This window comes from Pseudochaenichthys georgianus, chromosome 15 (assembly GCF_902827115.2).
Source record: "Pseudochaenichthys georgianus chromosome 15, fPseGeo1.2, whole genome shotgun sequence".
Classification (NCBI taxonomy): domain Eukaryota; kingdom Metazoa; phylum Chordata; class Actinopteri; order Perciformes; family Channichthyidae; genus Pseudochaenichthys; species Pseudochaenichthys georgianus.
The window spans coordinates 18,818,837-18,890,453 of record NC_047517.1 but is presented as its reverse complement, the minus strand read 5'-3'; the positions used below and the strand labels follow the sequence as shown (position 1 = coordinate 18,890,453).

Sequence of the window (71,617 nt, the reverse complement as noted above, 5' to 3'; positions counted from 1 at the left end):
CGGCTCTCCCACTGGATTGTGGAAGCGATTGCTCTGGCTTATATGAGTCAGGGTTTGCAGGCACCAACGGGCCTGCATGCTCATTCTACTCGTGGACTGGTTACATCCTGGGCTTTGTTCAAGGGTGTTTCCATCCAAGACATTTGTGCAGCAGCGAGCTGGTCCTCACCGCTCACTTTTGTCCGCTTTTACAGGCTAGATGTCTCTGCTCCAAGTGTGGCCCGCGCAGTGCTGGGCCTCGTGTTGGATAAAAGCGTCAGCTAAATGCAATGTAATGAGACAGGGTTCTACCTATTCTGTTCTGGTTGTTTTGGTGATTTTCGAGATAAGCATGTCTAGCAATACGGGAGTTTCAATATCCCATAGTGAGACATTGAATGGAGTGTTATGAATGAGAACTATAGGTTACTTACGTAACCCCAGTGCTCAGAGTAACATGAAGTGAGATGTCTCACCAGACGGCCCTTCTTGCTAAGGCGAAGCGAGAAGAGGTGCTTATTTTGAATGACGCTGCGACGTAGCGCAAGCTACTCAAAGGGTGGGTGGATTCCCTGATGTAGACGTCAAGATCAACAGCCAATCAGGATTGGCGTAATGAGATTGATGCTTCTGTTTGCATACGCGTTGAGGCGCATCCCATAGTGAGACATCTCACTTCATGTTACTCTCAGGACTGGGGTTACGTAAGTAACCTATAGTTTCATAAACTTCCTGTTTATGTGGTTTCCCACTTTATGTGATTGTTGGCCTCGTCCTGAATGGATCCACCTGTGTGTGATCACCCTGCTGCTCCTGTGTTTTAGCCTGCATACAGTAGCTGTGTCTTGTTGTGGTGATTAGTTCTGAGTGCATCTATACCTGTCTGTTTTCAACTGTTCTCCTTCAGTGCGTCGTTAATGTTCCCTGGTGTGGTTCGCCACAGTTCTCATCACTACTTTAATCCTCTTCTACCCCGTTGATGTTCTCCCTGTTTTTTCTAAATTTAGTTTAGTTTTTTCTTGTTTTTGCCTTTTTAAGCTCCCTTTTTTTATTATCTTTACCTGCTTGCCTACCTGTGACATGTTATTGCTGTTTTACTTTTATGTCATTTTCTTTAAAGCTACAGTAAAGACAGACCTCTTATTTAAAGTTTTGGTTAGGCCCACTGTTTGCCATTAACAGGACTATTTGGGCTGTCACAGTCTTACAGGTGGTTCGGTACAGTGTGGAGATGTTTTATTTGTATTTCATGCTTTTTCACTGTTTTAGCTCCGGTGTGCTTCTGTCTTGCAGTATGAGTGTCGGCTTTCTACATGATATTGGTGCTGGGTTTAGAGCCTTCCCAATATTCTCCTCCGACTGTGGGTTTCCTGGACATGCTCTCCTGTACTGGTAGGCCTGTTTTTGTCCCCCTATTTGTGGATAAGACTTGGTAACAGTAAGTGAGCTTTAGTTGCATTGATCTAACGAGTAAAGACCACCAACACAGTCGTTGTTTGAGGTGGAGATTCTCGACACATGCCACTGAAACCTTTCTTTGAAATCGACAACAAACTAAGAAACCACAGAAACCAGCAGATACAAGTTTGAACATTTATGTTCTCACGGTTATGCTGCAATGATTTAGTTAGTAGGCCTCGTTGCAGGGGAGAACAAACACAGATCTAGTCAGAACATTAATTACCTTGTTTCTCATGTAACATTATATATTATAAACTCACATGTTTTGTTTTTTAAAGAACTTTGAAAGGATTCGACTGATTATTACATTATTCATTATACTGTACACATCTGACTACAGTATTCACTGTTTTTCTCACCACAAATCCATATTCAGTTACACTACCAACCAGTGGCGTAGCCAGGGATTATTGTGTGGGTGGGCCTGGAGAAATATAGGTGCATGGGCCAGGGGGAGACATATAAAGCGTGGGGTCTGAGCTGAAGCTTCATTATGATAATGATTTTTTAATGCACTAATAGAACATAAGCATAAATTAGCAGTGAAAACAAAAAACATAGGCACGGTGTCCTCAGCGTGCTGACCAGCGGCATCTCCATCTGGTCGAGAGACTGCAACGCCAAAGACTGGAAGTCTCTGCAGAGAGTGGTCAGGACAGCAGAGAAGATCATCGGAGTTTCTCTCCCTTCCATCAGAGACACCGCTCAGAAACGCTGCCTGACAAAAGCCCAGAACATTTTTAAAGACCCCACTCATCCTCACCATGCTCTGTTCTCCCTGCTGCCCTCTGGCAAGAGGTTCTGCAGCATTAAGAGCAAAACAGCCAGATTCTGCAATAGCTTTTTCCCCGAAGCCATCAGACTGCTGAACAGCAAGTAGACCAGTAACATAAAGATTACAGTACATTACGCTGTGTAAAGAGCACATATTTGTTATATAGTATGTCTATTTTATTTATATGTATAGTAAGTCTTTATATTTTAAACGCACACTTTATCTTTAATTTTATCAGCACCACGTCACTATTATTTATTTATATGTACAATTTTAGCACGTTTTTATATTGTCCTGTTCCTGTAAGCCAGTACAACGACATTTCGTTTTAATAGTACACTCTGTGTCTTGTTGAAATGACAATAAAGTATGTCTATGTCTTATCGATCCGGTGCTTTAACATTACTTTTATCGGTTCTTTTGGAGAAAAAAATAAGGTAAACTAACTAAACAAATTGTGAACAAAACTAACATTGCTTTTTATTTCAATTAAATACATAATATTTCACATCAAAAGAAACAACAATGTTTTAACAAATCGTATTAAATAATGTGATGACAGAACTGTAAACAGAATAGCTGAAACTTTAACAAAATAAATAACTCAGTTACCTCTAATCATTAACCCATGTTTGCATAATGTAGTTAACTCGGTGTGTTGTTGCTAGCATACATAACATACCTGACGTGGAAACGTTACTCGTGGATGGGGCTACAGAGCTACTAGAAAGACAGTCGAACCCGGTGCATTTCTCCGTCTGAATGTGGAGCACTTTTGCTAAATGTTTAGACAAATTGCTCGTGTTACCGCCCTTACATACTAAGCTCTTATTCCACTTTTGGTAACGAGTATTGTCCACATCGACACGGCTATAGTTTAACCACACCTCGGAGCGCGTTCTCTCCGCCATCTCCTCCGTGTGGGTGTGTTGCTGCATGTAGCAGCTGCGTGTGTGTAAACTGCCCCTCCCCCTCGCACACAGACGGGGGATAGATCTCTTGTCTGGATTGGAAAGATCTAAAATACTAAAAATAATCAGACGCATTTTGCTGTCTTTTTGCATGTTAGAAACGGAGTTGGCAACACTTAAACTGCAATGTAATGTTTGTGTAGCAATAATATACGACATATATCGGGGGCCACAGGTTGTTTATCCTTGACAGTCGCACAGTGGGCACACACTGAGTGTTTTCATATTCAGCAAATGTGTACATGCTAAACTGCAGACCTCAACAAGAAATAATACTTTCATTCACTCACGGCAAAAGTTACTTTACTTACTATAAAAACTTGCGGTAATAAAATGCACTCCCTATTCCATTGTCATGAAGGTGGAATCTAACTATATCCAGAATAAGTTGTATTGGATCCAGGCTAGAAACATGTTTATTTCTGCTGTAAAGTTGGGCATTTTAACATGGGGGTCTATTGGAATTGCTCATTTTTGCATCCATCCCCTGTCGGCCACTAGATGAACTGCAGTTTGTGGCACTTCCTTCTGGGCTTCCTGGCTCTGCGCTATGAAGCGCTGATTGGCTGTGGGTGGGCCAGACGTGCATGTGGGTGGGCCCAGGACCACCCGGGCCCGCCCACAGCTAGGCCACTGCTACCAACACATGTAATATTTGATAAACATATTACAAGCTGTTGCTCTCATTACAACATCATTCGACTGTATATACTCAGTAGAAAAGGCCTGCAGAGGCTGAAGCACCCCCCAGGATTGCCAAAGCACCCCCTAAGCACCCCCAAGAAATGTGTTTTTTTATTTTTTCTAAAATTATTATTATTTTTATTAAATTAAATCAGAAAAATTATTGATTACATCAATGCAAATGTGAAACAAATGAATGTTTGACCAAAAACATAAAGCCAACACAGGTGATATGATTAGGCCAATGGCCAGCACCCATTCGATTTTTGACCTACCCATAGGCTAAATTACTTTGTGACACTTGAGTGACTTCCTGTTAGCTGGAGCCCCAAATGATTTGCTGATGAATGAACAGCAAAGTGACAAATGGATCGTTTTTTAGTCCTTACACGTCCACGTGTGGACACTCAATCAAAACTACCTGAAAGCGAGAGGGATTCTGCACTTAATAGGCCTCGTGAGTACAAGTAGCTTACTTCTGGGTCTCTGTGTTTCATTCAGGCTCTGCTCTGTGTGTGTGTGGCACGAGCAATTTTGTGTGCGTGCGCAAGCGAGCGAGAGAGAGAGAGAGCGCACCGGTGGGTATCTACCGGAGATCGTTGTGGTTAGCATCTGGTGCTAGCTAGCCAAGCTAACGGATATAAGAAGCTTTTTCAACAACAAGGTGGAGGGAGAACTCTCTCCTGTCAGACTGAGAGTCTCAGATAACCTCAGCTCAGGTGAAGTAAAGGACTCTCAGTGTTTAGATAGTTAACTTTAGTCTATAGTTATCTCAGTGGGTCTCAAACGGTTTGTTTTAAAAGGGGAGTGATTTGTAAAATATCTATAAAGAAATAGAAAATCTGTTTACAGTTTCATATGTATGTTGAGAGATACTGTATATCCATAGATCTCTTCATTTTGGCTCTCAAAGTGCACCAGATTGATGCTTTTAACTTCAATATTTAAAAAAAGATCTTCCCGGGGGAGCAAGCTCTCCCAAACCCCACTAGAGGAGGTGAGGACCCTCCTATAGGAGGTGAGGTCCACTCCCCACTTGTAAAAATAGCACTTTACCCCTGCTTACACCTATATGCCGTGAGCTGATTACCGAGCCTTCATTGTAACAGTCGCGGGTATACTGTGTGGGGAGTGTTGCAGTAGAAAATTCAACTGTAGCGCTGGTGCATTAATGGGAAACCCTTAAAGATCAAATGCAAAGGTTTTTTTATAATTGCCAGTAAAATCGAAATCATATAGCTACAACACTATCTAAGATATTGCAGTATTAAAATCGGAGATAATATGCGTCTGGCAATGCGCAATATTTATTTTGTTCAACCACCAACACCAAGTCCGACGATTTATTTTCTCAGCCGCTCCTCCGCAAGATGGCGTCGCGTGACGTCAGAGTTGCCAAACAAACAAACCCTGGCTTATCGCTCACAGCGGCTCCCGCCAATAGTACAACTTAGTTTCGTCGATCATGTCTGATTCTGAGTCGGAGGCCACCCAATATCTGGAGTATGTTGTCGACATCCAGCCATATTTATACGAGCCTCTGATGGACAGCTTCCCCCCCCCCCATATACTCGCATTTTAGACTATGTTACTAACTGTATATCTGTAGACTTGGTATGTCTTAAATGTCCGGTTAGGATATAGTAGAACGAAATCTAAAATGAAAATTGTAAATAAGCAATCTGTATGTAAAAAACCACCTGTATGTAAATTGTAAATAAGCCATCTGTATGTCAAATATGTCTTATATGTCTTAAATGATATGATGAATTGGAAATGGGGGACCCTGATGTAAACAAGACGAAAGTCTTTCTCTGGTCTGCATCCCCTTAACAATTGTATTTTTTGAGCTGTACTGTACCCAATATACAAGCTGTTAATAAACTTTTCAATCAATCAATCAATCAGTCGAAGAGGAAATACAAGGAAACGTCACCTGATATCACAGATGAAAGTGCTGATGGCGATTATCTATATGTGAATAATAATAAGTGAATGTGTAACACGAAATTCAGTAAAAAATAAATTACATGAATTACTTTAAGGTACTTGTGTATGGTTGTCTTATTGTATAATAGTTGTGCATAAAATGAAGAAAAACATTATGTGCAGTATGGTCAAAAGTATAAAAACAAACAAAATAATGTACATAGTGTTTAATTAATTTATTATTATTATAAGAACAAAATAGTGCCAAGGGCTCTGTAGCTTACCACCATATGAACTCTGAAAGAAACACAGCAGAAATTCTTAACACACCCCAGAGTTATTGTCCAGTGACCAGCTGCTCAACGGAAGAGTATTTTTGAATCATCTGGATTTAAATAACTCATATCAGACCTCAAACCTAACATGACCACAGCAGTCTTCTCAAAAATAAACTAGATATGCACAATTGTAACCCTCATAAGTATAACCAAGATCAACATGAAATGAATTGATTTTGAGCACCAGTACAAAAAAGAAAGATGTGTAGTGCCGAGAGATAGGGAGTCGCAGGCGGTGCAATCGAGGTACAAAAGTTGACTTTATTTGTTACATGTTGTCCGGTTGCAGTCTGGGAAGAAAGAGAGAGAAGACAGGAGGGCACACAATATATATAGAGATCCACATACATGTCCATGTGGAAACAAAACCCCCCACTGTAGTTCCATGTGTGGATTATGTAACCCAGTGTATGTGTGTGTGTGGTCACCACAGATGTCACCATTTCATTTCAAACCTTTATTTATACAGATAAAATCCCATTGAGATCATTGATCTCTTTTCCAAGGGAGACCTGCTCAAGTAGTTACACATGAAACATAAAAGCATAAACAGAACAACAAAAGGACATCATTCAGCATCATTTACAAAATTATCCACATAAACAGGTACCAATAGCTTCCGATTGAGTAGCATCCAACCGAGCTTTAAAAACATTTAGTGGCACCAGATTGTTCAGTTACCATTTAATTTGCAGACTATTCCAAGACAGAGGAGCTGCGCATCTAAAAGCTGTCTTCCCTAAGACAGTCCTAGCAGTTGGCACATTTAATAAAACCACAGCATTCGATCTCAGGCAGTAGCCACTTACAATTCTCCGTGAGATCAGGGAGCAGATATAAGATGGAAGTTTCCCTAACATGGCTTTGTATATAAAAATGTACCAGTGACTGAGCCTCCGTACAGTTAGTGAAAGCAAACCAGCCCTTGCATACAGGGTACAGTGATGGGTTAATGCTTTACAGTTTGTCACAAATCTCAGTGCACTGTGATACGCAGCATCTAACTTGACCAGGCAATTGGCAGGTGCATTCATATAGACCAGATATCCATAGTCCAGCACAGGTAAAAAGGTCACAGTGACGAGCCTTTTCCTGGCCTCAAGCGAGAAACAGGACTTGTTTCTGAAAAAGAACCCTAGCCTAACCCTCAGTTTTTTTAGCAGGTTATTGACATGAAGTTTAAAAGAGAGACAATCATCAAGCCAGATACCAAGGTAACAGGCAACAACTTCAAGTTTTGTTCCTTGCGTAGTTACAATATCTAAAACAGGCTCTGGTGTCTTTTTTGCTTTTGAAAAGAGCATTACCTTGGTTTTATCCACATTTAAAAGAAGCTTTAATTCAGAGAACTGAGTCTGAATAGTGTTAAAAACAGCCTGTAATTTAACAACAGCCTCTTTAATGGACGGACCTGCACAATACATTAGTATCATCCGCATAAAAATGTAAAGTAGCTTCATCCACATTATCACCTACGCTGTTAATATATATGGAGAATAAAAGTGGTCCTAAAACAGAACCTTGTGGTACACCATTAGAAATGTTTAACCACTCAGAAGACAGTCCATCAAAATGAACACATTGGGACCTTTCAGAGAGGTAATTCACAAACCACCCCACTGCAAGGCTGGATATGCCTATACTGGCTAGCCTCTGCTTTAAAATGCGATGATCAACGGTGTCAAGCGCTTTGGAAAGGTCAATAAACAGAGCTGCACAACTCTGCTTATTATCTAAAATACTCGTAATATCATTCACCACTTTCATTGTGGCAGTGATGCCACAATGAAAGTGGATCCTATAGTGGCGTTTCCTATAGGGGCGTTTCCTAACTTTTTTTTATCCAATAGCAACTTAAGGGATTCCAGCTGCTTTTATAAATCCTCGCAGAAGAAGTCATAAGGCTTGTTTGAGACAAGCAAGACCTGCGCAGACCTGCGCAGACCTGCGCAGTTGCGATCAACGTCTTGCTAGTGCGTTGCATGATGGTTAGTCATTTTGTCCGACTTGCTCTGGAGGCTCGCCCACATGAGACTTTGAAATCTCGCGGGACAAAGACGCCCGCAGCCTTAAGAGCGAGGCGAGGCGAGTTGGCACAGTTGCTCTCCACGAGCTGCGGAAGCGAAATGTTTGATGGGAAACGGCTCGCTGGTATCTCGAGCTGAGCGCTCATTGGTGGTTTTTACCACGTGCTGCTGATGAAACTCTCCAATTGGCTGGCAAAAGTTTGTTGTTGTTTTGTGTCAGTTTTACGTCGCCACATCCATTCTCATTTTTCATCATTGTTCCACAATGTTTTTCATCATGAAATTAATATCTATATATGTTATACTATACTGCTTACCGTTTTCATACTTTATATATCTTAGCATATTCATACACACTGTTCATACTGCTCACAGGCTGATATCTAGTGTATTCATACCCCACTGTTTATTCATCATTCAATTAATTCTATATGTTATTCTGTAGATTGTGTGCATTACTTTCCACTTCACTGCTTGTTGCTCCTGGTTAGAAGCTAAACTGCATTTCGTTGTCTCAGTACCTGTAATATGTGCAATAACAATAAAGTTTCTCTTTAAGTTAAACCAAATCATTAAAATAAAATCTGTTGTAATGTAATGATTTGGTTTAACCTTATTTATTGAATACATCATTTAAAATGGCAAGATTAAATCAAATGACATCCATGTTGTACACATCATAAAGCTTAAAGTGGCAGCTAAAGAATTAACACAGCAGCAGGTCTGTTCAATTCATGCTCATTAAGCTTCATGTGTGCGGATCTGAAGGGACTGATCATTTGTAGCCTGTCCACCTATCAGTTTTGCAAACATTAAGAGGGAGGAGCATTTCTAATTATGGAACCCAGTCACTGGTGTGGTTCCTCATCATGACTGAATTAACAAACCTATATAAAGCAATAGTGATCACCTTTGTCTACAGTGGGTAAAATGGAATGTGTGGTGCTTACACTGCGTGATGGACAGGGAGACATCACTGTAAGAGTCTCACAAGACATTTCCCAAAGACTACAAAATGGTGAGTAAACAACTAAATTGCATTCCAACAATCTGGATATGATTTTAAATTATGTAAATAATTTTTCAGATAACAGTTTAGCAGCTGCACTTATGCAGCAAGCAAGGGCTGCAACAAATGCACAAGGTAATCTATCATTTAAATCAAAAATGGTATTGTCTTTTAATGCAAATCAAACAAATGACATATTCATGTTTATTGTAAACAAATATTTAATTTTCTCTCAATCACAGTCCCTTTAGATCATGTCATTCTCCATACAATACATGTGGGATTTCTATTGCATCCACTTCATCTGCAACGAAAAACGCCAACGCAATTTGCGCCATTGCAAACCCAGCCAGTCAAGCCGACTCCGAGTCCGAGCTGTCCGATTTAAGACGAGCATTTTGACACCTCCCCCGGCTGCGATCGGCTACTCTCGTCTACTTTCGAGGCGAGCCGCAATGTGTCTCAAACAAGCCTATAGGCTGTTTGAGAAATGTTATTGTTATTGCACATATTACAGGTACTGAGACAACGAAATGCAGTTTAGCTTCTAACCCAACACACTCTCACTCCCTAAGCGTCCAATAGCGACGTTTGGTCAGTGTCCGTGGCGTCCAATTTTGACGCTCCTAGTCTCCTTCAGCGTCATAAAGGGACGCAAATAGCTTTCAACTGATTGCAATGTATTCCCATCTGCGTCGGGATTTGACGCTCATGGAAGCACGGCATTCGTTTATGCCGGCTGCCCTTAAAGGCAATGTGAGCATCCATTCCCATTGGATAACGGAGAATTTTACACCCGGAAGTAAGTACTCCTCTTACTGTCGATTGATTTTACAGTGATATCTGCACTACTCATCGACTAAAAAACACCAGATTATCCTTGTTAATTACACAACATTGATTGGTTTAAATTGTGTGCAATGCTTTTGTATTTTTCCCCTTCGATTCGGAGAAACAAATATGTTTTCTGAGTAAAGGATGGCAGAAGACACTACACTACCCAGAATCCCCAGCTATCGTTTGGCCTACACCATGTGCTCTGTTTGACAAACCCCGTTTTTTTCACCATTCATTCGGATGGCTGGCGTCTATGTCACGTGATCTTCAAATTTCTCCCTGCAGCAAAAGAAAACATGGCCGAAATTCGTTTTATTCTTGGTGTAAAATGCCTATTTTAAAGTTAGTTTGGCCATTAAAATGCGTTTTGATGTCATTTGATGCGAGAAATATGAGTTGTTATTTCAGATTATGTGTGCAGTGGATGTACATGATCTTTAGTTTGCTAGTTATTACGAAGATTACTTCAGGAAATCGCGACGTTTTCATTGTTACCAAGGTGGTTGCTAGGGACGCTGCTATCGATATTATTTCTGTTATGTTGTGTAACTGTTTAATGGTGTTATCTTTATTGCTACCCCCTTCCCCGTCAATGTATAGTGTTGGTCCACAGCCTAAACATATTAGTTTAACAAAATCCGCATCTAAAGATAGCCTACGTTATTTCCCCCCTGTGCAATTCCAGTCTCACATCTCAGAGCACATCGTCATTAACAAATACCGGAAACAGACCAAAATAATAATAATACCTTATTCCGAGTGTGCTTGCTTTTCTCTTTGAAAGTCATCACATAACGGCATTGTAATACACGGTTCGGCTGCATTACATATTACATATCTGCCGTAGTTCTGTATTTATAGAGCCCTGATGAGAAGACAAACATGAGGAACTGAAAACGTGACGTGGATCATAAATATATCAGCCATTAAACAACATCTTACATTTCTTTTCACACAATACGTCTCCTTGCAGTATCAACACTAATTCGGCTCACTTTTATATTTGATCCAATTGGTAGATAGGCTGTATTTACACCATAAAGGTGCACAGCTGATATCAAGGGACACCTGGTGGTTAAAGCATGTTATTGAATTTCAATATTTTTATTATTAGATATTAATACGATCCCTATAAAGTATATTCATTACTCGTTATTCTCTACTAATTGTTAATTAAAGACTGTATGTAATGACTATTTTGCACATCCCGTTCAAGATTTCAAGATTTTCTAAGGTTTATTGACATATCATATAGGCCTACACAACTGTGGTGTAGTTCTGCACTGAATGAAAAACTTGGGTTGCAGGTTCCTCAATAGTGCATTACAAGACATCTATCAATATTTGTGCATACCTCCAGCAATGTTAACTATGTTGAAGCACTTATTTTAACGGATATTATACATAATGTATTGCTCTTATAAGATGTATGTAGATATTTCATCTCCGGCCTTGTCAGGTATTGAACAATCAATAAATAAAGAACACAGAATTGTTCAATATAAAACACAGAATTTGTGTGATTATACTAAATGATTTTCAAATAAACACAACTGCATATTTAACTGTTACACATGCTGATGTAACGCAAATGTTCCAACTTGGGATCAATAAAGTATATCTTATCTTAAGCTGATCGATGGCTACTGCCATATTTGCAAAATGTGCCTCTGAACCTTGACAAGTGCATGTTTCAGGCTTATCAATTAATGTAATGTAATGTTATCACAGGGGTCACACACATAAGACCAGCTGTTAAATAAAGCTCTTCTGACCTTAGCTGGCATGTGGGTATATATATTAATAATATTACTGCCCATTATGGGCACAAGCCATTTTCACCCATTTATTAATTATATGTTTTAAATGTGAGTGTTACCTGTCCCCTAAACCTCCAGGGATGTACACAGTTTAATACTGGCAACTTCTTATTATGGGAAATACGAAAACGTCTTTTAAAACTACAACTCCCAGTAGAGACGTGCCATAGAGAACATGTTGCGAAACAGAATAGCCAGCATGTGTAGTTCTGGGGACGGGGTGGGGGAGGGGGGACGCGGTGGACCCGTTCAAATCCAGTTTTGGACAGTCTGCCGTGGTTCCATCCCATTTCAAGTGCTGTTCGAGAATCGGCTTAACCCTCGGAGCACACTCTCCAATCACAGAGCTTGAGGACTATCACGAGGTTTGTCAAGAGCACATGGTGTAGTCCAAACGATAGCTGGGGATTCTGGGTAGTGTAGTGTCTTCTGCTATCCTTTACTCCTGGGAATGGACGCTCACATTACCTTTAAGGGCAGCCGACATAAACGAATGCCGTGCTTCCATGAGCGTCAAATCCCGACGCAGATGGGAATACATTGCAATCAGTTGAAAGCTATTTGCGTCCCTTTATGACGCTGAAGGAGCCTAGGAGCGTCACAATGGGACGCCACGGACACTGACCAAACGTCGCTATTGGACGCTTAGGGAGTGAGAGTGTGTTGCTGGGATGTAAACACCATCCGTTTCAACCTGCTGCATGACCTTCTAACGTTGTGCTGTTAGCTATTTTGTGTTCAACTTCTGATCATATCTGTTTATTTGTAGTTAATAACTAAGAAGAGAGTATGTAAAATAAATGTTTTGCCACCAGGAATTTTGTTTATTTCATGATCAAAATAGGATATTTTTCACAAAAACAAAGACATTGATTTGCACAAATAAAAGGGAATTGATTTGACATTAAGTTGAACTTAATGTCAACTTCCAGATAAATTTAACTCAGTTTGCCTTGTCCTATAACATAGAAAACCTTCAATTAAAGGGTTTTGCAAAGAAAGTGGCAGCCATTTTGAATTACGCTGCCTTTAGCTTTCCAGACTGTAAACTGAAAAATCTGTAAACATTGAATCAATTCAACTTAGCATCGGCAGCAAACCTTGTGTATATTAATGTAAACCCTTCGATATGTTATATAGAAATAATCTTTTAAGTATATTTACCCATTTTGAACACAGCAAACAATCCAGAGGACCACAAGTGCATTGCTTGAAATGGATTTTGCTTTGGAGAGACCAAAAAGGCACAGCGCCATCTAGTGACCTTATTGAGAACAGGCTTAACCAAGGCATCACCTGAAAGCTTATTTGCTGCTCTTTCAATAGGTTGGCTCAGTTTGTCTTTACCATGAACTGTCACAGAGATATTCAATCAGAAAGAGAATGATGGCATCTGATCCAGACAGAATTTGTGACTTTTTTTCATATAGGGGTTGCATTGTTTGGACCCTCACTGTAGCTTTCCAGTAGCTAGTTGACCGGGTTGTCCACCCAGGTTGTGATCCTTGAAGGTCCTAGATATCATTTCTGGTGGACAACCTTTTACAACATTCCATGTCTGTAAAATGACTTTGCCCCCTGGGTACAGGTGGAGAAAACAAAAAAAAGCACAACATTAAACAGTGATCATAACGAGCAGTTATGGTTACAGGTTGATCCTGTAAATCAGGGGTTCTCAAAGTTTTGATGAGTGAGGGCCAATTTAGGTACCCAATATTGGATTGAGGGCCGCCCAAGAAAAAACGGAACACAAAATAATTCCAAAACAAATCCTTTCTTTATTGTACTAACCAATTACCGCAACTCGCGAGATGCCTAGTTGCCATGCAACCAGTAGTCTAGCAAGCTTTCCACAAGCTGTCATTCATAATTTAGGAATGACAACCCAGGGGGCGCAGTTTTACCATTCTTAAATTCCATTCTAATTCTTACTAGATACAACCATGGAGGATTCAAATATAACGCATGCATTTCAGCGTGTCACATTAACTATCGCGGGCCGCCAGAAACATTTCCGAGGGCCGCCATTGGCCCGCGGGCCGCACTTTGAGAACCTCTGCTGTAAATATATTGAGTTACTGGGATTTCACCTTTGAAACGAAAAAAAATTCCGTATCTTTGTGACGTGATGATGAAAGGGCCTGTATAAGGCTTATTGTATTCAAACTTCAAACAACAAATAGCGCCTTTTTTCAGTCTTGGAATGGAAACCTCCCCAGAGGAAATATATTAGCTATCAGGTTTTTAGACCCACTGGAGAGCTCCTTTGATACACAAACAGACTGAGACTAAAACACAGCGAGGTAAACTCTCTTTCTCTACACATCTTGTCCAGTCATTCTGCCATACTTGAAGTGAAAAGGGACAGGTGTTTTCCTTTGAGGTGTGGTGACACTGTGACCTTTGCACTACACTTTTCCTGATGTTTCCTTCTCAGTCGTCATGCAGCCCAAGGGCCAGCACCATAGGAAGCCCGACCCCCAGGATCAAAGTGAGGCTCTCCAGGAGCCCCAGATATCGCTCATGGTGGGCCTCAGCTCCAGAGTACTGATGGGGGTCAGATGAGGGTTTGCCCGTCCTCCTACTGCTGATCTCGGGGAGAACATGCACTGTGGCCACGTAGAGGAACGTCCCAGCCGAGAAGAGCATTCCCACTCCTGTCGCGCTGAGCTGATTCTGAGAGGAGCTGCCAGACTGCGGACACAAAACACATCACATCAAATCAAATAATACTGAAGTCAAACTGTACGACACGACACAAAATGGCTGTTGGGGCTTTCTTACTGCATGTAATATGAAGTAAGTGGTGATGGCAAGTACGGGCGCTGCAGCTGAGAAGGCCAGCAAATGTCCCTGAATGTGCTTCTTTTCAAGGCCTGCATGCATCAGGAAGGAGACCAACCCGAAAGCAGCAGGTGCCTAGGATATTAGATCAGGAGTTAATATTATTTCTATTGAGTATTGATTTGGATACCATGTTTCTCACTGACAGGTTCTCTCAGGAAACTCACCTTGTGTAGGATCACAGCTAGGAATACTATAACTTGCACTGTGACTTGCCCCGAGGCTACAGCTGCACCCACTGCAAATCCATCAGCTTCAAGCAAACAAACACATGTAAAAGGATACCTATTATGCAAAATCCACTTTTTCAAGTCTTTTATACATAAAACATGTGTCCCCTCTGTGTAAAGAGATTCTGAAAGTTTCAGGGACAAAGACCCCCTCTCTTTTTGTCCTGATCTATTTATTTAAAAACCTGTCTGAAAATGAGCTGATCAAATTTTGGCCACTTTGTGATGTCACAATGTTTTTTAGGGTTGTGTAACCATTAGCCAATAACCAACCAAGGTAACACCCGTCCACCTTGTTACCTGTATCTCCTCCTAAAGCACCATTGTGTTTTTTTAAAAAACAAATATCTCGCAGAGGGGCGTGGATCCTTATTTTCATCTCAAGATTCAAGGCTGTTATTGTCATTTGTACATAGCTACAGTGTAGTTATGACAATGAAAATCTTAGGTCACAGGCTCCTCCAACAGTGCAACACAGTCAAACAGATTATAGTGCAAGTAAATAAAATATAATATAATAGAAATAGAAACAGTGCAGAATAGTCATTGGTAATTGGAATATTGATATATGCTGCAAACAGATGAATGTTATGGATGTTCTTTCAAAAGTGAAGGTGTTTAACAGTCACAGACACAAAATCAGCACTTTTGAAACAGGGCTGAAACAGAGGGGTTTATGGGATGATGATATGCACAATCTGTTTGGTATTTCGAGCCAAACACTTCAGAGACATGTTTGTATATATATCTGAGACCTATCATATATTGATGAAAAACAGTATAATAGGGGACCTTTAATGTTCACAAAATCATAGAAAGGCATTACATCAAACTGATGAATAAGTCTGGTTCGATATTCTGTTTTCTGCCAAATGCCAAATTTCACACGTGGGACAATTAGGTTAAGCTTCAGCCTGCAAAAGAAAGAGGTCAATAAAAGGTAAAATAGTCTTAATGAACATTTCCACTGATTTGCAGCAAGGATGTTTCCTTGAAAGATGTTTTGTACGTTAGGTAAACACAAGGCAACAGAGATAGTGAGATTGTGCTGTGTACCTGCACCATGAATCACCAGCCCCAAAGTGGCTGTGATGCCGACACTGTTAGCCAAAAGAGACGCTCTCCCTGAAATAAGAAATTGCACATGTCAATAGACAGTAACAAGGAAAAACAATTCAACATATATGGAACACAATTTACGAGGCTCTGTAGACGAGATGAGCCACAGGACCACCCAAAATACGGAGATATTGCGGAACACTTAAACATCTCAAGCTTGTTTTTCGTGTGTGTGTGTGTGTGTCGGTTTGGGAAGGGAGGCATGTGGGAGGAGGTTTGGTCAGTGTTTGTTTATTTTGAAAAAATGAGTGGGGATGAAGTATTAATTGGTACTATCTCATTTAAGTTTTGTAGCTAATTCTTTTTTTTTTTGTCATGAAATCTTGAATGTAATGTAATTTTACCCCCACTCATCCTGTAAAAAAAAAGGAAAAAAAAGAAAGAAGTTGCACATGAAGTGATACATTTAAAAGATGTGAATAGTTCACATTCTACTACTTACTTATTTTGTTTTTAACCCTATTGTTTTTAAATTATTAATGTGGGCTTTTTATTTAAGTCTGCACTATACTTCCGCTGTTATACATTTCCCAGTTGTTAGACAAATAAAGGAATTCTGATTTTTAATTTGAATAAAAATGCCAACTTGCCAGGCATGGAGAAGTAACTTCCGATCTGGTCCACCACAAACATGAAGGTGAACCCGAAAGTTAGAGCCATCCCAATGAGAAACCGAGGTGGACCATCAGTGGTAGTTACATTTTCATTTTTCTCACTGGCATTCAGACCGGATGGCACATCAGAGGAGGAAGAGGATGCTGCAGAGAGAGGATGAAGCACAGGAATAGCTTTTGATCAAATCCACATAGAGGAACAACAAGGCAGAGCAGCATACACTAAGAGCGCTGAGCCTGCTTTCATCACCATGTGCCTCATCACTCATCTCAAGGGGTTACAATCAAGCACAGGTGTGCATTTGGAGGTTGAGGACAGCACCGATTATGGGTAATCATGTTGGCAAGACAACTAACGACATGGGAGTGAAAGAGTACTACAAATAAATATAGGACTCGAAATTGGCACCATTTAAATGCTGTTAAGTGGCTGGTGGATGTGCTTCACTCTCCAGCCAAAAACACAATGGTAATCTAATGAGTGGTGGGTCACAATCAAACATGTACAAGCCACATTTGACAGATGGACATTTGTTTTATGGATTTTATGGCATGTTCTGCTCACCTCTCCATGACTCCTCCAGTAAACCCACTCCCTCAGGGATGGTGATGGCCAGCGCTGTTCCACACAGCAGTCCTGCCCCCAGGATGGAGACAAACTGCAGGCTTTTCTGAGGAGAGACATGTGATGTTCAGCTGAGCAGTGTTCCCTCCCCACAGGGATTTATTTGAAAGGCTGAACCGGAGCGATTTCTCAAGTTTCTCATGACAATAAGCAATCCTTCTCATTCAAACACATAAATCATCATCATCTACGGGTGTACATCTTAGTAATAGTCATGTGTATGTTTTGATGGCACAATAAAAAGACTGCAGTTTCAATGTCTATAAAGTTTGATTCAAGATTGATGTCATCTTGATAGGATACTTTGAGTATAGTTTAAATCTCAAAAAGAAAAACAAACACTTACCTCGTTAAGCCTGAACAACAGTGGGATGAATCCAAGTACAAAAGTACCTACAAACATCGCCACCGATATAAAAGTGATAGTCAACCCTCCGTCCATGACGACCGACAGTTATTCTTCACAGAGGTGAGTCAGTGTGCATATGTGAGTTATATCCTGCTGGAAGCTGGCATTCTGTTCTTATTGTGTCTCTGGATTTCACTTGTCTGATTACGAAAGACATAAATGCCATTCTGCCTTTCCACGTCGCACCACAGCAGCACTTCCCTCTCAAGCAGCACCCAGTGTGTATACTGGGAACTGCAGCCCCGCCCCCATCGCGGTCCGCCAATCATCTACCTCCATTCCTAGATTACCAATCAAAATCCATCTTTACCTACAAACATGATATTTTCTGTGCCAACATTCAATGTAGTTTTAGTCTGTGTTTTCCAACATCAGGGTCAGAACCATAAAACTAGGGTTATTCTTAGTGGTCTTAGGTTAAGTCGAACCTGTCTTCAAAATGATACCATTATTTGTAAATAATTTAAAAAAAGCTATTTGTTTTTATCTTGTCAAGCCACCAACAAGCCTACAATACAGGAACTAACTTTTGCTCCAAGTGTTGACAACCAGAATAATACTCAATATTTCTAAGCACATTAAAGTATTTTCTGTGTTCTCACTGGAAACCAAATAACTCAGACATGATGCAAAATAAATATGGATGATATGTTGAGTGGTCTATGCTGTTTCTAGTTAGTATAGAATATAAAAAGTATAATTTTTAAGACAGTTCTCTCAAAACGCAATGCAAAAAAAACGAGCTTAAATAGTGGTGGCACAAAAAAAGACCAAATGAATGTGTTCATTCTTAAATACATTTTGTGAGGTTTAATTGACTGTGACACTATGTTGGAATTGCAGTGTGATGTTATCAAATGTTGATATACTTTAAGAAGTTTTAACATTTTAAAGTTTTTGACATTACTCCCCATAAGCTACTGGTCATACTAGAATAAGTAAGTCTGTAGCAGCGAAACCCTTAAGTGAATTAATCAGTCAACTTGTTATTTCTCATCTTTTAGTGATTATAATAATTGATAGTTAAAATGAAACTATTGTTGTCAAACTTGATTAAATACAGATTTATTGTTCAAAGAGCTGGGGGGGGGTGGGAGCACAGTATATATCCGTAGCACAGACAGCCCTTTGGAAAGAATAAAATGAGACTGTCAATTGCAGAGATCTGCTATTGTTACTCTTCCTATCTAGAAAAATGTAAAACTATAAAAGGCAAGCACACAAAGACACATTCTAATTGTGCACAGTTTGATACACAGACACTTTACTACCCATTCTGAGTACATAGTACAGTAGAACAAGCTGAGAACTTCTATTAGAAAGTGCCTAGCTTTTCAGAAAAACAATCCATTTCCCACCGTCTATACAGATCTTATAAACACAATCTAAAATAAAAGGACTCATGAGGATCCTAGACTTGGAATTACACACACAAAAAAAAAAAGTAGTGGAAATCGTTGCAGACTGACAAATGAAATGCCATGATGATGGGACTGGACACAATCAAGTTCTGTAGTATGACACTTTAATTGCTGGTTAGCTATAGTGAACCCTCCTGTTGAAGCTGTGTAAATACAGCGATCGCACTTAACTTACCAAAAGGTTTGAAATGAACCTACATTCAACGTTTAAACACTGTAGATATTAGACATTATACGATTTTTAGGTATTTCTCTCAGAGCCGGGCAGTGGATTTAGATTTAGACAGGACACATTTAGAGATTTCATGACATCTCTGAGGTATAAAAATGAAGAGGTATAAAAATAAAATCACCTTATCATGACTAGAAGAGCACCAGACTCAAGGGTGTCAAACAACTCTCTCGTTAGTACCATAATAATTTACCCATATATGGTGCCAATATACCCATGGAAAAATTATGGAAACAATTTAGGTTCACCATTGTCATCATTACACCCACAGGGGGCGGGCCCTTCTCTGTCGATCATACAAGTGAAAGTGAGATTAGTGCACATTTCCCACAGTGGTTCTCTGAGCATCTGGATAATAAGTTTTATATAAATGGCCCAAAAACAACAATTCATCCACAGTGGCACACTATAGTGGTGCTTTGTCTGCAGCCTTGCTCTACCAACAATCCTCTTTTTTAGGGAAGCTCATGGTGTCATCTTTACTTAGGAAAAACTGAAATGACAAAAACAAGAAGCTTGATAAATCCTGAGTAAGGTCCTAACTGTGTAAGCACTTTGTTTTTAAATTATAAATTGTTAAATTGTGTTTGTGATGTTGTCTGAGTCTACCTGATTCCTGAAAAGAAGCTGTTTGATATGGCTGAGGCAGATCTGGAAGTTACTATAGCTCTGACGGAGGCCTGACAATGCTAGTAACTGGATCTGCAAATGGAATGTACAATAGAGGGCAAATTTTATCACAACTCATGAAGCAACATAATGCATATATCTTCCAATTTGCTTTCAATGGGGGAGGCATAGTAGTATTGAGAGTTATTCGGCCAAGCCTAAGATCTGATAAGTTGTCACCAGAAATTACACAATTTGAGCTAAACATTATACAACTCTTGAGTAATTGCAAATGGGGAAACCATAACAATGCTGGATGACAACTGGAACAAAATGCTACCTACATGATATAAATGGAGAGGACCTGGCAGAAGACTGAGTGATGAGATATAGATTAGCTTATTCATAAATCAGTAGAACACTCAATGCTAATTTCTAAATCTCTCCATGAAGACGTAAACATGTGAACAAAGAGATACAAATGGAAGACAACAAATTAAGAGAATCAGTCCAGTATCATATGAAGTGGAACAAAAAAAACAAAAAAAAACAAAGGCTGTTCTCTTCATCCTCTGAGCATCACAGAAGGATCAGCAGGCTCCGGGCCTCCAGTCCTCCAGCTGCAGCCCGGGGGGGGGGGGGGGGGGGGGGGGGGGGGGGGGGGGGGGGGGGGTTCCCTTCACCAGGGCCACATCAGTAGCAGCAGTCCAACAGCAGTCCCAACTCAGGCTCAGAGAATGAACGGAAGATGAATGTAGTGTGCCAAGAGATGGGTTATATTCTTCCAAAGTGTAGGGATGTATCAAGCTTGATAGCATTTCAAATTCAATGCCTACAGATAAATACCATGTCAAAAAAAAAGGCTATTTTACAAATCCAGTTTTGTAGCTGTACAGTGTCGTAGCATCCAGGAGTGTTAGTAGCAATTTCTATCTTCTTTGTTTATTTTCTAAAGGCTTTTATGGAATTGGAAGAACTATTTTGAGAACATCACATTTGTACGGACCAAGCTGTCTGCTGTGAAATCACTTGTTCTCGTCTCAAATCCAGCTGCTTATTCGGGGGAAGCATTTAGTGCAGACAATTAGAAATACTGGCAAAGGATTTTAGGAACATCCCTCCACCATTTGAACTTTGAAGGCATGCTGTACTACAGTACCTTAGTGAAAGTAGAGCTTATAGGACAGGTTCTCTCATTCAAGTGCAATATGTTTAGGGAAATACACACAGAATATCAGTCCCCTTACAAAACAAGGCAAACTATGCTTCATTTGTGCATTAGTGTCTTTCTTTCATGAGTCCATGTGCAGTGTTTGGGGCTTTCCTCAGCTATTTCGGGGCAGAAGGACATCATGTCGCCGTCCTTGCCTTTTCAGAGTAGATTCCCTCTGCAGGTACACAGACAGAAGATGTGGTTTGGTGAGATCCAGTGAAGGAAATGCAAGAGTCCTTGAGCGACAATCCATTAAATCCTTAGTAGACAGTGTGCTTAGGTTAGTGTAAAGTCCCTCGATGGAGGTTGAGATGCTTTGGAGAACTGTTGGTTCAGTTCCTAGTTAAATTCACATAATTTCAGTGCACTCCTCAAGTTAAACTTAGGGGGTTTTTAACTGTTCCAGTCAGTATCAGTGTCGCACTTCATTCTCAATGAGGCTGTCCTCACCAGACTGGAAGTCCTCATTCAAGCCATTTTCCACATTGATTATTTCCTCGTCCTGCGAGGACCCCTGGCCATCTTCCTCTCCACTGCCTGACCCCCCCTCTGAATTTGGGTCTTGGAGAACCTCAGCTATGTACATTTGCTGTAGGGGAGAAAAAGTAAGGTTAATTATGTTCTGCTTCGTGTTAAGATCTCCATACAACAAAAAAGTTAATTCTATTGACATATGGTTACTGATAGTTCACCCTATAGCCAGTTTAGCACGATAGAATGAACAGAAACTTTTGAAAGTTGTTAAAATATAAAAAACAAGAATGAAAGTGAGAAGTATGTCCCATCTCATTCCACTGTTTGATATTGAGGCTTATATTGTTATAAAATAAACATAAATGAATACATACTCCTGCTTTGTTGGTTGTAGTAACGCACGGCGGACGCCCGTTCTCCAACCGCCCGTCTATCTCCTGGTCGTCGATCTAGGAAGGAAAAACATGCATTTTACATAAGCAGCTGAGTATAACCCTAGTGTCAAATACTGCGGAGTTTAGGAAACAGGAATAATATGCACAGGAGGATGATTTTCTTACCTTGTAGTTGTGAGCACTGAGATATTTAAAGTGTCCGAAGCAGACGTGAGAGAGGCAGATAATGATTGTGATGACCAGAACTACGAACGTGAACATGGATGTAGCCGCTGAAAATCCTGGGGAAAGAAATGGAGGGATTCTTCAGTTGTATGTACTTCGTATGCTTTGGATAAAAGTGTGCATATAAATGTGGGCATGTGTTAGGACATTAGTGGCCTGTAGATGGAGTCCTCATCTTACCGGAGCGCACAGTGGAGAAGAACAGAAGCCAGAAGAGACAGAGAATAGGAGCAGCCACCACTTGGTTGACCGCTCCAGAATGGATCTTCTTGTCCAGTTTGGACGGCAGATATGCGTAGTACATGTTGTACCTGTCCGCGAGGTGTTTCAGCAGCATGTACATCAGCCCTGCACAGAGAAGGGACAACACAATTAGCGGAACAAATCTCATTAGGCACGCGGATAAGCTTTTGTATGCATCACAGAGCCACTGAATGCCCCCGGCCTCTGTCTGTTTCTCTAACAGTCATTTGATAAGCACACTATCTTGATGTGAAACTGCAGAGACCCCCAGCGGGGGTAATAAATGGCAGAACTCACCAAAGGGGACAATGATGGGGCAGGTGATGCTGTAGGTCATTACTACAGTGAAGACGCACATCATCCAGGCATAGGCTGCCCCGAACTGAAACTCATAGGCTTGGTGCTATACAGACACAATTATAGAATTAAAAGAAAATCCAAAATCTAAACATCCCTTTTTCACAAGCAAGATCACGTGCATCTCATAAAAAAAACATCAATATTTCCAACCTAATGTCAAAGTAGAACTTCCCATTCTTTTCGTATTTTATGACATTTAATTCCCCCATTAAGTTCCAGAAAAGATGTTTGTGTTGGAATGTGTTATAAGCAGGGATTTATTTTTAAACCAAACTTCCTTATAGGTCATGGACTTGGCTATAAAGAGAAAATACAATATCGTAGTGTTTTTGATCAAATACTCAATTTTAAATGTTCCGATGTTGTTGTAGGGTTGACTATTGACGCCGTCATAAAATATTCACAGTGAGATTATTGATGAATAATCATTAGTAATGTGTAAACTGGAAAAAGCAAATAATAACTCATGTAACTTCTGAAAAATGTCCTCACTTTATTATAATGCAGCCATTACAGTAAAGTTACCACTTTTGAGATATTGTGATATGGAAGATGTAAGACGGTATGTAGTCTTCCGTCACGATATCTATAAACTATCACTATATATTGCCCTGCATGGACCCATAAAGGATGAGGTCACACTCACCTTCTTGACGTTCTTCCTCTCTGCTGCAGAGCGAGCCAGGCAGAGGCGGATCATGTACATGAGCAGACCGGGGATCCGCAGCAGATCCATGGCATTACCGATGAACGCAGACGCAATGACATAATTCACGAAGAAGGCTCCATTATCAGGAAGGAACACACACCTTGAAAGGAAAGGAAAAGTCAGCATCACAAAAGGACTGAAGTCAGACTTACGTTCAGGTTTGGAAATGCATTATGCAGAGGCCAATGAAATGTCAAAATCTTTTACATGTGTTATACCTAGAGGGGGTTTGGCTAAACGGATCAAATAAAAACAGTATTAAATCATTATTTTTCAAACAAAATGTGAACTATTATTATTGTTTTTGTTATTTCTGTATGTTTCATGATTTATGTTGTATTGGTAATTGTAATTGTATAAAACAATTTGAACTATTTATGGTATTTAAATGGTTACGGTGTAAATATTTCATCCTGTTCTGCTTTATTCCAAGTGCTAGAGTGTTGCATTTGAACATCCAGAGAACGCTCCTACTTACTCAAATCTAACTTTAGCATCTGCCAGGAATCTTCTGTCAAAAAGCCAGCGGAAGAAAACATCCAAACTGCAAAGACAAAAGGAGAGAAAGGCATCAGCTCAATTACTCAGCCCGCCCAAGATGAATTCATTTGCAGGTTCACATTTCATTGTGTTGCAGGGAAGAAGTCAAAAACATACCTGCTGAGTCCGAGAGAGGGCAGCAACAGGACCATGAAGATCAAGAAAGTGTAGCATTTATGCATTGTGGTCCGGTTCTCTCCTGACCTGTAAGGCCAGAGGAAATAATGACATGTCTTTAAAATAGAAACGGGGCAGACAGAACACACTTAACCTCAAAAAGGAATACATAATTGACTACAGTATATATATATGCTGAGTTATTGACTCCAGACAAACATACCGAGTCCAGTGGGCCTCAAAGAAGGCAGAGTAGTAGACGATGGTTGGCAGTAAGGCGGAGAAGGACCACAGTAGGAGGGTGGGGAAGAACTGGGTGACGATTGGATTCTGGAGGACGGATCAGAGAGTGGTGGACATATTGTATTACTAATTGAGAGTGCCTAAATCGTGATGTGATGGCATGGACTTAACGCTCGGCAAAGATGAGAACACCTGAACTGATTGCACTCATAAGGGAAGACTCACATTTAGGTACTCCACAGGTTTGGTAACATTAAACTTGTCCATTGTGGAGATGATGATGGCCGGGGTGGTGAGGAAGAAGAGGAGGAGGAAGAGGACAATGTTGATGATCAGGCAGCGGAGCCACCAGGTGACTCCTCCCACTGACAGATGCTCCCTGTGGGATGGAGTTGATGCAGCGGTTAGATTGACTCTGGGCGATGACCCGCAGTTATGGACACAGCTGCGCGGTAACCTGACACCACAGCTAAAAAAATCCTTTGTCATCTTGAGAGAGAAAGTCTCAAGTGATTATTCCAAGCGATACAAATCAAGTTTGTGCCTGTAGATTTCCCTTTAGGCACTTGCCTTCCTTCTGCCAAAATGCATCCACCCTTTCAAATGTGCGGAGTTAGATCATATTGAAACTTTGTTTTATTTATCTAGCCCTGTTGTCAGACAGACGACATGAGCTGAACGTGTTCTCACCAGTAGACATTTTGTGGATCAGGGGCGTAGCTGACGGTCCAGTTGTGTGTGTGGAGCTTGACGTTGAATTGAGAGCTCTTGGGCTCCCGGCGACACTGACAGCCCTGACACTTGCAGGCATTAAAGTCTTTTAGGATTCTGAAAATGAAATTACAACAAAACAAAGTAGAGACTTTACCGAGGGTGAAATAATCTGCTAAACTAAACGTCACAGATGTGTATTCATAAATATGACCCCACGTAAAATGTACTTACATGGCAGTGATGGACTCGTTCTGGAAGGTGACAAAGGCCATTCCCAGGGGCTTCCTGTTCACCTTTTCTTTCTCCTTCCTGTAGTCCTCTTTCAGTTGTGACTCCAGTTTGGTATAGTAGCCCACTGCCTCTTCCTTTAAAAAGGAGAAGCCATTTACATTGCATTATTAATGAATAACACTAAATAAAAACACGATCAACTGCATGGTTATCTTCTAATGTAGTCTAAATCCACTCAAACCACAGCTTTCTTTTTTAGAAAAAATGAAGAATGTTTATTTTGAGGAGTTAGTTTGTAGTGAGCATAATAATATATTATAGATGTTTTGGTGTATTGTGTACTGTAAATACAACAAGATGCCTTCTTTATCTTTCCCCAAAAAATGTTGTACATTTCAGCGTGTTAACACGGTTCAGGAGTGTGTTGCTCTGATATATAGCTACAATATATTTATTTATTTAATCGTTTATTTGGTAGGGACATTGCACATTAATGAACACTTAAAACAATAAATGTGCCAAGCGTAAATATGCCGGATTTAGCTTTGAGCTACTTTCCATCCGCAGTCCCTCAATATGAGTCTTACCCGCTCGCAGCCTTTAATGATGCAACAGCAAAGATGTCCGCATGGTTTTGGATTGATCATGGTGGTAATGTGCTCCTTGGCATGCAGGTCAATAAAGAATTTCTTGCTGCGCTCCGTCTTCTTCCTGTATGCAAAAAATGTAAATCAGCTGTGTCAAACTGAGGAAGGGCTACTTCACTTAAAGAAGCCAAGTTCATCCAAAATGGCTAAACAATCACACACGTATGCACTAAATGTTAATTGTTGTTACCTTTCAGAGTTGAGGTACATCAGCCTGGCCACATTGTAACAGATACGAGCCTCCAGTACAACACAGTTTTCATACGCCTGCCTGAAGAAGGGCATAGAGTTTAACTTACACATTCCTGACACCGGCAACATGTATTTACTAAAGATGACATATCTCTACCACCATAACATTAGCTACTCACAAAGAGCATATGAATGCAACAGCCACAAACAGTAAAATGCTTTTATAATTGTTTCTTTTCCCTGTACAATGTTCCTTCTGTACTAAAGCATGGTGGCTATTTTTGCAGAAAAGAACAAAGAAACCATTTTCACTGATGCAATTTATCTTGAGCCCAACACCCCCTCCTCAGTCTTTGACCCTCTTGACACATGACTAGCATGATCCTGCTCATCTGGCTTTTATTATGCACAATTAGCCATATAGGCCTGTCATTGTGTGATCGAATGGGCCAGCACAAGACAGCTGCTTTTAACAGGATCAGGCATGGCTCTCATACGGCTTATCGGTGTCGTGAAATATCAGTGATCCTGAAGACTGCTTACTCAAAGTGTTGCTTTATCTCAGCCTCCTCTGCGTATTTGGAGATTCCATTGACAAATAAAGTGCGTTTCACCTGCGGGGAAATGAAGACGGGGAGGAAATTAGCAACACAATTCTCCCAGCGATCTGTGCGTACAGGGAGTGTATGTGACAGACATTGTACACCCACCAAGTCATCCTCCTTGTAGTGCATCTTTGAGGTGTGCCGTCGCATGCTGTACACTGTCAGTAACAGGTAGAGAAATGCAAAGATGGTGTGCAGCCACATTAGTGCATTTCTGAGGAAATAAAGGGAAAGCATTTAGTGACACAGCATTAGGAAGTGAAGACTCAACTCAAGGCTAAGTACAGTATACCACCAGACTCCGGGACAGTTTCATTCCACATGGACATAAGACCGATAAACACCTGAACTCTGTAAAGAATATCCATGAACATTCAGCTGTTTGCATCTTGCTAATTATTTATCTAATATATCATACTCCATTTACTTGTATATAGACTCTTCTTGCACTATTTCTATTTTATTTGTATTTACTTGCACATCTCAAAACATTCTCTTGCACTATCGTATCCGTTTTATTTGTTCTATATATATATATATATATATATATATATGTTGCACTGGTGGAGGAGCCTGTGACTTAAGTTTTTCATTGCCATATCTACACTGTTGCTCATGTGCACAAGACGATAAAGCCTTGAATCTCGAGAAGTATAAAGTAAAGGTACAAGAATTACTCACCCTGAATCCAAATTTGCTATAGTGGTTCGCCCAAAACTGTAGGCATTGTTTTCTGGAAAAAAAGAAGAAATATGATAATCACTTGTCAATCATCACTGGTGCTGCTTATCTGCAGCCCAACAGAAGTACACAAAAATAGATAATAGCTGCAAGTGAAATACAAACGAGAAAAGGCAGACTCACCTAGTCAAACATTAACAGACTAACTTTTAACTAAAAGTATCCCCTAATAGTTTATTCCAAACCACTCACCAAGTAAGTTTCCAGAGAAGTTAACAGGCAAGATGATGCCCACCGACATCACGCCCACCACCACCAGCAGGCCAATGATGTGTCGCTGAAAGGAAAGGTAATGGACCGCATCTTCCCCACACTTCTCCCTTATCTCTTCATCTCTAAAGAGAAACCACACAAAAAGACAGCAATATGAAGAAAAAACCCAGAAACATTTTATATCCAGTTGAATCAATGTTTTACCAACTGTTATTATTTCCAATAAGCCTTGAGAAGGTTGACTCACTTGATGCGGAAGATGGCAGTTAGCCAGGAACAGAAGCCCTAAAAGGGAAAGAGAGGAGAGAGGTGAAGATGTGACAGTTATCACAAGGAACCAACGTGTATTTTAAATGAAAGAAAATGCATCAGAAACTGTCATACTTACAGTGTCTCTCTGATCGATGTCGACAGAGCTGGAAACTGAAGTGAGGCGTTCGTAGCGTTCTGTTGCATCTGATGTCATGGTAGTGGCACTGTGTGAAGAAAAAACAATACATAGTATTTGCAGGATTTTACACAACTAACTAACACCATGTATGTACCATACAGGGATGTTAGTCCCAGGACTGCGTGTCCCAGGACAGTGGAATAATTAGTGCAGAAAAGATGACAACACCAAACACACACACACACACGCCCTGAAATGGACTGGAGAGATTCACCCCTGTTTAACCTGCGTGAGCTGGCCACAGGATTAGGGTTTGGTTAACCAGTCAAGCACAGGCTCAATCTCTGCAGCCACATTTCATGCAGCGTTAGGAGTCTACTCTACACGGGTTGAGTACACCATCACTGTCAGAGGAAAGGTTGTGATAAAGAGTTAGAAGGCAAAGCTCTACAGAGAAGAACACTCACAGAAAACAGCAGAAACCCAGTGATCATTAAGAGGCAGTTGGATGGAGTTTGTCATTTTATTTCACGGGCCACATAGAGCCCAATTTGGTCTCAAGCAGGCCGGACCAATAAAGTCATAGCATAATAAACTACAAATAACTCCTAATTGTTCCCTTTGTTTTAGTGCACTATTGAATTCACTATTTATATACAAAATATTATGAACAACCTGACATTTCTTGCAAGTGCAATTTCAACCATTGTATGCCTCAGTTCATCATATACACGTGCATTACAACTTACAGATCACAGTGTGTCTACAAAGGCACACAACATTTAGTCACAGGTATCTGGAACTGAGCAACATTACTTAATGATCAACACAAATGGTCAAGATCTAGAAATTATTTTACATTCATTTCTTTTTATATTTTGTTGTATCAGTTCATTTCGTCTTCCTGTATTTTCCCGAGGGAAACATTATCTATTTTATCGTTTTTATTATCATATCTTTCACCTGTTTTAAAAAAGGTCTTAACATCTGATCTAATGGGAATTTATTGTTGTTTGTTTTAAATTTGTTATGTGTGCCATTTTGCCACATGCTGTATGAAAGGTGCTGTATAAATAAAGATTTATTATTATTATTTCCACATCTGTGTAGTTATCCTGACCACTTGAACTAACACCACCATACAAGCTACAGTGGGAATTATTAATTATTGTAAATCTATAAATACAAAATAAATAAATGGCAGTTAAAGTCTTTGTAATTTTTAGACTTTGCAAAGTCATCCTGGAGGCCGAATTGGACACTTTTGGCAGGCCGTTTTGGCCCAAGGGCCATATGTTTGACACCCCTGCCTTTTTATATACGTTTGATTGCACTCCCCAGGGAGGTGATGTCAATTTAATCATAACGGAGTATGAAAATGAGCCACGCACTGCTGGAATTCGAACAAAGTTGAGGATTCAATACTCCATGAAAGGAAGACGTAACACAGGGCTCTAAGAGACATCTAGTGGAATGAGGAGAGAGCCTGAGGCTGTAATCCACCGCCAGTCCTCCTCTCGCACATTCCTAGGAGAAGTCAGGTTGGTTCCTCTCAGATCTAAGTACACAGGGTTTACTGTAGCTGCACCGTGTCAGGGCCTGTTTACTATCTACGTAACATTACCTCTCCCCGTAAGCATCCTGCCTGTGAGGCTCATGCGCTGCGTTCACAGAGAAGAAGTCGGGGCTTAAGAAGGGGGTCAACACAGAGATTAGCACACACAGATCTGATTAGGACAGCGAGATAGGACAGGCGCACCCGAGAGCAGACATACAACAGTGACGAGGAGAGGGAGAATGATTAGAGAGCCTGGCACGGGCAGACTTCTGGAGGACAAGGGGGAAACAAACTAAACCATCAAGAGTGGAAAACAGGCGGAAACCCACAGCGGCCTGGGCAGAGTGGACAAGAGGTATGAGTTCGGTTAACTACAGCGAGAGGAAAGGAGAGAAGAAACAGGCAGTGAGTCCACGATATGGAGCGATAACATACTATTCCCGATCATCCAGCCGACTGTATCGTTGATCCATTCTTCTGGTGAAAATAAAAGCAAAACAAAGCCATTCAGCTTAGTTAAGGGGGAATGGCCCTGTTGGCCAGTTAGGGTGCTGGTTCATAGAAACACTGAGGAAGCATATTACACCACAGGCATACCAATGAAGGGTGCTATTCATTCTGCTATACATAATACAGAAAATCTAGAGGTATTTATGACCTATGCTATAATAAACTCTGCATTTATTTAAGTTGAGCATCATGTCCTCAGTAGCTCAGACACATTTTACTTGATTGACAAGTCTTCCTAGTAAAGGTTATACACTGAACAAAAATATAAACGCAACACTTTTGTTTTTGCTCCCATTTTTCATGAGATGAACTCAAAGATCTAAAACATTTTCTATATACACAAAATAACCATTTCTCTCAAATATTGTTCGCAAATCTGAAAAAAATCTGTGATAGTGAGCACTTCTCCTTTGCCGAGATAATCCATCCCACCTCACAGGTGTGGCATATCAAGATGCTGATTAGACAGCCTGATTATTGCACAGGTGTGCCTTAGGCTGGCCACAATAAAAGGCCACTCTGAAACGTGCATTTTTGCTTTATTGGGGGGGTCTGGGGGGTCCGAAAACCAGTCAGTATCTGGTGTGAGGGGTAGGGGTAGGGTTAGGGTAAGGTTGTGAATCGAGTGGCCTGTGTTCGTCGTCCATAACATACGCCTGCCAATACCATAACCCCACCACCACCATGGGCCACTCGATTCACAACATTACCCTACCTCTATGCCACACCTGTGAGGTGGGATGGATTATCTCGGCAAAGGAGAAGTGCTCACTATCACATATTTGTGAACAATATTTGAGAGAAATGGTTATTTTGTGTATATAGAAAATGTTTTAGATCTTTGAGTTCATCTCATGAAAAATGGGAGCAAAAACAAAAGTGTTGCGTTTATATTTTTGTTCAGTGTATTTACTTTTCAGAACTAAACTACATTTCCTGTCTGTTACAAAGTGTCCCATGCTGCCACCCCCTCCCATCCTCCCACCACGCTGCAACCCCGTTCTCTGCTCACATGCAGCTGCAAAAATAGTGGAGCTGCAAGATCCCACAGACACAGCGGGGGGATGTAGGTGATGGAGCACTGTGTCACATACTTTGCAGGGTTTACAGTCAAAGAGGTCTTTAGCAATGTCTGAGCTTCTTCTCTCCCCAATTTGATTATCCTGTTTCATCTCATGAGTTAAAAAGTTTAAAAAGGAGCACTGCATCAGCCCATGTTGACCGATTCCATAACCATTCTTATTATTTGATAAATGTGCAGACATCAGTCTCAAATTATACCAATATATCTGGCTGCATATCATCATAAAATCCACATTCCACTGGGCTTGGATGCAGACAGTGGCTTTTAAGTGGTGCAGTAAATTGATTTGAATAAATAATGGTTTCTGGGTTGCCGGATACTCAGTGGTTACAGCTGGCGGCCCATAAGGGGCCTCTGCTGCCCAGTATGGGGGTTTGACTCGCAGCAATATCAGGAAATGTCCTCACCTCTATATATAAATATCATTATAAATATATTTTTAAAAAATGGTTATACGACATCAAATAATGGTTTCATTGGTTTAGTTTCTTTCCATTTCAGGCTTATTGCAACAGCAGTCTGTCCTTTCTATCTCAAGGTGAACAGACCATGACACAAGTGGCAAAGCATGACAATGTCAGAGTGCATTATTGCCATCAAAAGTGAAACTGCTGACAGACTTCCTGTCTGGAGTGTCACCCTTGTGATGCTTGCTTCACAAAACTAACATTACCCTTTAGAATAAGGACACTGAATAGTCTAGGGTCATATAGCATCTAGTATGAATAGCCACCAAGGGCCAATTACCAGAGGTGGGACCAAGTCATTGTTTTGCAAGTCCGAGTCAAGTCTCAAGTCTCAGCGCTCAAGTCCGAGTCAAGTCTCAAGTCTTTGCGCTCAAGTCCGAGTCAAGTCTCAAATCAGGATGGGCAAGTTCAAGTCAAGTCCAAGTCCTAAACTTTGACAAAACGAGTCTTTAACAAGTCATTATGTGCTTTTCACCAAATGTAATGACATCGATCAACAGAATAATTCTTAATAATCAAACCGCTCTTTATTAGTCACATTAATAATTTAATAATCCATTTTCTCTCTGCTGGTAAAGTAACATGTTTTTTTCTATTTGAAGAGGGATCAGTAAGGTAAGGCTACCGTGACGGTTTGATTCAGAAGGAGTTTAATGTATAAGATCCCTGATGTTGAGGTGACAGAATGTTTATTTCCACTGTGTAGTGTTAATTTCGTTGACTAAAACTCTGACGAAATATGTTCGTCAACGACCTTTTTTTCCCCATGACGAAAACGAGACGATGACGAGCGGCACCGACGGCAGTAAACAATAACTGTAACGAAATCATCATGCAATATCGTTGACGAAAAGTGACGAGACGAAAATGTAGTTCACTAAATAAAAACTATGCCAAAATCTCTCTTTACTTTCGTTGACGAAAAATGAGGAGACGAAATATTATCAAAGATAACGTTACATCTCTGATAGTCAGTTTTTCTCCCAGCAGTTCCATTTCCGGTGCTGCGGCTGGGCAGCAGCTGTTTGTCTGTGCTGCGCGCAGCGGTACATTTGAATTACACCGGGCAGCGGCACAATATGAACTGTCAGGAAGACTCGGGTCTAACTAACCTTATTTAACAGAAAATAAAATGGCAACAACAGGGCTTGGGAGCAGTGGTCGCACTCGCGTTAACCGAATACCCCCCGTCAGCGCGAGTGATTGATAAATTGTGCACTCGACGGGTAATAATGGATTATGACGGAAATGTTACGATCCTGTCCGTAAAAATGACTGACAACGAAAAAGTCTGTGTGATATTTGGGCCCATTTTCGCTACAATGAGGCGGAGAAAAAAGCGAATGCATTGTTTCATCAGAAGGGAAGCAATGTGGCCATAACACCACAAACCTGAGCAGATACTCTCTGCAAAGCTTCGTAATCATTCAACCTGTGTTTTTCATCAAATAAGGACAAGATATAATCTTATTTATTTATATATACTAAAATGACAAATTATTGGTTTTGGCTAGACTAGTTTGACTGAAATGTTCTATATAATCTGATGACTAAAAAAGACTCGACAGTTTTCATTGACAAAAAGTAGACTAAAATAATTAGTTTTCTTTGACTAAAATGCTCAGACTTTTAGTCGACTAAAACTTGATTAATAAAAACAGGATGAAGGTGACTAAATATGACTAAAAATGGGGAAAAGAACACCTGAATCTCACTCTGTAGGTGGTAATTTTGATGCTAATACTTTTGTACTTTTACTTGTAACATTTTGAATGCAGGACTTTTTATTGTAACCGAGTATTCCTACACTCAAGTACTTTTACTCAAGTACAAGATCTGAACTTCTCCCACCTCTGACAATAAATCCTGAGTGGTTAACAAAAGAAAACCCTGCTCTGAAGGTTATTTTCATTTTACAAATCCTGCACTCAGCTTTGCTTTCTCCAATATCATTGAAATGCAGCCAGATGCTGCTTCTTTTTTTGGTTTTCGCTAATTTCTTGACTTCTTCCGACGCGCTTGCATTTAAATCTGGCTCCCCGTCGCTCTGTGTAGCCGGCCTGTACCACTATGCTGTCTTTGAAGCATCTGCCCCCCACCCTTCTTTCACATAATGGTATGATGCTAGTGTGTCCTCGCATATGATTGGCCGCATGGTGGCTCACCAATATAAAGTCCCGCCCCTGCCTGCATGGATTCACAGCAAGAGTAGAAGCGGCTGGAGATTCTGCTCTCCCCGACGGGAGTCTGCTCTTCTAGCAGCATCTCGCAATCGGCGCGTTGGAGACCTCTGAATTAAATGATCAAGTCACCTCAAGTCAGAAGGCTCAAGTCCAAGTCCAGTCCGGAGTCATTGGTGTTCAAGTCCAAGTCGAGTCGCAAGTGTTTTGTGATGTTGTCAAGTCGAGTCCAAAGTCATCAAATTGGTGACTCGAGTCCAAGTCATGTGACTCGAGTCCACACCTCTGGATTTTGGCCTGCCACAATTACGAAAACAACATAATCGAAAAAAACGATTATTTTGCTTTGCTAGGTTGTGACAGTGCACTACAACATATTTGATCTAATTAATTTTTTAGTAATGTATAATTTATTTAATTAATGTTTGTATTGGTTTTTCAGTTGAATTATACGTTCAGGGTAATCAACAGTTAAAAAGATACTGTTCAAATTATTATTTGTTTTAAACGTAGATGCAGCCAAAATCGAAGGCCACTTTCAAGGTTCTTTTTTCCATACATCTGCAGGCAGTCTGTAAGGGCAATCCGACAACCCACACAGCTCTAGTTTACGCTGGTAACGACCTAGAGCACACCCCTCAAATCCAGAGATGTAATCCGAAGACATGCAGCGATTTCTTCGGTCGTTAATTCAGAAAAATAACCTAGTGCGCTCTGCCTGGCTACGTTAGCTAGCTGTTTATATTTGCACTTTCAGGATATTTGCACCTCCAGGAAAATGGCATATTTATATATATATGGCGCGCGTTGCATTGTGGGTAGCTCGTGACGTCACTGTGTGTGAAAGAAAGGCTTGGCTACACTATTTCATCGTTGCTGTTGTATCATTGGTGTTTAGCTGCGGTATTTAGCGTTTACAGCACCTCCGCTTTTAGGGTTGATGTAGACCCAAACTTCGCCCGGAGGTCCCCCGGTGTTGTTGTGGGAGCTGCTCCACTAGCTAACGCTACATTAGCAAAACAAACGCCAATTTCTTTTGCAAAAGGTGCAGCGGGCTTCAAACACGTTCCCCTCCACTGGTTTCAACCAAGCACTAAATGAGATGTTTTCCAACCAAATACGGTTGAACTGACACTTCCCCATATTAATTTTTATGTAGATTCGAAGATAGGCTACATGAGCTGAAGCTTGGTTGCTAGGTTACTAGCTGGGTGTTCTCCAATAAGGGCCGGGGGAAACAAAGTTAGTGATTACTGGTTCCATGTTGATTTAATTCAATACAAATTGTTGGGGGGAACTGAAAGGCTATTACCGTACTGGTTACTTTGCAGCCCGGACATTTCCCCCAAAACACATTTAGACGCTATCGCAACACAGAAGTACTTTTCAAATCCGATAATTTTTAAGACCTTCTAAATCATATTTAAGACCTTTTTAATGCCTTAAATTCAGATTATCAAATTTAAGACTTGTTAAGACCCTGCGGGAACCCTGATTGTAACTTTTTTAAATGTCTGAACTTCTCCCACCTCTGACAATAAATCCTGAGTGGTTACCAAAAACCATTTTACAAATCCTGCACTCAGCTTTTCTTTCTCCAATATCATTGCAAAGCAGCCAGATGCTGCTTCTTTTTTTGGTTTTCGCTCATTTCTTGACTTTTTCCGACGCGCTTACATTTAAATCCGGCTCCCCGTCTCCCCGTGCAGCTGGCCTGTACCACTACACATGCTGTGCCCCCCACCCTTCTTTCACATAATGGTATGATCCTAGTGTGTCCTCGCATATGATTGGCCGCATGGTGGCCCAGCTAAATAAAGACCCGCCCCTGCCTGCAAGGATTCTCAGCAAGAGGCTGAAGATTCTGCTCTCCCCAACGGGAGTCTGCTCTTCTAACGGCAGCTCGCGATCGGCATGTTGGAGTATCAAGTCACCTCAAGTCAGAAGGCTCAAGTCCAAGTCAAGTCCCGAGTCATTGGTGTTCAAGTCCAAGTCGAGTTGCAAGTGTTTTGTGATTTTGTCAAGTCGAGTCTCAAGTCATCAAATTTGTGACTCGAGTCCAAGTCATGTGACTCGAGTCCACACCTCTGCCAATTACTGATCAAACACTGATAACACGTGTGTTTTACAGATAAATCAATAGGGGTCAGCAGCCACAAGGCTTCTTTCATAATGTGTCCCTGTTGAACACAGAACACTTTTCTAAATAAAGTTAAATCATATCAATGCCTAACAATGGCTCTGTGTCAAGCAGAGGCATTGGGTTCAGGCTCCTGACTTGCTGCTTGTCACACAGGCTCAACCGAAAGTTCCATTTAAACCTTAGCATGCCTGTTGCTCCTGCAACTGTAAAACGCCTGACATCACATAAGGATCAAGATGTTAAACAAAGCATTTTTATGAGAGGGGATACATTTTAAGTCAACACAGTTATCAAACATTTGAGGAACAATTTACAAAAACATATTTTTACCAAACAAAATTGTTTAGGTTGGTTATTGTTGTTAACACACTTTTCCAAACAGTTAACTATTCCAAACAATTATTAGCTGTGAATTCAGCAGGTATAACATGTAAAAAACTGTGATGTGGACCTAAGGGTGCAATGTTTTCTAGTTACCTGTCAGCGTCAGTCACCAGAGCGAGGCGCCCATAGTCCCACGCTACTTTTCTCAGGAAGGAGAATACAACCAGCAGCCCCTACAAGTACAACATAAACAGTGACTGTCAACACACACACACACCTAGTCCTTTTATTTACATTACAGAGAAAGGTTGCATAACTCCTTGAGAGTGTTATCATTTAAAAAGACATTCTTCTAAGTGTTTTACCTCAATTCTGACACTTGAAGATAAGAAATGAAAGAAAGACTCACCAAAAAGCACATAAAGTCAAGGGCAAGGACTGTAGGCACCCCCCCAAAAGGTAAACCTTGCAGCACTGAACTGCGAATCCGGGCGGAATAACAGAAGTCCTTGGAGGTGGAATTGGGCGTCAGGGTCGGGGGGCAGTTGCCTGAATTGGTGCATCCGTGCACCCCCCAGACCACCATCATGAATATCAACACTCGGTGCATTACTCAATGCAACATTTTGACAATCTGTAAAGAAGAGACAACATTATTAGGATTCTTCTCAGTATGCTGATTAATGGTTTTGCAGTCTAGCATAATAGGTCACACTATCTATCATGTGCAACATTTGAAGAGTAACTAACCCCAGACAGAAATGGACAGGAGATAGAAAACACACTCACAACACTCATTTCTTTTTTTCCTTCCCGTTATACTAATGCTGACGTTTCTGTCTTGTCACCAGTCACATGCCATTGCTTTTAACCACATGTTTTAAAGCATTATATGCGGTCTGTTCCTTGTTAGTGGACAACATATCTGCAATTGACACATTGTCAACTTTGTCCCAAATGTAAGTAAAATAACTGTAGTCACACTGTATACTCTCTATACACCTGGTTGCCAGTTATTTTTCACACCATTAACCGTTACCTGTTTAAGCGAGATCAAGATATGTTTCCTATTCAGATGTACCTTAAAACACTTCCGTCCGGCCTCTTAATAATTCCAGTAAAAATCAAGCTACCTTACGGGTAATGACGGAAAACATAGATAAAGCATGAATCTTGTATGAGGAGTAATAAGTCCTTTGAGAAATGTATCTTTATAACAACATCCTGATCCCAACACTAAAGCAAGAAGCCCAATGACTTCAGCAGGGTATTTCCAGCCTTAAGCATTCAGACTAGTTGTAAAAGAATCACACAAACAAACACATTTAATCCTAGATAGGATATCAACCTTTTCTTCTGCCTTGGCGAACAGCACAAATGAAGTGTGCTACAATAGATCTCCAGGCTTAAAAAAAGACTTCTTGAAAATTCCTACCAACACTAAGGTTCACTTTCATTGACTCAGACAGGGATGCTTTAGGTCAGGAAATGGACTTAAATTACCAATTTAAGTCTTCTCAAATATTAGGTGCAAGGGCAAAGTATTGCTTGGTTAAAACACAAGCCATCCAATACATACTTGTAACCACATGAGTCCATGAACATGTCTTTGCTAAGTTGACTTATACAGCAGGATAGTTGACTGACGAACAGAAAACCCTGAAATCTAAAAATACCTTCTCCATCTTATTGAAATGTATCTATTTGGATCTGAAGGCTATACCTCATAAGAGTCGTCATATTTTACAACAAACTGAGTGAACCGAGGGCTCGGAGGAGGCGTGTAGGTGTTCTGGTGAGGGTTTGCACAGTTGCAGTGCTAAAGGCTCCTTGTGCCCTTCGACCCACTACTAGCAGCAGCATTCACGATGCTGCTCATCTGCCCTAACACTAACTCATTTATCCGCTCCCTGGAATGCTGTGACATCACTGGAGAGGGACGCAGCCAGAGCCGAACAATAAGCCGATAGAGACCGCAGGGTTCAAATGGACCGGTCTCAACCTAAGGAGGACACAACATACCCCCCTGTGCCTTCAACAACACTGCTGCACATCCTCGAGCCATTGCCACAGTTCAGCCTGTTTAACATGCAACACCAACCTCTTGAAAAGGACTTAAGATAGTTTCAAAAACAACTTAGAACTCCTAAGTAGTTGGTAAAGTAAGGCTGTCAGTGTCACGGGAAGTGTTGTGTTTCAAGTGACGACTAATCTTTAAAAATGTATACAGAAATGTCAGGATTCAATTTAGAAAGATTACATTTCAACCAAAACATTTACTGTATTCCACCATGAGGCACACACACAAGTATTACTCAAGTGTAGCATAAACTCAAATTGAAAATGAGTAGAGTTCTTTATCTGTTTTAGTTTAACCTTATAACCATTTGCATCCGAGGGTCGAGGGTTATCATTGATTAGTCGAGTAGAGCGAGGTCAACAGGCCGTTCAGGACTATACACTTTGTAAGGTGTTATTTACCACAGGATTGCATTATATTTTCAGTCCTGGTATTTAGTTTACACTTTGTTTTTAGATTTTCCCTTTGCGTTTTTTTTCTTGGCCATTTGTTTAACAATAATCTTTAACAGGTCACCTTAAACCAGGGGTCTCAAACTCAAGGCCCGGGGGCCAAATCCGGCCCGCGACTTCATTTTATGTGGCCCCGCAAGAGCTTGCAAAGAATATAACGTTTATTATACGGTTACATGCCACTTTACAGAAGCAGGTTGCCCATAAACTACATGTCCCACAATGCATCTTGTTTTGTGACATGCTGAAGAGACTTGCAATTATTTGCCCTGGACTTCTGCTTTCAGACCTAGTTAATTACCAAGTTATTATCATATCCGATAATAATCCAATGCAGAGGCAATAATGTAATATAATACATTATTACATATATATACATTATTACATATATATATATATATATACATTATTACATATATATATACATTATTACATATATATATATATATATATATATTATATATTTACAACCGGCCCTTTCTGAGTGCAACCTTTATGCGAATGTGGCCCGCGATGAAATTGAGTTTGACACCCCTGCCTTAAACAGACATAAGTTATATCGGCACCAAAACTAATTGCCTTAAATCCTGTTTGATTTGTACATCCCTGTTTGTTTGCTTGCGTTGCAGTTTTCTACAACACTACTTTTGTTGGGGCATATACAAGCCCCAGCATGTTGTTGTGCGCTTGCATGATGCAAGCCAAACAGGGATCCAAGATGTCTGTTCATGGTTCAATCATTTGAACCATGATTCCTGACAAGTACAAGTAGAATTTAGGCAGATGATTGCAGCAAAAAAAAGTGAAAGACATAATAATAATAATAATAATAATAATAATAATAATAGTACTCGCATTATCCCTCACATTTAACACTAAGTGGATGTTTTGTGAAATCCAATCCACTCTCAACTCTGCTGAGATTTAGAATGTGCTTCTGTTGGCTGAACAGATATAGATATATATATATATATTTGATATCTGAAAAGTTTTAGACTACAACTCCTTTTTGGATTATTATATTTTCTATATCAAGAACCATTTGTATCAGCACTGTGTTTGCATGACTCAGTGGAACAGAAGTATTGTGCCACCTTTCCACCTGACGCTAGTTGCTATGGTACCATCAGTCTGGCACACATTTTCAAAATACAAACAAACACAAAAGGGAATGAAGGCAGCGGGGGAGACAATCCCATACTTCTCCGTTTAAAAACTCACTTTGCAGTCAGTTTGCCGTTTGCTCTACAGCTTAAGATGCAAGAACAATAGGGTTTGTCTGTGTGGTATAACATGTATTATTCTCTAGTTAGACAAACATTATCAGAGCCAAGAGTCTACCTACCTAGACCAATTAAATGAAAATGTCCTACAATACATTCACACTATCAAGTCCATGCAGGCAGCTGCATGTTTATTATATGCTGATAATACAGACTCTTAAGTGTACCTCTATCTTAATGCTTGGAGATAGTGAAGGTCTCTGAGACTCTGTGCCTGCTCCCCATCTACCATAAGCAACAACACACATTCATACTGTAAATCTATAGTTTGCATACAAGAGTCATGACTCCTTAAATCTTCATAAGGTAAATATTTGAAGAAATGCTTTAAAATGTGGATTATGAATTAGGTCAGTAGTTGTACAACAACCACAAATTGAGATGTGCTACCTCGCTTTCTAAACTGAATAAAAACAAATACAACTAAAAAATGGACACACTAAGTGCCAACAGTAAGTTGAATTGGTTTTGGTCAATACTTTTACACTAGTAGTCTATCATCTACATAATGACCAAACACCTTCTAAGGAAGCATTTATTAAGTAGATAAGTACTTTTGTTTTATAGGCTGAATGACTAATAAGAAACTCATGAGCAAATCTCTGATAACAAAAGTTTAAAGTGGTGCTTTTGCATTTCTTTTTTCTGGAGAAACTCAGTTTCTCATATTTGTCATCAAGTTAACTAAATGATTATCCCTTAATATAATAATATGAAGATGATGATAGGCAATTCAAGCAAACCACTCTCTTAAAATAGGAAACTATTGCGTGTGTCTTGCATGAAAAGATGTAATCAACCGTTCAAAAGTTCTATCTCCAATACCAAGAACACAGTGACCAATAATAACAGGTGTTGCTTCAAAACATTCCACATTGTAAAGCCTTGAACCTAAGAGCATGTTTGACTTTAATATGCCACCACTTTCCTAAAATGTTTCCTGATCAAGTCTCCTTCATCATTCTATAAAGTGTTGATGATAAACTCATTTGCAATGTCAAAAAAATAAAAAAGGGATTAGGTACACCTTAAACCCCTATTGTGCGGTCTCTGTAAATAATATTATACAGAGTATGGTCAAGGCTGGCAAAGATATATGAAAAGTGGCCCGAGAGGACTTCTGTGATGATTTGGCACCATATTAAAAGAGTAAATTGAAGATAATGAGAACCAACTAAATGTGGCCTATGTATCCAATAATTATAAATGTCCACATAGATTTATTAATGTAATCAATATGTAGGTCAAAGTTTAAAAACTGTTTTAAGATAGTTTTGAATGTTTTGGCTGCTTTTCCAAACCTACTTTAAGATAATCATAGTCATACATGGCGTGAATTCCAACAATCCTGATGACTGATAACACAGATTTGCACATACTAGTCTTGTTGGTATTAGTCTGTAAATCATTAACAACAGCTCAGTGCCTCAGCTTTGATTATCACACACGATATCAGAGTATGGTTTCATAATTATTAGAGATATCCCGATCCGATCACGTGATCGGGGATCGGAGCCGATCACGTGATTTTCAAAAGATCGGAAGAAAAAAAATCGGGGATCGGGAATTTTATTTTTATAAACATTTTTTTTTATTTAATGTTACAAAACAAAAATGACCATGTTCACGTCTTAAAGTCATCCTGAGGACTTAGTTTTGGTTTAAAATTAGACAACATTATGTATGTGTTGCTTTCTTTGGGCTTGTTTTCATAGACCTGGTTGCTTATTTCTCTCAAATCTGGCAACAGAGTGGGCGCAGTGTCTAATACTAGCAGTAACGGCCCGTCCACACAGCGGCGTGCGCTGACGCTTGCCGGCGGGCGTGTCTGAAACTCGACCAACAACCAATCACATGAATCTCCCGCCCCTGACACACAAGCAGCGGTTTGATTGGCTAGAGCAGTGACCACCAACTGGCGGCCCGCGGGCCACATCCGGCCCGCCAGACATTCTCATCCGGCCCGCACGACGGGGGTGACTGTGGCGTTGGCGGAGTGGTTACTGCGTTCGCCCCCCACCCATTTCTTTGTTTACAACGTCTCGTGAGTAAGGTGCAGTACCGGAGTCCAACAGAGAGGCAGCAGCTGCGGGACAGTAGACTGCGTACTGCGAAACCTTCCCTCCCCTGAAGAAGAAGTGATCCTTCGTTGTGAAGAGTCTGGTTAATGCGCTCCGCACCACAGCAGTAGCCGCGCTGCGACAGAGTCCAACAGAGAGGCTGGAGCTGCGGGACAGTAGCCTAGAAGCAGGGTTGGATTGTAACGGAATACATGTAACGGCGTTACGTAATCAGAATACAAAAATCAAGTAGGCTAACTGTATTCAGCTGGCGTTACATTTGAAAAACGAGTAATCTGATTACAGTTACTTTCGTAAACCTGAAGTGAATACATTTTGAAATACTTATTGGAATTATTGGTGGAAAAGTTTCCTCACAAAATGTAATATTCATTACCGGCAGAACTGTGTGCACACTGCACAGCGCTGCAGCATGTCTGTGAGCGAGAGAGATATGCAGCGTGTCTGTGAGGCCCCGCCCCCGCATGCAGATAAGAGAGAGAGAGAGAGAGAGAGAGATCTCTTTTCAAATATATTGAAAGTTAGAAACGGAGATGGTTAGATAAAATGTGCAAGATAACGTTTATGTATCATTTCTTTATTGTCGAAATGATGACATTTCATAACGGGATGAAATCAAAGTGAATGTCCTGCTGCTGCTGAATGCATGGGGCAAGTGACTGGAAAAAGTTTTAAAAGTTATTACATCGTTTCAGATAATAATGATAATTCATTCTATTTAGGGGCGCCTTTCAAAGCACGCAAGGACACCTTACAATGCATAACATATTCCAAGGAAAGGTTTTAAGACAGTACAAAGAATGCAGTCCGGGTGATGTTTTTTATGTGGGTGCAGATGAGAGAGCTGTCAGAATGACACCAAGATGTTGTGTTTGAGTTCTTGATAAGCCATGAAAACAGTAAAAGAAGTGTCTCCTGTTCACCAAAACATACCCATCTGTTATGGAAAAAGAAAGTATTCCAAAAGTAATCTGAATACTATTTATACAATTCTGGGCTATATAAAAATCGCTGGCCCGCGTTAGTGTCTATTAGTTACATTTCGGCCCTTGGACAAATGTAGTTGGTGATCCCTGGGCTAGAGCTTGTACTGGCATATGATTCGATTGGCTGACGCCTCGCCGAGGCGTCAAAAGTTGAACATTGCTCAACTTTTGCAGTGACGGCCCCTACACACGGCGGCGTGCGTTGCCGCTTCAACGCTTCTGCCCATTCACTTTGAATGGGGTGACGTCACGATTCGCCGAACTGCATTGCGGGAGCAAAGCGTAGCTTCTCTCGAGGTGCTCGCTGCAAAAGTAGAGCAATGTTCTACTTTTGCCGCCTCGACGGAGGCGTCAGCCAATCAAATCCCTCGTATGTAAATCTGACAGTACAAGCAGTAGCCAATCAAACCGGGTGTATGTTGGGAGAGCCAGACCGCAGTTATTTCCCAAATGTCAACAAAAGGAGGAGAAAATGATCGTGGCGGTAGGGAACATACAGGGATACAAACCGGAGGAGCCAGGCATGGGGGGAGGTGGCAAAGAAAGTGGGGGAAACTGGTAGGTTTTCGCTTGTTTGGGGAGTTTATATCCAGTGTATTTCGTTTGAATGGACAGCTAGCAAGCATAGACAGTATATTTAGCCAGCATGGATGTAGCATGAATGCTTTGCTTTGTATGTCCGGGGCGGGACATTCATGTGGTTGGTTGTTGGTCGGGCTGCTCGCGTTGACTCCCCAAGCTCAAGACACGCCAAGCGGCAACGCACGCCGCCGTGTGTAGGGGCCGTGAGCCACGCCAGCTACGCTCCACGTCGCTTCCCACGATGCATTTCGGCTAAAAGTGACGTCACCCCATTCAAAGTGAATGGGGAAGCGTCAACGCACGCCGCTGTGTGGACGGGCCGTGAGCTAACGAGAGGCTACGTTCAGCTGGTGACTCGGGAGTCGGGACAGAGAAAATGTCAGGAGTTTGGAAGTATTATAAAATTGAAAGCGAAGGCAGTGTAACAGCCAGATGCAATGTTTGCAAGGCGGAGGTTCCGCGTGGTGGAAAGAACAGAGCTACGTTCAACACGACCAATCTAATACGCTACCTGAGAAACAAACACCAACAACAACACGACGAGTACACAGCGGCCACTCAGGTAACGGCACTGAAACAACCGACACTTTCAGAGACTTTTAAAAGGAAAGAGAAACTGCCCCAGAACAGTGAAAAGGCCAACAAAATAACAGCCAAGATAGCTGAATTCATCGCGTTGGATGACCAGCCGTTATCTGTTACCTTTTTTTTCTCTTAATGCATTGCATAAAGATCGGGAAAAATCGGTATCGGCAGATTGTCAACATCAAATGATCGGAATCGGATCGGGAGCAAAAAAAGGTGATCGGGACATACCTAATAATTATGTCACAGTATGAATGTAAAGGCCACAAAGGCAAACAAAGGAAATTAGGGGAAAAAGTGAAATGTTGGAATCCTTACCGATTATTAATGTGTAGCACTAGTACACAATCAGTTTTACTTAGATAAGCTTACAGTGAGCTCTTATTCATTCAACAGTGGAGAGGAGATCATATCCGCACTAAAATGAGACACAGTTGATACTATAAAAGACTTACATGCTAATTGGAAAACAAGGCAACAGCTTCACATTTAAAAATCAGCGTCACGTTTTGTATAAATCTAATTAATTATGTTATCTTTGTAATAGTTAAATCTAAAGACCACAAACCATTACTGTGGTACATTGATTGATTTAGTGGTTTATAAATTAATAAAACCACTAATGGAACATTCTTTCTGTAGGAAAAGCACAAATACACGCAGAATTTGATAAGGAGGAAGTTATGGAGGACTTATGTTAATGTATCTTGTATGAAATCCACACAGACTGATTAGGTCTTATTAGAAGGCTTTACATCATATTCCACTCATGTCACTGATCCACAGCATGACCAATGGACACAATATTAAGACTGACATTAGCTAGCTCTTGTTTATTCCATTACAGGCTATTCACAAGGAGCTATAAGGGTCACTCACAGCTAAGTCATCAGCCCACCACAAAGCTCATGTTATTCTTACGCCGTGTAACCCGTTAGTGTCAAGGGATTATCTCAATAAAGCATTGCCCAACTACTCGCGTTAGACAACTGAAGTATGTTAGGAACGACTGATCTTATCCTGGTTATATGAAAGGTATGTCAAAACACAGGCCTGAAACCTACCGCTAAGCAGGCGCACATTAAAGCTATGGCTGCATTGTCTCATACATCTTGTTGTTTCCTTACGTCAATCAGCAACCCAGCAATCCCCCCCATTTAAGACAACCACGCATTGTGGAGATACCATACCACTTTTTGATATAACATGAAACAATTCTGGCATCTACTTCATCGTGAATAGTAGAGTATGAACAATGACTAAACAACAAACCAAACACCCAAGCTCCGGATAAGGAGCAGCGGGAGAACTTAATCTAGGGCTTGCTATTCGAGTGTCGCAACCCATAAAATAATAATGAATGTCACAGTAACCTATTTAAAAACAAAACTCGAATTCTCACCATTCCGTTACCTAGTTTATAATTCTATCATCCGATATGGAAAGTAGAACACATTACCATTCACTGACATTACTGCTGCCGCAGCTCTATACCAGTTGATCTGTTAGCTAACGGGATATGTTTACTGTTTCGACAGCAATTATTATTAAGTTTGCCAGCTGCGAAGTAGAGCACTGATAGCTTCCGAAGCTCTAGGGAACAACCAGACAGGTTTTTTTGTAAAATACTAATATACGCAGAGTTAATAAATTAGGAACTCAACTTACCTTGCAATGATACGCAGCAGGGACATTAACTAACACAATTAGCTAATGCGAGCTAACAGTCAACCTTAACGTTGATGTTAGCTAACTTAGCCCCTCGATGTAGCAAATAACAGGTGGAGGATATCTACATGTCTTCTTTGTTGCACTTAAATATATTCCGTTGTACCTCTCTTACCACGACAACTAAAGCTAACCAGATAGAGCCAGTCGGTCACACGCTCTCGGTGCTCTGAGTAATGATAGACAAGTCTCAGCTGCGACGGCTGCCTGTCAGCCAGTTGAACAACTATCGCTAGCCCAACCAGTCTAACGGGAGGTTTAGAGAGTGACGTATATAGAGGTAGATCGGATAGGGAGATGACACATCTTTAAAGCGTACGCCACAACCCCGGCGTTTTGATTGGGTCTCTTCTATATTCTTCTATATCTATGTCACCGCAGCGCATTTATATGACGTACAGGAAAGTAGCAAACAAGCTAACTGGGGACGCTAGACGTTTTTGCAGTTATTTCAGGTATTCTGACTTTAATTAGCACAAACGTTTGACATGTAACAACATTTATAAATCCAAATTGTCGCAGGTATTTGCAGTGGCGGGGGGTATTTGTTTCCTTGTTATATGTTTTTTTCATGATGCGTTTATCACCTTGCGTGGCTAAATGCGGTTGGTCGCGTTTTACTGACGCTCGGGTTTTGACATTGGCACGAAGCGTGATAGAAGGGTAACATTAACACGATTGATATTTTAATCTTGATCCTTGACGCTTTCCAATGCACTAATTAATGTATTTGGGGAAAAGACTACATCAAATATGCTCCATCATTAAAACTAGTCAAACCACCATGTGATTGTTAGCTAATGCTAGCCTTATCATTATCAAACCCTTTAGCTTATTAGCAGCTAACCACCTAAATCTTCTGTTTCTAGCTGCCACAGAATTCGCTCCAAGTATGGCTCTCCCCCTGCTTTCAAGATCCCTTGCTGGGCTCCTTGTAGAGTCATCGTCAATAACTCATCAGAGGACTTTTAGGTAAGATAATTTGATGTTACATTTTATTAGCTGGGTCGTCTGGGTATTTTTGACAAACTCTATTCAACACGTCAGAGAGAGTAACATAAGTCAAGTCACTATAATAGCAGTGGCATGCTTCAACATATCTTAATTTGTTTATGTCCCCTTCCACTCAAAAATAGTATTTGTTTATTGACGTTTGACCTTCATTGTGAGAAATCATGTATGAGTAAAGTCTCAACACAAGGCTGTTATAAAATCCACCTGCTGTAGGGGAAAACTATTCTATGTGGTTGATCTTAATCTACTTGAAGATGTGGATGTTTTACATAATACTGCATGTTTCAGCCTGATGTTATGACATCACAATTGGTTGTAAAAACAGCCATAATCCAATATGCTACATAAACCAATAGAATACATTTTGCATCTAATAGTGAAACATTTGAGATAAAACATTCTATTTGTATTTGTATGTTAACCTTAAACTTTGTTGGCCATTTTTCTTCCACTTTAATAATAGCGACACCTTGTCCCAGTAAAGTCACTGTGAATGCTTTCATAGTTTCCTTGAGTTTTCTTCAGTCCTGGTTTCAGGAAACAACTCTAAAAAGCAATCAAAAAGGGGTAGTGCGAATATTAAAGTTGTGGACTGAAACCAAATAATATCCTTTATCATGTGCACCTTTGGCATATTGTTTAATGTCCCAATGTAACATTAGAGCACACGTTATTCATTGTTTACTGTGTGGAGCAGCCTAGGCATTAAACTGTATATGACATGATCACCACAAACAGTCCCTAAATTGGCATAAGATACTTGTCAAAAGTTATTCCACTTCTAAACTTGAAAATCATTTATTGCAAGACTGCTGACTGAGGGGACTGTCAAGGAAATATGTAATCATCAACTAATATACTTTGTCTTCTCAGTGTATCTGCTGTTGCAGCAGCCATTCAAAAGATGACTAGAGTGCGTGTTGTGGACAACAGCTCCCTTGGAAATACACCATATCACCGTGCCCCAAGAGTGATCCATGTCTACACCCAGAATGGTATAGGGAAAGTCGGTGACAAAGTGTTGCTTGCCATCAAAGGACAGAAGAAGAAAGCGCTCATCGTTGGACACAAAATGCCAGGAGATCGCATGACGCCACGCTTTGATTCTAACAATGTTGTTCTTATTGAGGACAATGGGAATCCCACAGGAACAAGGATTAAAGTCCCTATACCCACACATCTACGTAAACATGAGGGAGAATACTCCAAGGTCCTGGCAATTGCTAGTGCATTTGTTTAGTAACAGCTTTAATCAGGTGTTATTTGATATATACTGTACATTTCACATGTTATGCTTGTATGTTTTTGTCTTCAGTAAACTATATTAAAAAAAAAAAAGCATACTCTCCTCAAAATGATTATGTTAATTAACGTGAGACTCAAGTCTTGTCAACAGGTTTGACATTTTACTAAGTTTACAATAAATATAACCGTTACCATATAGGAGAGTTTGAGCAGCCAATGTGGGTCAAATTCATGTTATGAACAAACTGAGAAAGCATTTACCATGAGGGAAATATTTATTCAAGGCACAACATACATACATGACTGGCATATTTTCAATCGCTGTGTATAAGGCATGTGATCCCCGTGAATGTCCCTTTCGTGAATTGAAATACACCATTTCACACTGTCAGGCAACTTCAGTAGCATTATCCTAAACTAAATTGTCAGTGCAAAAAAAAAAACTAAACAAAGGTAAGCTGCTGTGCTTAAACTTCAATACAATACAAATACTTGTAATATATTAACAAGCTAAACTTTAGAATCATGCCAGAAAAAAAACATTGACATTATATTAGGTCTGTACTGCCATCTACAGGTCTGCAGGTGCAACGATGAAACTGAAAACTGAGGTGATCATTACTCCTTCAAAATATTTCTGTTAAACAATCAGGGCAAAATGTAAAAGAGTGCAGAATGATCATGAAAAACTATAAGACTTCACCTTTTTAAATCTTTACAGAAACAAAATTATTCAGATTTCTTCAGTTTTGTTGTGTTCCTAGTGAATGTTTTTTAGTGAGATTTTGAACAGTGAATTTATTGTTAGTACATTCATACAGACAGTTGCCATGCAGGGAATCATGCTACAGATGATTGGCACAGTGATTGCTTCATACAGCAGGTTTGCATAGATTCCTAATTCAGCCTGGAGACACAAGACTTCATAGCACTTTGGTTTCCTATTGTAGTAAATCCCCCTGCCTTTTTTGGTCTTGTGGAAGGCGGGGCTTAGCCTCCACCTACCAGGCTACACCCGATCCAACTTAAGGCCTGTAATCAGCAGTGCTCAGACCAAAAAAGGCAGGGGGATTTACTACACCAATTAAAAAGCTATTTTACTACTTTACATACGCTGAGGTGGGATGGGTTGCTAAGGCTGAGGGGTCTTCATTTCTCCAGGTTTATGGCAATCTGCAGCCACTGTACCTTTGCTGCTCCAGAGAAGATGGTCCTTTCAACCACACATTGTGAGGTAAAGCCACTGGCAACAGGAGAGAAATGTTAGATGAATACTATAGTAAAGACTATAAAGAAAATCACAATATATTTTGTCCACAGAACTTACCTCCGTTATATTCATCTCAGCCTGTCCTGATCCATCCTTGTCGAAGTGCTGGAAAGACCCTGTTGATGTGTTTACAATAATTAATAGTCGGCACACATGTACTGTAGTATACATTTACAATATAACAATTTAATACTCACTGAACATAGCTTCCAGCTTGACCAAGCAGCAGATGAAGTTGTCAAAGTCGACCATCTCGTTCTCCGCATACCGGGCTACCAGAATCTGGTTCAGTTTGTTGTTCAGTTTGAAACCTACACAGAAAGATAATAAAAATAAGGGTTACACTTCTCATCTGTGGGTGTGTATACAGTAAATAATGGTGGAAATGATCATCAAGAGCACTATACCTGCTCCCTCTACAGCAAGACGTATCTCATATGAGCTCATGGCCCCGGACTTGTCCAGGTCAAAATCTCTGAAAATGACCTGGAGGATGGAAACAGAAAGATAAATACAGAGAATCTAAGTGTGAACACTGTTCCTTTAACATTGTGTTTATTGTTTTCGTTCTTACCAGCCACTTTCGGATCTTGTTCCAGAGGATCTGAAACTCCACCAGCCCTAAACGGGCACTACCGTCTTTCTGTTAAACACATGGTCAAGGGGTGAAACCACACACAAAACAATCACTAGTATCACAATTCATTCATTTAGTTTCAAATAAAATAAAGATTATTATGACTTTTAATTAATTAATTCTTTCCAGATAAATCAAAAGGATACGTCCATCAGGTTGACCATGCTCCTGCATGATTCCATACTGAAGCCATCAGTCTTCAGATCTTTGTCTGAAAGAAAAGATATCTGAAACAGTCTGTTCTGCAAAGACAGTTTCACAGACACTTGTGTGGAATCTAATAATGTAGTGGGACATTTGTTACCAACATGTGCACTTTCCAGTAGCTATGATTTGTTGATAATAAACTCACGCCGGGTAACGACTCTGTTGAGAATGGTCCGAAGCTCGTGGACAGAAATCTCCATGTCCTGAAAAATCACAGAGGACAGGATGTAAGAGACATCTGTCTTCACCATAACAAGGCTGATACCAATGTTGATGTTTTAAGTATTATATATTATCTAAATGACAACCAAAGATACAAATATAAATGCAAACAAAGATGCAAAACAGTAAGGGAGATCTGTTCAGAACTTGCCTCTCCTGCCAGCTGTGCGAACATGGACTTAAAAGAGTCATCAATGTCGTCTTCAGTTACTTCTTCCTGTAGGAAACCACAATATAAAAAGGCATTTGTTTAATTTCAGAATCCTTGTCATTTCCTGCTATTAATAAAGTATAGTATGCAACATCTATTTTATTCATGTCTCAGTTTTACGTACTTCCTCTCCAAAATCTGCAGAGATTTCATCATCCAGTTCTCTGCAATAAAAAAAAATTAGCAGGATATTTACATTTCAAATACATAAGCTGGATTTAAAATGATGTAAAAGACTCTTACTCTGTTTCCGATTGCTTCTCAGTGAAGACTCTGAGGACAAAGTCCGCCTCCTGACTAGCCTCAAAGGTGGAGGGGACGATGAGGTATTCCCCTGGGGGCAGACGCAGCCGTGTGCTCACCTCTCGCAGGTTAATGAATGTCTCGGAGCGTGCACACGATGAATGAGTCAGGAAGAAATCCTTCTTCAGGTGGACATTCGTGCAGCCTCTGTACTGAGGGCCACAGGGAACACACATGGGTTTACAATACTGCCAACCTTTTCAAACATCTGATTTATATTTAGTTTTACTTTGGACTACATTTAATGCAATACACTCTCATATGAGAAGTCATTATACTAAAGAGGATTGAAAAATTGCTTGAAATAGGTCAATCATTGATGAAACTTCTCAATATTATTTGTTCTTAAATATGTGGATTGATTTATAAATGGTCTGCATGGATTCATATCTTAATCAAAGAACGTTTTTTTTAAACTAAAATGTGATCAGCAGTAGTGTAAAATATACATGCAAAATAGGCGGTAGTAATAAATGCTCTGCTTACCTCTTCTGGAATCTGCAGAAAAAAAGACAAAGAAAGAAATATATAAATGACACGAACAAAATGTAACCTGACACAAAACTCAAGCATAAGAATAAACCATGAGAGAGAAAAAGGGACAAAACAGATTTGTACCTCATAAAGAGCAAAGCCAATGGTGTGCGTGTCCTGACCCTGGCGGCGGTATTTGCGGCGGTCCTTCTGCATGAGAGCAACCAAAAAGCTGCACGCCACCTCATCGTCCTCTGGGTCATCATCCTCCTCCAGCAAGGTGATCTTGTACTGAGGGTTGATCCAGAACGTGTCTACACAGATGGTGCATTTGTGTTAGCATGTTTCATTGTCCACTGTATGTCAGTGTGTAGACTTTAAAGGTCCCCTATTAAACTCTTTTTCAACAATATATTATAGGTCTCAGACATATACAAAACATGTCTCTGAAGTGTTTGGCTGAAATACCAAACAGATTGCATGCCATAAAACCCTCTGTTTCAAACGTGCTGATTCTGGGTCTGTAGCTTTAAATGCTATTGAGCTGCCACTCCTCAAACCACTCTGTGAAATGTTTGGTTTGAAAATAGTGCTCTCGGAGGAGAATCGGGTGATAAGGTGGGCGGATGTTACCTTGGTTAGTTATTGACTAATGGTTGCACAACCCAAAAAAAAAATCTTGTTCGAAATCTGATCAGCTAATCTTTTTTAGGTTTTTATATAGATGAGTCAGGATAAAAGGAGAGAAGATCTTTTTTCCTGACACTTTCCGAATCTCTTAACACAGAGAGGAGGACACATATTTATGAATAAAATACATGAAAAAGTGGATTTTGCATAATAGGTGACCTTTAAATAAATTGAATTTTTTTTCTCACTGGGACTGTTCCTGCAGCCTCCGGCGGTGCTGCCTCTCCTCCACGCGCCGTAAAACTTTGTGGTGTTCCAGTGGCTGAGACCATCCTCACTCAGAGCGTCAGCAGTCAAATTACAGATCTCTAGCCGAGAAAACTGCCTCTTGAACTCATTGAAGGACATCCTGGAAGATCACAAATAAATGCTTAGGGTCAGAACCTAAATATGACCTTTATAAAAGAACAGTTCTGAGAAATGTGCTCAATAGCTTTCTTGCAACTAATATGAGGAATTCTATCCCACTTTCTTGTCTGTAAGGTAAATATATAAAAAAGGACCTTACCTTATTAGTTAAATATGTTATCAACTGATAAAAACTGAACCCACATGTATTTGTATTTCTTTTTTTTCCCTGTAACTCACCACAAGAAAGTGAATAAGCGTATTCCCGATAACTAGTTCTTTAAAATACATATAGTACATATAATACAATAGCACCTGACACATCTTACCAAAACTCCCCATCTTCCATCTTAAGATGCAGGTCCTCTCGTTCAGAAGGATCAACCTCATCCCATTCAGGGGAACTACACACAACAAGACAAACAGACCAGAATACACACTCAGGAAGAGATATCACGCTCATAAAAGCACAACCAAACAAAACTGAGGATGCAAAAATGATTAGTACACAGAGACATTGGCACACTCACTTGTCACTCCAGGCACCAGTCCACTCCACCTGTCCCCAAGGGTTACGTATCCGGATTAGGCGCTCCATGTTGCCTTTGTAATCAACCTACATAACACAGAGAGATTGCTCAATTAGAAACATTAAGTCATTTGCAGTGTTGACCAATTAAAGACCACATAGTCATACACGGACAGACCTCCTTCAGTCCGGTGAGTGAGTAGGCATGGCCCTTCACAAGCTTCTTGAATGTAACAGCCTCCATGTCGAAGGCACTGGTGATCTGTATATGAAAAACATCATTTCTGCATCCGAGTATGAATGGTCTGGCACAGAAATAACTAGAAGAGCTTTTAATGTTATTAGCTTCCTCAGAATGGTGCAACATTGATCTGCGTGTCTTGGTGGTGTGCCAGCGTGTTCAGCACTTACATCGATGGAGCAGCCCAGCAGAGAGCCTCTCTCCAGGGCCTTAGCGATGATCCTGTGCAGATCTCTGGGGGCCTTGCGCAGCTCGTACATCTCAGACACACCACCGGTGAAGTCCTCAAACCCCTCAGTGGTGCTTCCTCCAGACAGAGCCTCGTAGGATCCATTCAGCCTGATGTCATGTGGGGAAAAAAACACTTTCCATCAAACCCACTCATCTGAATTATTGAACAACTGGTTAGGCTCTTCTAATACATACTTTGCGTAAGCCTTCTCTAGGAGTGCACTCCAGAATTCATTGCCCTCAGCAGAATGGACGAACATCAGCTCTCCATCTTTGACAGGTAATCTGTCATCAATCACAACATCTACCCACTCGCCAAACTGCCAGAACTGCAACACAGAGTAACAATCAACAACTCCATCAATCCAAACTGCTTGCCTTACATTTGAGGATATTAAAATACCTGAAAGTGGAATATTCCAGCGTAGTCGTCTTGAAAGGACTGTCCATGTGGGACGACCCGGTGAAGAAGCGTCTCATTCAGGGTGAGAGACGCGATGGCTGCTAAGAGCCAGCAATCACCTGCAAAGGAAAAGAAGCATTAAGCAACCTTTCATGACAGATTTCACATTAACAATAACAGCAAGAAGGGCTCACCCAGCGCTCCCTGACAGATGTCGGTCCTGGAGGCACCACCCACAATGAACTGAGGGTCATCACTCAGGTCCTATGGAGAAATTCAAAAAGTCAATTAAATCTCAGAGTTTGGATTCATAGCCTATGATTTACATATAATGAATAGTTCAGAAGTGGGGTTGAATGAGATACTTAATAGTCAGTGCAAAACCTACAGTGGATGGCAGCCAGGTAAGCTATATTTAGAAAGATTTCACCACTGTCACACAGCCCCTTTCTCCTGGGAACTGAGTCTGTTATATCCATACATCTATCTACCTTCAAGGCAAAATAAACTTCATTGAGAAAACTGAAATGTTATCTTGCACAACACAGAATTGGCTGGTCTAAAGCAGCCTCAACCTGCGAGTATGTCGCACAATAACATACTCAATATGGAGGAGTACCTCATACAACCCCACTTCAAATAATTCAAACTATCCTTTTAAAAACGACATATGTCTTTCAAAACATAGCTATTTTCGCATCTACACGCTAACTTCCTGTGTTTCAATGACTGTAAACAAATGTTGGAGCGAGGAGTGGTCAGGGAATGCCATGCCCTGCCAACAGCTGCAGCGGTCTGAAAGGTTCCTGTTCATACTCGTCCTATTCTGTCAGAGTTTACAGACAAGAAATAACACTCAGTGCCATTTGATATTTCTGTTTATAATGTTTCCCTCTTGAGTTCCAGTAATCAGTGGCAAGAGACATAACACATGCATCATGAAAAAAGTAATGAGGAGCAATCAAAAGAACGATGAGGCATTTTCACATTTAAAATGTAAAAACAATTGATCTTGCCCTGGGGGAATTTTTAGAGCAGTACATATAACAGGGTTCATACACTTTTTCACCAATGATTTTCAATGACTTTTCCATGACTTCTCAATTACCTTTATCTCATTTTCCATGACCAAAAAAAAATTCCCACTGAAAATGGTTTATTTTAACATGGAACAGGAAAATAAGGTCTGCATATGAAACATGTTGTGCCTATCTAAAACAAATCAAATAGTAGGCTTACTAGCTTCTACACGCTAAAGCAACTGTAGTCAGGGAGGCTGGTATGAAAAAGGCGGCAAGGACCCGACCCCTGACCCCTTGAAAGCAGCAGTGTCAATAATAACAGAAACGCCAAAGAGTCACATCTAATAGAAATATATAAAAGCATTTATTTTAATTGTGTAGCAGTCAGTTTATAATTCTGGCAGCACTGTTGAGCATTTTGAAAATGTATTGTCATGCCTGTGCAAGGCTTAGTCTTTCTATCTTTATAGCCACTGGTGTAAAGTAACTAAGTTCATAAACTCAACAAGTACTATACGTGGGTACAATGTATTTCAATGTTTTGCTACTTTGTACTTCTACTCCTCTACAGTTCAGAGGTACATGGTGTACTTCTACTCCTCTACAGTTCAGAGGTACATGGTGTACTTCTACTCCACTACAGTTCAGAGGTACATGGTGTACTTCTACTCCTCTACAGTTCAGAGGTACATGGTGTACTTCTACTCCTCTACAGTTCAGAGGTACATGGTGTACTTCTACTCCACTACAGTTCAGAGGTACATGGTGTACTTCTACTCCTCTACAGTTCAGAGGTACATGGTGTACTTCTACTCCTCTACAGTTCAGAGGTACATGGTGTACTTCTACTCCTCTACAGTTCAGAGGTACATGGTGTACTTCTACTCCACTACAGTTCAGAGGTACATGGTGTACTTTTCCTCCACTACATGTATTTAATACCTTTAGTTACTCTACAGATCTGGATGAATGATGTGAAATATAACCAAGTGTTAAATCAGACTTTAGTTCCACCTGGAGTAAATCCACCAGCTACCCTGCAGTATACAAAGTAATTCAAACTAGCTGCACCTTTACCAGCTTTGAGAACACTTTCATGATTAATCATAATAAAACATATCATATATATTATTCTGAAATGGACCAATCTGCACAACGACTACTTTTACTGTCGCTACTTTACTTTCACTATATTTTGATGATAATACTTTTCTACTTTTACTTGAGTAACATTTTGAATGCAGGACTTTTACTGTAACAGAGTATTCCTACACTCTGGTACTTCTACTTTTACTCAAGTACAAGATCTGAGTACTTCTACTTTTACTACATGATCAGAGTACTTCTACTTTTACTCAAGTACAAGACCTGAGTACTTCTACTTTTACTCAAGTACAAGACCTGAGTACTTCTACTTTTACTCAAGTACAACATCTGAGTACTATACTTTTATTAAGTACAAGATCTGAGTACTTCCACTTCTACTAAAGTACAAGATCTGAGTACTTCTACTCGAGTACAAGATCTGAGTACTTCTACTTATCTGAGTACTTCTACTTTAACTCAAGTACAAGACCTGAGTACTTCTACTTTTAATCAAGTAAAAAACCTGAGTACTTCTACTTTTACTCAAGTACAAGATCTGAGTACTTCTACTTTTACTCTAGCACAATATCTATACTTGTACCACCTCCGTTTATAGCCTATGAAAAAAACTATTAGAAAACGAAGGCTAAAGCTAACGTTAGCAGATAGTGACAATGTATGCTAGCTAGCTAGCTAGCTCAACGATTCCTTAATGATATTGTGACAGAAAAACATTTCAGTTCACATCACGCTCTGCCGCTCTGCTCTGAACACCTGAACGGCCTGTTCTAACAGCTGTTCACCAGCGGTGCAGTCTGTGCCACAGTGACTCCGCACAGTTAACGAACGCACCGTAGATAATGTAGCTGACCGTCATACCGGAACAGCAGAGTTCAACCGACAGGCAGGAAGACTCGAGCACACAGCTCGCGCTTCATATATTAAAAAATAACACCATGCGCGTCATGATGGCACATAACAGCTCGCGACCGCAGATTATTTTGGCGATTAGATAAAATGTAAATTATATTTGACGCAACTTTAGTTACATTTCCATGACTTTTCCAAAACTTTGGGATAAACATCGTTTTCCATAACTTTTCCAGGGCCTGGAATTTGCATTTTGAATTTCCATGACTTTTCCAGGTTTTCAATGACCGTAAGAACCCTGATATAAACTAAACATAATATAAGATACATTATGAGTGTATAAAAACGTTTTTTATCATGTTTCCTTCTTAAAATATATATATTGCAGATCTGTCTGTATTACCTTCTTCATAGACACTAAATGATGATGAGAGATGTGTCCTTATTTTACCCAAGCCTTCTGAAATTATCATTATTCAATTGTACCCTTGCTGTTTTGCCTGGCTTGCTGACTATGTATTTTATTTTCTGTTTCATTCTCTAATGCATTGAGACTGAAGACGAGACAGTATATAGTATCTACATGTATATTTTTATTGAAACTATAATCTTTAATCTGTCGAGTATGGTTTGTCTGTTTTGTTTTGCTTGCAATTATTAAACAAAAGGTATTTGTCACTTGTACCCTTTACCTCAACTAATAGGAATAAAACATATCCGTTTTTTGTATTGTTAGTATCCACTCACTGTGGGCCGTATCCACTCCACATCCCTGGTTTTGGAGGAATAGGGGGCGAGCTCCTTGAAGCCCAGGGATGGAGGCTCAGCGGGGAAACAGTCGTCCTCAAACAGGCAGCCGGACTCCACACACTGCTGCTTCAGAGCCTCGTAGTCCTGGTTGGAGAAGGGCAGAGCGTGCTCATTGGTGCCCATGCCTTCTGCTCGCAGCCTGTTGGCCTGTATGACAGCGGACATCCCAGTTGCATACATACTGGTGGGAGATAAAAATATGGAGGCGTGTGAGTATGCTCAGGCTGTCTATAAATAGCAGAAAGCTCCTCGGTGGCACACTCTTGTCCAAGTGTCACAGCACGGCACTCATGTTTAGAAAAATAGTATTTATGCTAGTGATAAGTTCAAAACAATTCTGAATCTGCCTTAAGTTAATTCATTCCAGCCTAAAAGTTAAAGAAAGCTTTATGCTTTAAGGCCATTTAGGAAACTGAGGTCCTTGGTCTTTGTTTTGTATTAAATATGTAGGTTAAGCAATCTGTGGAGGTTTTACATTCTACCATTACCAACAACATGATGGGGTTGTTTCATTATCTTTGGATTCAATATGTTTGAGGCTAATTAAATAATACATTATTCAGAAATCATAGGCTGTTGTTAAAACCTCTTAAAGTTGAGGGGCTGCCAAGTGGGATTTGTGACCTCAGTATTTCTAATGTCCTGGCAAAAGGTAAATCCTGCAAAACACAATTGTTTATTTAATTGTTATTTAAAATCAAAGCAAATGTGCTGCTATGAAAACTTCACTTAGCAGCCAACACATATTTAAGCCAAGCTAAAACTAATAATTAGACAACATAAATACAAACAGAAGAAAAGGGATTACTGAGGACTGTGAGAAAAGACCACCTTACACACAGCAGACCTAGAAATAACAAAGGACATATGATACCTTCGTATACCTTGTCTGTAAAGGCTGGCTGAGAGAGAGAATGAGACAAAACAAGAAAGGTTATGTAGTTTAACTCTAGTTTTGGCAAAGGTAGATAAAGTGCTTTTACTTTTCAATAACTCAGATTGCGCTGAGTTGCAGGATCCTGCGCAGCCCTAACAGACTTTAGTGTTGACCACTTAGTAGGGGTATTTTCTCCTCTCTGAATGCACCTACTTTACAATCCCAGACAGTTTCACAACTTTCAGCCAAGTCTCACAGGACGATACAAACATTTTGTGAGAAGATCAGGAGATAAAAAGAACCACATACATCAAGAAGATGGCTCTTAGTTGTTCATTTGCTCTCCCTTTATGAACTACTGCAAGAAACTGGGACATGAGAGGAGCTTTTATCTGGCTGTGCTCCACTGGAACAGAATCCTAATGAGCTCAGATCTGTAAACAGTGCAGGAAGAGGGGGCAACTTTGATGGAGCTAAAGTGGTGAGGGATCAGGGGATCGATGAGGAGAAAATGACTCCGTTGACTTTCAGTGATGAGTAAGAGAGGAAATAATGACGTGTTGTTGCGAAAAACAAGCTTTGCTTTCGATAAAAACAATTCTGCAGACGAGGACCCCCACCCTGACACTGGGGCCCCTCATGCTGTGAGAGTCTGCAGGAATGTCCCTCCTCTATCAGACAGCTAGATAGAGGACACTGCTGGCTGATGACTAAAAGGATATCTCTATATTTCCCCATTGGGCAAATAAAAGCTGATCCAGACATTCCTTTGACAATGATGTCATCTATAGGACTTCAACCTCAACAATGCCCTATAATAACCATCTACAACAGGAACAATGCTGCACATATCCTACTTTATTTTGATTTCTTAGTGAATTTAGATGCCTGTTAACTATCAAACAGTATTAGCATGTCTGGCATGTATGCAGGCTCATATTGTTTTAGCACCTGTTCAATGGGCCTGTCTTTTTTTATGGCCTGATGCCTGCTTCCAACATTTCTCGCAACAATAATATATATTTTACCACACAACACACTCATTCCACACCGGATGTTACATATGAATGAAATCTGTATGCCTGAATATGACAGCTGGATTATTATTAGTGCTACAGTGTACAGTATGTTGCATCTAATAAAGCGCGGCCTAATGTCACACTGATTCCACCGGGAGGCACCGTTAACTATCAGCGGGATAATTAGCACATTGGAGTGAAAGGACATACAGAAAATGGCTCCACTCACCACCGCCGTGAAGGGAACCTGCCGCTCCTTCAGAATTGCTCGGGTTGTGATAATCGTGTAAAACTGGGGTGGGGGGCAGTGGTTGTTTGGTACTAGACAGGAGTAGTGCAGGTCCAGCCCTCTCTCTCCGCTGCACACTGCGGGTAGACCCAATAGAGTCTGGCTGCAGGCCGCAGCAAGGAGGCGGATCGTATAGGGGCGGATCCTATAGTGAACGACGGGAGCCGGTGTTGTGCCGTAGATTGAAGCCTTGCCGTAGATTGAAGCCCTGTTCGCGGGGACGCGCAAACATGACGTCATCGCCTGTATTGAGCGTTCGTCTAGTTTAATAAGCTTTTCTCTCTCTTTTGAATGATATATTTCCCATCAGATTAAACAGCAAACGGCTGAATAAATAATGTGCATACTATTGAGAGGAGGCTCGTTTTAAGGACACTTTTCAGATAGTAATGTGGATAAAACCAAGGTGCTCTTTTCAAAAGCAAAAAAGACACCAGAGCCTGTTTTAGATATTGTAACTACGCAAGGAACAACACTTGAAGTTGTTGCCTGTTACAAATACCTTGGTATCTGGCTTGATGATTGTCTCTCTTTTAAACTTCATGTCAATAACTTGCTAAAAAAACTGAGGGTTAGGCTAGGGTTCTTTTTCAGAAACAAGTCCTGTTTCTCGCTTGAGGCCAGGAAAAGGCTAGTGACTGTGACCTTTTTACCTGTGCTGGACTATGGGGATCTGGTCTATATGAATGCACCTGCCAATTGCCTGGTCAAGTTAGATGCTGCGTATCACAGTGCACTGAGATTTGTGACAAACTGTAAAGCATTAACCCATCACTGTACCCTGTATGCAAGGGCTGGTTTGCTTTCACTAACTGTACGGAGGCTCAGTCACTGGTACATTTTTATATACAAAGCCATGTTAGGGAAACTTCCATCTTATATTTGCTCCCTGATCTCACGGAGAATTGTAAGTGGCTACTGCCTGAGATCGAATGCTGTGGTTTTATTAAATGTGCCAACTGCTAGGACTGTCTTAGGGAAGACAGCTTTTAGATGCGCAGCTCCTCTGTCTTGGAATAGTCTGCAAATTAAATGGAAACTGAACAATCTGGTGCCACTAAATGTTTTTAAAGCTCGGTTGGATGCTACTCAATCGGAAGCTATTGGTACCTGTTTATGTGGATAATTTTGTAAATGATGCTGAATGATGTCCTTTTGTTGTTCTATTTATGTTTCATGTGGAACTACTTGAGCAGGTCTCCCTTGGAAAAGAGATCAATGATCTCAATGGGATTTTATCTGTATAAATAAAGGTTTGAAATGAAATGATAGTCACAATCTTCGTATTGGAACAAACTTCCGTTTTTGAGTGCAGTCCCACCCTGTTATATTCCTCCTTCCTACAGAACAGACAATGACATGATGATATGTCATTTGTCATTATAGTCCTATTTCTTAAAACCTTCACTGTTGTTTAAAGGAGACCTATCATGCTATATTTAAATGATATAGTGTACGACCATACCTATATAAGGTATATTTATACATTTTATTTTTCAAAATACCAAACAGATCATTTTTTAGACATGCCTCGTTTCGCTCATTTTCGCTCTATTCCAAGCCCGTCTTTGAAAATTCTGAGCAGCAGCTGACCACGCCCCCCTGCAGAAGAGCAGGCATGAGCCGGTGTTATGCCGTAGGTTGAAGCCTTGCCGTGGATTGAAGCCCTGTTCGCGGGGACGCGCAAAGGTGACGTAATCGCCTGTGTTGAGCGTTCGCCTTATTTTCACCCTTTTCAAAGCTTTTCTCTCTCTTTTGAGTGATATATTAGGATTAAACAGCAAACGGCTGAATAAATAATGTGCATACAATTGCGAGGAGGCTCGTTTTAAGGACACGTTTTTCAGATCTGTCACAATCTTCGTATTGGAATAAACTTACGTTTTTTAGTGTATAGTCCCACTCTGTTATATTCCTCCTTCCTGCAGCAGAACAGACAATGACAGGATAATATGTGATTTATCAATAGTCCTATTTCTTAAACCCTTCTCTGTTGTTTAAGTGTCTGATAACCACGAATAGTAAGCAATGATATAACAGTAATGATATCAGACACTGTGTTATTTTCAATCAAGCCTAACAAATTATGTGTTCAAACTGGCTTCACTCACTTGAATTGCTCCTTTGAATATAATTTGTATATATCCCTACTCAACACATGTTTGTATTGTAATGCCACTCCTATTTTTTTTCAATTTTATTTTAAGGTGACATTGAATGCTTTGAAAGGTGCCCTAAAATAAAGTGTATTATTGATCTTGTATCTGTGCCTCTATTACATTACATTTAATTTTCTATCACACTATTAATGTTCCTTATTTTAGACTAGGTTAATCCTGGTGTCAATAGGGAAGATCTGCACTGTTCTCTACATAACATGTTCAGAGCAGGTATTTCTCCTGCCGGATTTGGAACCCCCCCTTTATCTTTGTCCAGGATAGTCACAACTTCACCAAAATCACACTGGTGCTTGCTGTTCCCCTCTAGTTTGTGCTCACAAAAGCATTTCACTCTGGGCCCAGCAGGTACAAAAATATAGAGGGGCTTCAAAATCCGGCAGATCAGGTGTTGGTGCTGCCGGATTTGGAACCCCCCCTATATCTTTCTCCAGGATAGTCACAGACTCACCAAAATCACACTGGTGCTGGCTGTTCCCCTCTAGTTTATGCTCACAAAAGCATTTCACACTGGGCCCAGCAGGTACAAAAATAAATAGGGGCTTCAAAATCCGGCAGTGCAGTTGCTAGAGCTGCCGGATTTTGAAGCTCCCCCTGTCATTTTGGCCAGGATAGTCACAATGTCACCAAAATCACACTGGTGCTGGCTGTTCCCCTCTAGTTTGTGCTCACAAAAGCATTTCACTCTGGGCCTAGCAGGTACAAAAATAAAGAGGGGCTTCAAAATCCGGCAGCACCAACACCTGATCTGCCGGATTTTGAAGCCCCTCTTTAGTTTTTCACCTGCAGGGCGCAGAGTAAAATGCTTTGGTGATCATAAACTAGAGGGTAACATGCAACACCAGTGTGATTTTGGTGACATTGTGACTATCCTGGACAAAATTACAGGAGGCGCTTCAAAATCCGGCAGCTCTAGCAACTGCACTGCCGGATATGGAAGCCCCTCTTTAGTTTTTGACTTGCTGGGCCCAGTGTGAAATGCTTTGGTGAGCACAAACTAGAGGGGAACAGCAAGCACCAGTGTGATTTTGGTGAAGTTGTGACTATCCTGGAGAAAGATATAGGGGGGGGTTCCAAATCCTGCAGCACCTGATCTGCCGGATTTTGAAGCCCCTTTTTAGTTTTTCACCTGCAGGGCGCAGAGTAAAATGCTTTGGTGAGCATAAACTAGAGGGGAACATGCAACACCAGTGTGATTTTGGTGAAGTTGTGACTGTCCTGGAGAAAGATATAGGGGGGGTTCCAAATCCGGCAGGAGAAATACCTGCTCTGAACATGTTATGTAGAGAGCAGTGCAGATCTTCCCTATTGACACCAGGATTAACCTAGTCTAAAATAAGGAACATTAATAGTGTGATAGAAAATTATATGTAATGTAATTTTTTGAGTAATGTAATAGAGGCACAGATACAAGATCAATAATAGACTTTATTTTAGGGCACCTTTCAAAGCATTCAATGTCACTTTAAAATACAATTAAAAAAAAATAGTTGCATTACAATACAAACATGTGTTGAGTAGTAATATATAAAAATGATATTCAAAGGAGCAATTGAAGTGAGTGAAGCCAGTTTGAACACATTATCTTTTAGGCTTGATTGAAAATAACAGTGTCTGACATGAGATATCATTACTGTTATATCATTGCTTACAATTTGTGGTTATCAGACACTTAAACAACAGAGAAGGTTTTAAGAAATAGGACTATTGACAAATCACATATTATCCTGTCATTGTCTGTTCTGCTGCAGGAAGGAGGAATATAACAGAGTGGGACTATACACTCAAAAACGTAAGTTTATTCCAATACGAAGATTGTGACAGATCTGAAAAACGTGTCCTTAAAACGAGCCTCCTCGCAATTGTATGCACATTATTTATTCAGCCGTTTGCTGTTTAATCTGATATATCATTCAAAAGACAGATAAAAGCTTTGAAAAGGGTGAAAATACGGCGAACGCTCAACACAGGCGATTACGTCACCTTTGCGTGTCCCCGCGAACAGGGCTTCAATCATGGCTTCAATCCACGGCAAGGCTTCAACCTAACGAGCGATCGAGCCGTTTTTTGTTTTGTTTTTGCGGAGGGATCTAGATCGGCATGAAGGCACATTATGCAATGTGCAATGTGGACATTATCCCGCTTATTACACATGGCCACATTCTCAACAAAGTAACAACATGACTCCCAATAATAATTGAAATGCTTTTATGGATTTAGAAAAATATTGTATTGATTTAAAAAATAGTTTAATGTATTGATTTAAATTGACATGCATCCGCTAAGAAAAGTAGTCCGTTGTTACTGTTTGAACTAACGTAACAACGGCAGGAACTGCTTCTATAGTGTTTTTGAGGAGCTTTTTGATTACAGATTTGAAAACATTGTTGCTTGCTTTAAAAGTAGCACAATTCATTATGTCAAACCTTGGAAAGTATCTAGATATCCCTGCCCTAATGCCAAAAGTAACTGGCAACTGAATATGTGTCGCCGTTTGATGTCTATGTCTGGACCGCTGCGTAAAAATGAGGGTTTCTGCCCCATTACTTCTCTTCTTTTATAAGAATAAAACACGGAGGACGGAGATCTCTTTTTGTCCCCCTCTTCTCCCCGCTGCAGCCTAGCAGCTGATCTCAAAGCACTCCCCTCTCCTGCAGGGAGAAAAACTATATTTATATACTTTATATAGGTTGATACAGTAGCCCCTTTTTTTTTTAAATAGTTTTTATAGGTGTTGCTATCTGTTTTGTGTAGCGTGGTTCTACAAGCAAGTCAATGCATTCATTGGGTGGTATCAGAGAGTTACACGGGTCGGTAAATGCAATGAAAACAATTGGCCACAGCAAATAATTTATATTAAACATGTAATTTTTACTTTTGAATACTTCAGTACAAAGGATGTATTGAATAATTTAAGTGATATATGTGTACACATATAAATCATTAGTCAAAACAGGGCTACATTTGATTTAATTAAAAGGTATAATATGTGGTAAACTGAAGAGCCCTTTGGGAGCTGAAAGAGCCGGCTCTTCTTGGTGAGCCGAGCCAAATGATCCGGCTCACCAAGAAGAGCCGGGCCCTTTCTCATTTCTCTAACTCCCCTCCTCGACTCCTATCCTCGATACTTAGTCCCGCCCACAGGAGATGCGAGCGGAGGAGCCGAGGAGGGGAACCGAGGAGAGAGGAGGGGAAGCAGCAGGCGGTTAGAGAAATGAGAACTCCTCTCCTCTGAGCGGTCATTTTAAAGAGACGTCCATTAATGATGACAGGAGGCACAGCAGCCCTCTGTCTGATGGACAGATGTGTTCATGATGACTTATATATGTACTTTCAATTCATTCACAGTACGGTATAATGCGACAATAACAGGCTACAGATGCGGACATATACGTCACACACATATATGTATATAAATATATACAATTTCAGAATCAAACAAGTATGAGAGCACTCTCATAATAACGTAACACAATCAGAGACATATATCCCCCCCCCCACCCCTCTCTCTGGTCGCTGAAATGGGGAATTGAATTTACCGGCCAAAAGTTGTACAAGTATTAAAAGTAAGCATAGGACACCAAACCAACTGAGACCCGTCTGTCCACCGCATCTACGCACTGTACAACACACACCTACACACTGTACCACACACACACACACACACACACACACACACACACACACACACACACACACACACACACACACACACACACACACACACACACACACACACACACACACACACACACTGTAGCCGCACACACCTACTGCTCCTAAAGCATAATCAGGCTACAGCCGTTGTGTATTTTATTATGTGAAGCACTAAATGGTCTTAGAAAAATATCGACTCTTTGTTTGTAACTACAGCATACAAATACAGAAAGTAATGTAGGCCTGTTATACTGAGTGATATATATATTATACACACTGCTCTGCTTTCTGCACGGACCTCACAGCTGTTCTCACTGTAAACATCGCGTTGCGATGAAAGCAGTTTCTAAAATAATATCCAAGGGAGGCATGGAGGGAAAAGAATAGAGGCTTCTCTATGCTCAAATTTCCCCTCTTCGACTCCTCGACTCCTCGGTCCTCCGGTAGTGACCCGGAAATGAATTTCAGTGCGCCATTTTCAAGGACATCTCATTTCTCTAAATGCACACCGAGGACCGAGGATCGAGCGTCGAGGAGGCTCTCTGGAGGAGTTCTAACTGAGGATACACTGATGGTTCCTCCACGGCTCCTCCGCGGATGCATTTCCGGGATCGGTGGAGGCGTGACGCACGGTCGGACTTATCTCAGTCAATGACAGCTCTGCATGTATCCCCTGGATATTATTTTAGAAACTGCTTTCATCGCGTCGCGATGTTTCCAGAGAGAACAGGCTTGTTTGAGACACGTTGCGGCTCGCCTCGAAAGTAGACGAGAATAGCCGATCGCAGCCGGGGGAGATCTCAAAAAGCTCGCCTGAAGTCGGACAGCTCGGAGTCGGCTTCGTCTTCTTCTTCTCTCGGTTTTTTGGCGGATTGCAAACAACTTTAAGGTGCATACCGCCACCTCCGGGCTGAAGTCGAATAGTCCATTTAGCTTAGGAACCTTCCTAAAGGAGTGAAATGACCCGGAAGTCCCTCAGTGGCAGCCATGATAAGTGCCGTTCGAATTCTCTAGAATGATGAGAATGATAGGAAAGGAGGTTTCAAACTTCCTTTATAACCTCCTTTAGCTTAGGAACCACTGGACCTCCCTAACCGACAGGAGAAGCGAAAATGCTGCCCCACAATGCCTTGCAGCCGCAGCATTTGCTGTCACTCAACAGTCGGCCGTTCACGGAAACAACCGATTATGACCGAGAAATGATATCATGAAAGTTACGGTGCTTACTAAGCATTTTAAAACATAGGTGGTAAGTTGCCAAAGTGCTTTGTTTTGAACGTTCATCAGTATTATAATCAAAAAGAGAAATATGAACGTTAGTTTTTACTGAAATTATCAAATAAAGTCAACATTTCACAGTCTTTACTGAGCTGTGTGGGGTTTGTTCAACTTTTAAAAGATGTTTGAATGGTGATATACACAGTGATAGATGTTAAGGACTAACGTTTATAATAAATACATTTGTATTGATTTTAAGATCTTTAGTTCATACAATCATACGTATTGGGATCATTGGTATTAATGTGGACCGGTGGGAGAGGGTGAGGAGCATAAGTTTCACTTTCCTTTTTTATTTCAATTCCAACTTTGGTCATGAAGAATATGTTTCTCTGTTGTCCACGTTCATAAAGCAAAGCAGCAGCATCAGAGCACGGTGCAGAGTCTCTAGATGAGTTTACAGTAGTCCCTCGTTCTAATTAAACATCCATGTTGTAGTCCGCTGTATAGAAAACTGTGGTTTCCATAGTTTCCCCACAGCAGCAGACGCACATTCATGACGTCCGCTGGCGCATCATAAACACGTCGGATAGTGAAAGTGCATTCGGATTCTCTAAAGTACCGCAGTCTCTTCTCCTAAGTCCTTTTGAATTCTCCTGTCCACTATCCCTTAACCCCGTGAAGTTTCACTCAGAGGTCAGGAAATAGACGATAGGGTTAGAATTTAGGAGCTGATCTTTGGACTATTCGACTGCAGCCCCGAAGTCGGCTTGACTCGGTTTGCATTTATAAAGAATGCACACATATGTTTAATCGTCAATGTCAGATATGTACTAAGTAAATACATTTGTTCCTCACTTCCTCCTCAAGATTAGATTCAACTTTATTGTTATTGCACATATTACAGGTACTGAGACAACGAAATGCAGTTTAGCTTCTAACCAGGTGCAACAAGCAGTAAAGTGAAAAGTAATGTACACAATCTACAGAATAACATATAGAATGAATTGAATGATAAATAGGGGTATGAATAGATATCAGACTGTGAGCAGTATGAACAGTGTGTATGAATATGCTAAGATATATAACGTATGAAAACGGTAAGCAGTGCAAGTATAAAATATATAGATATTAATTTCATGATGATAAACATTGTGGAACAATGATGAAAAATGTGAATGGAAGTGGCGACGTAAAACTGACACAAAATAACAACAAACTTTTGCCGAGCCAATTGGAGAGTTTCAACAGCAGCACGTGGTAAAAACCACCAATGAGCGCTCAGCTCGAGATACCAGCGAGCCGTTTCCCATCAAGCATTTCGCTTCCGCAGCTCGTGGAGAGCAACTGCGCCGCCTCGCCGCGCCTCGCTCTCGGCTGCGGGCGTCTTTGTCCTGCGAGATTTCAACGTCTCATGTAGGCGAGACTCCAGAGCAAGTCGGACAAAATGACTAACCAACATGCAACTTACTAGCAAGACGTTGATCGCAACTGCGCAGGTCTAGCTTGTCTCAAACAAGCCTAACCCCCTGATCCCACCAGAAGCGTCTGCGCTGCGCTGCGCTGTAGTTAAATGGTTTATGTTTGTGTCTGTTCATTAAAATGCGTTTTGATGTCATTTTATGCGAGTAATGAGTTTTTATTTCTGATTATTTGTGCAGTACATGTACATGATGTTTAGTTTGCTAGTTATGACGAAGATTACTTTATGAATGCTAACGTTTTTTAGGTGGAAATGTGTTTTTTCACAGCAAAGTCACCCTCTGTACTTGGATTTATTGGGAGAATCTAAAGGCAAGAACATCCCAAATATTCATTTAGGTCTTTATTTTAGACCTTTAGTGTTGTTATGGTTATTTTTATTTTGAAATTCAGTTCCTGACGAACACCAAAAAAGACCGAGATTATGGAATTAAACTAGGGATGCACGATAATTATCGGCCCGATATTAGGAATTATGACGTCATCCCGATAAACCCGATGCCAGTATTAATAGCCCCGATAATATACAATATATTTTTGGGTAAAAAAGAAAAGAAAAAATACTGTGGTGTGGGTGGATTGGGATGAGGGGCGCTTGTTTTTCACTCGGCTCCTCCCGTTTTGCCAGTACTGAGGTATTAGTGGTTTAGGAAGTGGGGAGTTCTTCACAAATCCAGCGCTCCCTAATACTTCGAACCTGATCAGTCACCTGAAACATCGCCATCGCTACGATGGTGTGTTAAAAGCGTACGAAGACAATAATACAATACAAAGTGTGTGTGTGTGTGTGTGTGTGTGTGTGTGTGCGCGCGCGCTGGAGCTATGTGCAACTCAAGGCATATGCTGCCTGGACGCTGCAATCATGTTGCACTATCCGTGCTGACTGTTCGTACAATGTCCCGCTGTCTGGCTTCCTGCATAAAGTCAAGTGCTCGGCGCAGTTGTGGCGAAATGTCGCTCCTCTGTTTTCATTTAAACAGCTCCTTATATCCGTTAGCGCAGCTAGCTAGCACCAGATGTTAACAACAACAATGCACGTAAGGTCTCTCTCTCGCTCGCTCGGGCCACACATACACACACCCTCCCGGCCCTCCAGATGGCAAGTCGGTGCCTGCCGGTGAGCGTGGAAGTGTGGTCTGCCACAAGCGGGCGGCAGGAGCGGGGCTGTCAGCATCAGCTTGTAGATGGTATTTTAAACTCGATGCGCTCTGAAACTACGGGGCGGCCAAGGAAAAACAATACACATGCGTTAATATGAAGGTAGATATGGTGCAAAATGTGAGAGCGTGTAAAACCTGATGTGAGCACTTCCAGAAAAAAAATCTGGAAGTTTGTGTGCTTACAAGTTTGTGTGCTTACATTTACACTTGTATAAAATATCCACGTAACTGTGAATCAAATGTACACTTGTAAAAAATATCCACGTAACTGTGAACCAAATTTGAAGTCACAGAAGAAAAAAAAAAGTGTTGTAGCTTGTAGAAAAAAAATGAACTTAGAGATGAAATTTTCACTTGCAGAAAAATACATATTTTTTAAATATATTTTCCATTACAACTGCAACTTTATTTATTACAACCTCTCAAATCAGTCATTACAACTTGACGAATCTGCTCTGTGGCAGTATAAATCGACGAATCTGCGGTCTTGATTTTTGCTACACTTCTTGCGATAAATGTGTCGCAAAAGTAATTTTCACCTGTAGATGTGGGGGGAGGGAGGGGGGTTGGAGCGAAGGGGCGGAGCTATCAGAACAACGAGGCTTGAGTCAGTAGGCTTGTTTGAGACACATTGCGGCTCGCCTCGAAAGTAGACGAGAGTAGCCGATCGCAGCCGGGGAAGGTGTCAAAAAGCTCGTCTTAAATCGGACAGCTCGGACTCGGAGTCGGCTTGACTGGCTGGGTTTGCAATGGCGGAAATTGATTTAATCTTGCCATTTTAAATGATGTATTCAATAAATAAGGTTAAACCAAATCATTACATTACAATAGCTTTTATTTTAATGATTTGGTTTAACTTAAAGAGAAACTTTATTGTTATTGCACATATTACAGGTACTGAGACAACGAAATGCAGTTTAGCTTCTAACCAGGTGCAACAAGCAGTGAAGTGGAAGGTAATGTACACAATCTACAGAATAACATATAGAATGAATTGAATGATGAATAAACAGTGGGGTACAGAGATGGGGACTCGAGTCTGCGACTCGGACTCGAGTCGCACTTAAGTCGCACACACAGAGACTTCAGACTTGACTTGGACTCCTGTGTTGGGACTCGTGAACAATCATTGTGTTTTCTATTTTTGGCGTATTAAAGGTGGGGTAGGTACATTTGAGAGAAACCGGCTCGAGATCGCTAGAATTTGAAAATACACAACTGGAGATAATCTGCAAGAGGCTGCTACTTCCTTATAGAGCCCGCCTCCTCCAACACACACGAACGCGCACATGACCAATGAGGGCACGAGAGAAATGTGTGCCCAGATGGAAGGCTGACAGGCAGGCAGGCCATCCAGTTACTTTAGCCGGGCTCATTACGCAGACGTGCGCGCCTCTGTTACTACCTGGTAGTAACACAATAGCGACCGGCGGCACACCTGCAGCTGTACTGCTTGTAATTAGGTTCAACTACAACAACTTCGAACAAAACGCCGGCGGCACCAACAAAAGGAGCGCACACTGCAAAGTCTGCAATATCAAAATCAAGGATGCTGGCGCAACAACGTCGGATTTCATCAGGCACTTGAAAACTCACCCGGAGAGGTCAGTCACATTAACGCATGGACGGTTAGCAAACATGTTTAGCTCAGCATCAGCTATGTAATGTTAACTTAGCTTGCTACTAGCTTTGTAAC

At 40.7% G+C, this 71,617-nt stretch overlaps 4 protein-coding genes across 9 annotated transcripts; 1 reads left to right on the top strand and 3 right to left on the bottom strand.

Annotated features, from left to right (window-relative positions):
- Positions 1-13,588: 13,588 nt before the first annotated feature.
- On the bottom strand, positions 13,589-17,849 carry LOC117459900 (zinc transporter ZIP9). Its single transcript, XM_071205650.1, has 7 exons — positions 17,609-17,849; positions 17,203-17,308; positions 16,610-16,781; positions 15,961-16,025; positions 14,842-14,927; positions 14,615-14,749; positions 13,589-14,524 (listed from the first exon to the last, which is right to left on the bottom strand). Exons 1-7 carry the CDS (start codon positions 17,702-17,704, stop codon positions 14,264-14,266), a joined length of 921 nt encoding a protein of 306 aa, XP_071061751.1. The 5' UTR covers positions 17,705-17,849; the 3' UTR covers positions 13,589-14,263.
- Positions 17,850-18,720: 871 nt separating this feature from the next.
- tmem63ba (transmembrane protein 63Ba) lies at positions 18,721-46,496 on the bottom strand. Of its 5 annotated transcripts, none has more exons than XR_011644570.1 (25): positions 46,170-46,496; positions 36,862-37,086; positions 36,606-36,685; positions 30,180-30,221; positions 28,184-28,271; positions 28,043-28,080; positions 27,775-27,917; positions 27,523-27,574; positions 26,947-27,055; positions 26,780-26,850; positions 26,235-26,315; positions 25,985-26,108; positions 25,398-25,531; positions 25,143-25,280; positions 24,678-24,831; positions 24,433-24,539; positions 24,210-24,296; positions 24,031-24,096; positions 23,490-23,652; positions 22,781-22,886; positions 22,421-22,588; positions 22,181-22,296; positions 21,995-22,069; positions 19,934-21,735; positions 18,721-19,817 (listed from the first exon to the last, which is right to left on the bottom strand). XR_011644570.1 is itself a non-coding variant. In XM_034101030.2 (25 exons), exons 2-25 carry the CDS (start codon positions 37,060-37,062, stop codon positions 21,284-21,286), a joined length of 2,520 nt encoding a protein of 839 aa, XP_033956921.1. In that variant the 5' UTR covers positions 37,063-37,086; positions 46,170-46,496; the 3' UTR covers positions 18,721-21,283. The 5 variants fall into 5 exon arrangements, 4 of the variants coding, with proteins under 4 accessions (XP_033956921.1, XP_033956922.1, XP_033956920.1 ...); XM_034101030.2 differs by having other exon boundaries at positions 18,721-21,321; positions 21,597-21,735; XM_034101031.2 differs by having other exon boundaries at positions 18,721-21,735; positions 30,180-30,218.
- A 98-nt stretch (positions 46,497-46,594) lies between these two features.
- On the top strand, positions 46,595-48,661 carry mrpl14 (mitochondrial ribosomal protein L14). Of its 2 annotated transcripts, none has more exons than XM_034101079.2 (3): positions 46,595-46,684; positions 47,099-47,201; positions 48,117-48,661. In XM_034101079.2, the coding sequence occupies exons 2-3, from the start codon at positions 47,122-47,124 to the stop codon at positions 48,481-48,483; spliced, it is 447 nt and encodes a 148-aa protein (XP_033956970.1). In that variant the 5' UTR covers positions 46,595-46,684; positions 47,099-47,121; the 3' UTR covers positions 48,484-48,661. The 2 variants fall into 2 exon arrangements, with proteins under 2 accessions (XP_033956970.1, XP_033956971.1); XM_034101080.2 differs by lacking the exon at positions 46,595-46,684 and adding an exon at positions 46,801-46,892.
- Positions 48,662-48,744: 83 nt separating this feature from the next.
- Positions 48,745-60,333, bottom strand: capn1a (calpain 1, (mu/I) large subunit a). Its single transcript, XM_071205737.1, has 22 exons — positions 60,168-60,333; positions 57,980-58,223; positions 54,449-54,518; positions 54,255-54,373; positions 54,047-54,180; positions 53,791-53,959; positions 53,558-53,641; positions 53,381-53,466; positions 53,180-53,254; positions 52,691-52,851; positions 51,957-52,126; positions 51,825-51,836; positions 51,279-51,490; positions 51,160-51,199; positions 50,976-51,041; positions 50,748-50,805; positions 50,542-50,606; positions 50,333-50,401; positions 50,166-50,244; positions 49,956-50,069; positions 49,816-49,874; positions 48,745-49,731 (listed from the first exon to the last, which is right to left on the bottom strand). The coding sequence occupies exons 2-22, from the start codon at positions 58,220-58,222 to the stop codon at positions 49,705-49,707; spliced, it is 2,112 nt and encodes a 703-aa protein (XP_071061838.1). The 5' UTR covers position 58,223; positions 60,168-60,333; the 3' UTR covers positions 48,745-49,704.
- Between the last annotated feature and the right edge of the window lie 11,284 nt (positions 60,334-71,617).

Excerpts from the sequence above, each read along its gene's own strand:
- tmem63ba (XM_034101030.2), bottom strand. The coding sequence starts at position 37,062 with ATGCACCGAGTGTTGATATTCATGATGGTGGTCTGGGGGGTGCACGGA. Across the intron at positions 26,316-26,779 it reads GAGATAAAGCAACACTTTGA|GCAGGCGTATGAAAACTGTG; the intron begins GTAAGCAGTCTT and ends GCCCTTCTTCAG. Across the intron at positions 25,281-25,397 it reads AACGAGTCCATCACTGCCAT|AATCCTAAAAGACTTTAATG; the intron begins GTAAGTACATTT and ends TTTCATTTTCAG.
- LOC117459900 (XM_071205650.1), bottom strand. The coding sequence starts at position 17,704 with ATGGACGGAGGGTTGACTATCACTTTTATATCGGTGGCGATGTTTGTA. Across the intron at positions 17,309-17,608 it reads TGTTGTTCAGGCTTAACGAG|AAAAGCCTGCAGTTTGTCTC; the intron begins GTAAGTGTTTGT and ends GTCTCTCCTCAG. Across the intron at positions 16,026-16,609 it reads TACTTCTCCATGCCTGGCAA|AGCGTCTCTTTTGGCTAACA; the intron begins GTTGGCATTTTT and ends TATTTCAGGGAG.
- mrpl14 (XM_034101079.2), top strand. The coding sequence starts at position 47,122 with ATGGCTCTCCCCCTGCTTTCAAGATCCCTTGCTGGGCTCCTTGTAGAG. Across the intron at positions 47,202-48,116 it reads ACTCATCAGAGGACTTTTAG|TGTATCTGCTGTTGCAGCAG; the intron begins GTAAGATAATTT and ends TTGTCTTCTCAG.
- capn1a (XM_071205737.1), bottom strand. The coding sequence starts at position 58,222 with ATGTATGCAACTGGGATGTCCGCTGTCATACAGGCCAACAGGCTGCGA. Across the intron at positions 51,042-51,159 it reads CTGCAGATTTTGGAGAGGAA|GAAGAAGTAACTGAAGACGA; the intron begins GTACGTAAAACT and ends GGTTTCCTACAG. Across the intron at positions 49,875-49,955 it reads CAAGCTGGAAGCTATGTTCA|GGTCTTTCCAGCACTTCGAC; the intron begins GTGAGTATTAAA and ends ACACATCAACAG.